This window comes from Lissotriton vulgaris, chromosome 6, assembly GCF_964263255.1.
Source record: "Lissotriton vulgaris chromosome 6, aLisVul1.2, whole genome shotgun sequence".
NCBI classification, from domain to species: Eukaryota; Metazoa; Chordata; class Amphibia; order Caudata; family Salamandridae; genus Lissotriton; species Lissotriton vulgaris.
The window spans coordinates 1432015106-1432087194 of NC_141694.1; positions in this window are offsets into that span (position 1 = coordinate 1432015106).

Below are 72089 nucleotides of genomic sequence, written 5' to 3' on the forward strand. Positions count from 1 at the left end.
CGACGCCACTTAAAGGTCGTTCGAGGACTCGTGTGAGGTATCTAGAAGGTAGCGTAGACCCCCCCCCAAACCCCGCACAACTTACCACATCTGCCGTCGCAGACGTCACTGGCCCCGGGAAATTCCCCAGGAGGGGGCTGTAACCCCTCCTACACAGGAAGGGGCCTTGACCGCCTTTCCTTTTCTTTCGGCGACCCATCCTTAGAAGGGACCGCCTCCCCGTTGAGGGGCCAATGGCCACCTCTCCCGAGCGCTCCCATCCGTGTTGGGTGACGCCCACTCATAGGGATCTTCCAATTAGTGCTCACCGATCATGACCTTACCGCCCGACCAAAATAAATAAGACAATGCTAACTAAATGACTAAACTAAAAAGACAGTAGCAACTACACTTTTATTAAAAGCATGCTTACCAATAAACACTAAAGCAGAATTACTTTATTTGCGAAACGTAACACAAATCGACCATTCTTTATTACATACTCCAAATCATCACGATAATACCGCAACCTGTAAACGAAAATCAGAGTTATCCATCAACTTTATTCAAAAACCACTTGCTGTCCTCAGGGGCTGGTGGGTGGGTCAAAAATTGGCTCTTCGTTCCGTCTCGAGCTCACGTGCAGCGAGGAGGTGCAGCTTCAGAGCACAGGAACAAGAGGATGCCTTCGGATCTTGCTTCTCCTTTTATCCGTCTTCAGGGCGGGCGTAAACCCGCCCCTACCTGCCCCGAGGGCGTGGCCAGCTGCGTCAGTGTCTAGGCCAGCCCACTCTAGGGCGGGAAAAGGCGCGCCCCGGCTACGCCGCTTCGGGCATACCAGCCGAGACACGCCTCCGGCCCAAGATGGCTTCCCGGGGGGATCGTGGTACTCTGCCATACGTGCGGGGGGACCGAGTGGTCGCCCCTTTCCATATGGCTGAGATACCCGCCACCCCCTCTCAACACAATCCCCAAAGGAGGGAAACCGGAAACAGTTCTTGAAGTTTTTGGAAGAGGGAGGGAGTGACCATCCCGGCCGTATTTATTAAAACAAAATTAAAACATTAAATCAACATTTTCATATTATGTACAATTTCATTACCACATTGCGATGTTGGCTAACCTTAACAGATTCTCTAATACAGAGGTTCTCCTAGCCGAACTAACATCCTACAAACATTTACTTGAAATTATGAAATTGTACATCCTAACGTTTAAGGGCCAACGGCAAGGTCGTAACCGGTGTCAAGATCCCTAACCACCAATACCCCCCCCACTTGTGAGGGGCGACAGCACTGAGGCGTACCTCAAGTGCAACTACCAATTTCCCTTTGACTTGACGGGGGCACCAATAAAACTCGACGCCACTTAAAGGTCGTTCGAGGACTCGTGTGAGGTATCTAGAAGGTAGCGTAGACCCCCCCCCAAACCCCGCACAACTTACCACATCTGCCGTCGCAGACGTCACTGGCCCCGGGAAATTCCCCAGGAGGGGGCTGTAACCCCTCCTACACAGGAAGGGGCCTTGACCGCCTTTCCTTTTCTTTCGGCGACCCATCCTTAGAAGGGACCGCCTCCCCGTTGAGGGGCCAATGGCCACCTCTCCCGAGCGCTCCCATCCGTGTTGGGTGACGCCCACTCATAGGGATCTTCCAATTAGTGCTCACCGATCATGACCTTACCGCCCGACCAAAATAAATAAGACAATGCTAACTAAATGACTAAACTAAAAAGACAGTAGCAACTACACTTTTATTAAAAGCATGCTTACCAATAAACACTAAAGCAGAATTACTTTATTTGCGAAACGTAACACAAATCGACCATTCTTTATTACATACTCCAAATCATCACGATAATACCGCAACCTGTAAACGAAAATCAGAGTTATCCATCAACTTTATTCAAAAACCACTTGCTGTCCTCAGGGGCTGGTGGGTGGGTCAAAAATTGGCTCTTCGTTCCGTCTCGAGCTCACGTGCAGCGAGGAGGTGCAGCTTCAGAGCACAGGAACAAGAGGATGCCTTCGGATCTTGCTTCTCCTTTTATCCGTCTTCAGGGCGGGCCTAAACCCGCCCCTACCTGCCCCGAGGGCGTGGCCAGCTGCGTCAGTGTCTAGGCCAGCCCACTCTAGGGCGGGAAAAGGCGCGCCCCGGCTACGCCGCTTCGGGCATACCAGCCGAGACACGCCTCCGGCCCAAGATGGCTTCCCGGGGGGATCGTGGTACTCTGCCATACGTGCGGGGGGACCGAGTGGTCGCCCCTTTCCATATGGCTGAGATACCCGCCACCCCCTCTCAACACAATCCCCAAAGGAGGGAAACCGGAAACAGTTCTTGAAGTTTTTGGAAGAGGGAGGGAGTGACCCTCCCGGCCGTATTTATTAAAACAAAATTAAAACATTAAATCAACATTTTCATATTATGTACAATTTCATTACCACATTGCGATGTTGGCTAACCTTAACAGATTCTCTAATACAGAGGTTCTCCTAGCCGAACTAACATCCTACAAACATTTACTTGAAATTATGAAATTGTACATCCTAACGTTTAAGGGCCAACGGCAAGGTCGTAACCGGTGTCAAGATCCCTAACCACCAATACCCCCCCCACTTGTGAGGGGCGACAGCACTGAGGCGTACCTCAAGTGCAACTACCAATTTCCCTTTGACTTGACGGGGGCACCAATAAAACTCGACGCCACTTAAAGGTCGTTCGAGGACTCGTGTGAGGTATCTAGAAGGTAGCGTAGACCCCCCCCCAAACCCCGCACAACTTACCACATCTGCCGTCGCAGACGTCACTGGCCCCGGGAAATTCCCCAGGAGGGGGCTGTAACCCCTCCTACACAGGAAGGGGCCTTGACCGCCTTTCCTTTTCTTTCGGCGACCCATCCTTAGAAGGGACCGCCTCCCCGTTGAGGGGCCAATGGCCACCTCTCCCGAGCGCTCCCATCCGTGTTGGGTGACGCCCACTCATAGGGATCTTCCAATTAGTGCTCACCGATCATGACCTTACCGCCACAGGCCGGATAGTTGACCGGCTATCCGGACCCCCCACAAAGCTCCTACCTAAAGGTCATGTTTTAACGTTTTTAACCATGCTACGAAGTCTCCTATGAGTAACTCATTCCCCACCCGAGACAAGTGCACACCATCCCCCAAATACATACTGTCATCATTAATACAGCCATGCGAAATAGAATGCAATGTCCTGGAACGGAACAACCTACTCACTTTGTTATTAAGCTTTCTCACAGAGTTATTCAAAGCAGGAACAGAAATAGCCCCTCGCCACACTTTTCGTGGGACCATATGTGACCACGCAATTGTACACCCCGGAACTCTCCTCGCCAACCAACTTACTGTGGAAAGCATTGCCTCCAGGAGAAGTCGTCTACCGGTGGTGACCAAATCGTTGCCCCCTAGATGCACTATGACTATAGACGGCGGTGACCTCGTCCGCCCTAACAAACCCTCGAAAAATTCTTGAAACTGGTCAATACAGAGCCCGCCTCTTCCGTAGAAGGACACCCTGTACCCGTATTCCCCAGCTACGTGAATCATGTCACCTGCTTTGAATACGTCCGCGGCACGCCTCACGTATGAGTGGCCCACGACCCACACCTCCTTCTTCGCAGCCGGTGATGTCTGACCGCTGGCCCGGTGTTGGGTCGACTGCATAGTTCGCCCCGCCTTGTAGGCTTGCGCAACTGAAAACCAAACAAAGACAAGAAGCGTGAGTACATCATTTACAGCTTCACAACATGTGCAACCGCACATACCTCTTATAACACTTGGAGGACCAACGCCCCACTCGTTTCACTTGTTCAACATTAAGACCCCTAGCTGTAGCTTCCGTAGCAGCCCCTATCCGAAAGGAATGGGTCCCAAACTCGCCCGGGTTCAAGCCCGCAGCGGCAATTGACATCGCAAGCACCCGCTGAAACTGAAATTTCGTCAGTGGGGTGGCGTCCGCGTGTCTTAACAAGGTCCCCCCCCATGATGCCACCCTTCGTGCTAGGTAGTCTTCTAAACACTTTACCGGACACATGGAGGACCCGGGAATCCTGCGTATGAGTACGCAGTCACCCATCCCGTCTTGATCGGTCTTGGACCTGACAAAGGAGACAGTCATTGTCTCTCCTCTGATCTGAACGTGTTCCTGGCACAAACCCCCTGTCACATCCCGTTTGTTCCTTGCCACCAGTTCGCTTACCCGCATCGCTCCATGAAATGCCAGCGTAAAAGCGGCTCGGAACAACACCGTCTCAAACTGAGATGAACATGTGGCAGGGAGTGCGGCCAACAACTGGGCCAACCTATCCAAACCTATCGGGCGCCTCTCATCTACTCTGCGACCCTCAAGGCGTTGCCACCCACGCAGCGCTTTCTGTACAACGAAAGACGCTGTCGGGTCCTGGATACCATGAGCCCTGGCAACAAAGGAAATGGCAGCACGATGCCTCTGGGCCGTAGCCACTGATTTCCCAGCCCTACGTAAGGACATCAGAAAATTCACTACCCATTCCTCGTGGCCCCAAAGCCCCTCTCTATGAGTCCCCAAAAAGGCTAAATAGGACCGAAACGCCCCTTCATATGCCTTCCTTGTCCTTGGTGCTAGGCTCTCTCCCACGAGGTGACGAAGTTCGGGGCACCGAGAGACCAGAGAGCTTCGGGAAAGGGTGCCGGCTCTGGGTCCGCTGTGGGAAGGAAACCCGAGAAAGCCTGCATATGAAAACGAGACAGTGCATCAGCCGCCTGATTCATCACCCCCAGGACATGTTTTGCTCTGAATAGCACATTCAGTCGCATACACAGTAAAACAATTTCTTTGAGCAGTCGTAAAAGCAGTTTACATCGTGCTGCCTGGCTATTGATGCACTCGACCACGGTCATATTGTCAGACCAAAATATCACAGAGTGATCTTTGAACCCTTCGGGCCAGGTTCTCAGGGCCACCAAAATGGGGAAAAGTTCCAGGAAAGCAATATTACTTGTCAGTCCATTGTCATGCCACCATGCCGGCCATCTTTGTGCCGACCATTTCGTGCCGAAGATGGCACCAAAACCTATGCTACCTGCCGAATCTGTCCATAGCCCCAGCTCATCAGAGGACACGGCCGGTTTGTTCCAGACGACTCGACCATTAAAATCCGCCAGAAATGCTAACCAAATGCGCATGTCCTGGCGGACCTCAGCCGATAGTCTCGTGCGATGATGACCCTCCTTTAGGCCGACCATAGCTTGAGCAATAGAACGGGAAAAGGGGCGGGCCATCGGTATAACCCTCAGGGCAAAATTCAACTGTCCCACCAACTGCTGTAATTGATGCAGCGTAACTTTAGATCCATTTATGCACATTTGCAGGGCTGCCCTGAACTTCCCCACTTTGTCAGCTGGTAAACAAAAACAACCCTCACTGGAGTCTAACTCGATCCCCAGAAACTCGAGGCAAGTCGCAGGACCCACCGTCTTACCTGGTGCCAATGGCACACCAAACTGCTTCATTAACACACAAAATTCGGCCAAGGCCTGGCCACATTCGAGATCCCCGGCTGCCCCAAGGAACAGAAAATCATCAAGGTAATGCATTACATGTTTGAAACCCGTCTTCTTTGTGAAGACCCATTGTAGAAAACTACTGAATTTCTCGAAATAGGCACAAGATATAGAGCACCCCATCGGCATACACCTATCCATGTAATAATGACCCTGAAACATGAAGCCTAGGAGACGCTGGTCGTCTGGGTGTACCGGGAGCAGTCGGAACGCTGACTCGATATCTGACTTCGCCATCAGCGCCCCGGGCCCCAGGCGATTCAAAATGGCTACGGCCTCATCGAAGGATGCGTACCGCACCGAACACACTTCTGGATCTATTGCATCGTTCACAGAAAGACCACGTGGAGCTGATAAATTATGAATCAGTCGGAACTCACCCGGGTCCTTCTTGGGGACCACCCCTAAAGGAGAACAAACAAAATTCTGCACCGGGGGTATACTAAACGGGCCGGCAACCCGACCTCGATTAACCTCTTTCCGGATCTTATCCTGTACCACGGTCGTATGCTGCAGGACCGAAAGTTGATTTTTACACTTCTCCACACCCTGAAAGTCCCCTACTGGGATGCGGAAACCATACGAAAACCCGTTCCGCAGCACCCCAGCAGAAGTACGATCCGGGTATTCACTGAGCCATGGAATCATCGCCAAGGTATCAATCGGGGTAGGTAAAGGCGCCCCTCGGACTATGTTAGACCTGTTTGGCGCCTCCTCTACCGCCGTTATCACCCGTTTTGGCTCTGCACGTGGACTCAGGATGGGACGACCCGCACCCACTACATTCGTGTTTAAATTTGCACGATCCCTGGGGCCTAGTACATTTACCTCTGTTGAAATTCCAGCAGAACCCCCTTTTCCCTGTATTGCTGGCAGGTCTCGAGTAATCGTCGGTACCCGTACCTGATCGAAAGGGCGTCCCCGCATATTGGCGGGAGGATTCGCCAACATTACTCCCTACCAATGGCATTTTCAACATACCTGTCTCCTTCATTTTATCCCATGTCAAAGAATCGTAACAGTCCCAGGTTAAGCTTTTATTGTGCTCTTTAGCCTTTCTAAAAAGATTATCGTAGCAGAACCAATGGTTACCCTGGTGTGACGTCGAGTACCCCATGATTCGCGACTGATAGGACGGTAACTCGGAAAGCAATTCGGGCCTACGTTCCCCTAAGATCGACGTAAAAATCCCCCATGCTTTGCCCCAATTGCCAATACTCTCATTCACTTTAAAGGCGGCCATTTTTGCGCGCCAAACACTCGGATGCATGAGGTCTTTCTGGCCCTTAACATGCTCCACCTCATAATGATCAACAAGCAACGAGAAGATGTTCACATATTCCCCCGCCCAAATCTTCTCCTTAATCGCCAAAGGCACATGTTGACCCAACTGTTCTCTACGAGAGGGTGCTGACTCATCCCTCGCAATCGGCAATGGTCGCTTACCTGCACCGGACGCTGCCTCTGCGGTCGTACTCGTCCCTTGTGTCTTGTCAACTACTGCAGCCGGCGCGGACACCTTGGCTGCCTCCCGTTTCTCACGCAGTTGCTTCATCAGCGCCTGCGCGTCGACAGCCGTGGCGCCCTCACTACCTTCGCCCAACCACGCTGCAAGTTGTGCTGCCAGCTCGGGCGGCATATCTTCATTGGACACCGGGGTGACCACCACGGGAATCGGATTCCCCTCCACAGGTACCGGGGTTGGCGCCTCGAGCGGAGTCCGGGGAACCGGGACGTCACCCCCAGCTGGTCCCTTCCTTGGCCTCTTGGCTCTCCCTCCTGGGGCTGCTCCAGCCGGAGGACGTTCCGGCCCCCCTTCCCCCTCTCTCTCCGCCACCCGCTTCTTCAGCTCGGTCATCTCCTTCATGAGGACCCGAAGCATCTGTTCAGTAGTCATTCTCTTTCCGCCTTTCTTGGGCATTTCTCCGACAGAGTATCTGTAAGACAAAAGAAAGATTAAAACGCTCAAAAATTGGCTCTTCGTTCCGTCTCGAGCTCACGTGCAGCGAGGAGGTGCAGCTTCAGAGCACAGGAACAAGAGGATGCCTTCGGATCTTGCTTCTCCTTTTATCCGTCTTCAGGGCGGGCGTAAACCCGCCCCTACCTGCCCCGAGGGCGTGGCCAGCTGCGTCAGTGTCTAGGCCAGCCCACTCTAGGGCGGGAAAAGGCGCGCCCCGGCTACGCCGCTTCGGGCATACCAGCCGAGACACGCCTCCCGCCCAAGATGGCTTCCCGGGGGGATCGTGGTACTCTGCCATACGTGCGGGGGGACCAAGTGGTCGCCCCTTTCCATTGCCCCTGTCCCTGTATCTATATCTATCTGTCTGTCTCTGTCTTTATCTCTTTCTCTCTCCCTCCCTCTGTCTCTCTCTTTCTCTATCTCCCTCTCTCTCTCTCTGTCTTTTTCTGTTTCTCTTCGTCTCTCAGTAACACATCATGAATATTCTACCATCAAAAAATGAGAGAGCAAGCAAAGAGAACGTGTCTTGAATTTTCATAGAGTAGCCATGGAACATCTCTCTAATTGTTCTATGCAGAATAGCTCTGGCATGCACCAAAAGTGAAGATAAACTATGAAGGCATGCACACACATTTTTAACTTGGAATGTATATTGTACTTCCAGATTCTCTGCAAGAGGCTTCCCTGGCTTCGCTGTGCACATGGAGCCGAGGTCAAGGTTAAGGCTTTGTGCAGCAAGTTCGAGACACCAAAGGAATTTCCACACAAGGAATTGCAGAGTCCCGATTAACACTGAAAGCCTTTAGTGTGCTTTTTTGTAGCTGATAGACAGGCGGTATTTCTCTTCATATAGCCTGGAGATCAGAGCTGTTAGCACTGCTGCACTTCATAGGTTGGCATAGACACCCTATTGAGTTATGGTGGAAGGGAAAAGGAGAGGTATGTGCTTTAATCCATTCACTACATTCAAACAGTAATCTGCAGATGTACAATAAGTGGTACATCCCCAGAGGTATGTCAGTTATTGTGCACTGTGACATCACCACAATGGATGCACCGTATTTAAAATGTGGCATATTATGGAGCAAAAATGACACAGATATGTGATGTATTTGTATTGTGAAGGTGGTGCATTGCTTGAGTTGCGTCCGAGCGCAACGTACTTCCAGCAATGTTGTTGGGGCCTATGCTCATAATGCTGTGTCAATCCTTACAACTGCTTCAAGCAGGTGCAGGGTTTTGACGCAGCATAAGCCCAAAAGTGTCTATAAAAGTATTTATGAGGTAAAGTGGGCTTAGGGTATGGACTGTTTCAAACCCCTTTCGACTATGCATGCACTGTTCTTTGTACTGGTAAATTTGTTTTTTATACCTTCAATTCCCTAGTCTCTCTCCTTACTTTTCCAGCAAACACTCTTTCATCTAGACACTCTCCTTGCAGAATTGTATTCATTCACCGCCTCATTTATGAGACTTCCTGTGCCATTGCAATGTCACTTTTTGTGATGTTCTGTGGCACACCTGTCAGCGTGATGTTTATCAGGCAGCACTAAGGCACTTTTTTTGGTGTACTGTTGTCTGATAAATATCAGCTCATTTAATGCAGTGTTCTGTGTTAAAGGGGTGTGCAATGGATGTTGTTGAGGGTGTTCCCAGCAACACCCATGACCTTTTTACACTTTCGCATATTTATGAGAAATCGAAAATCTGAGGCACTGCCAAAAACGTATGCCTCCCTAGGGAAGGCGTAAGGAAGGTGCAATGGGGGAAATAGTTTTATTTCTCTTTATTTTTTCGTTTTCTATGTGTGCTGCTTTCTGCAGCATACGTAGAAAAAAGGAAAAGTCTCTTGTGATTATATTTCTACAGAAATGTTTCCTTACCTGTACAAAAATATTCATCCTTGCAAAGCAGGCAGCCTTACACCATTGTGCAAAGGTTCCTGTGTTGGTGCAGGCAGACTATTGTGCGCTGCCACAAGGGAAAAGAATAGGAATGAGCTGTATCTTATAGATATGGTGCATTCCTACCTTTTTTCTTTGCCACATGGAAGCGTAGTAGGAAGGCCTGCTGCACTTTTCTACAGCAAAATCTCATAAATGAGGCCTATGTCAGTAGTCATGTATTGATGGTACTAAGTGGGCCTTATGGCGTAGAGTGTTTCAAACTCCTACAGACTGTGCATACACTGTTCTATGTACCTGCATATTTGTTTTATTTATGTTGAGTTTCACAGTTTCTTTCTTTTTACTTCCACCAAACACTCTGTTACTCTTGGTATAGTTTTCTAGTGACTTATTGATCAGTGTGTAGTAAGGCATTCACTACATTAAAACAGTAATTAGTAGTTGTTCAATAAGTGGTATATCCCCAGATATATGACAGTTATTGTGCACTGTGACATCACCACTATGGATGCATCGTATTTACAATGTGGTGCACTATGAGGCTAAAATGGCACAGATATGTGATGTATCGGTGCTGTGAAAATGGTGCATTGCTTGATCTGCGTTGGAAGCACAATGCTACTCCAGGAATGCTCTTTGGGCCCTATGCTCATAATTCTGTGTCAATCCTTACACCAGCTTCAAACAAGTGCAGGGTTTTGACGCAGTATAAGCTGAAAAGTGACTGAATCAAATCTTTTAGATTTCACTTATTTACTTTTAGGTGGCGTTCCTGTGCCAGAACACCCCACACCTGCACAAGAAAGCCTCCTTCAGGCACAGGGCTTTATTTATGTTGAGTTTCACAGTTTCTATCTTTTTACTTCCACCAAACACTCTGTTACTCTTGGTATAGTTTTCTAGTGACTTATTGATCAGTGTGTAGTAAGGCATTCACTACATTAAAACAGTAATTAGTAGTTGTTCAATAAGTGGTATATCCCCAGATATATGACAGTTATTGTGCACTGTGACATCACCACTATGGATGCATCGTATTTACAATGTGGTGCACTATGAGGCTAAAATGGCACAGATATGTGATGTATCGGTGCTGTGAAAATGGTGCATTGCTTGATCTGCGTTGGAAGCACAATGCTACTCCAGGAATGCTCTTTGGGCCCTATGCTCATAATTCTGTGTCAATCCTTACACCAGCTTCAAACAAGTGCAGGGTTTTGAAGCAGTATAAGCTGAAAAGTGACTGAATCAAATCTTTTAGATTTCACTTATTTACTTTTAGGTGGCGTTCCTGCGCCAGAACACCCCACACCTGCACAAGAAAGCCTCCTTCAGGCACAGGGCTTTACAATGTAACGGACCTTCCAATTACGTCACATTGTAAATACCATACATTATGGTACATCTTTTGCACCACCATATATATATATATTCACTGAAAAAAACATAGGTTTCATCCACGTTATAGTTAGCTGGCCATTTCACTCATACACAAACATTGAAATTCCCCTGTTATAGTTAGTTCAGCTAACTATAACTCCTGCGCCCGTAATGCACTGCTGATGAAGTCACATATTACATCACTCATGACATGGTCAGTGACATCACTCATGACATCACTGATGACATCTCAAATTACATCATCAGTGTACTGGATGATGTCATCAGTGATGTCATCAGTGACATCACTGATGACATCATCCAGTGAATGTGTGTCTTCCCGAAAAATAAATATTTTTTATATATGTATATTTAAAGGTCGAGGGAAGAATAAATGGGTAAATCAGTGTCTAAATGGATAGGTTTTTTTGTAAAATTGATTGTATAACTGACTTAATAATTGTATCTTAGTGAATACATGTATTAGCGAGTAATGTTTAAATATTTAAATATCTGTATCAGTGTCTCACTTTGTGTATAAGTGGCTGCATGGGTTAGTGAGTAGCTACATGATTTTCGATGTGGGTTTATTAGTTGGTTTTTTGAGTATCAGAATGGGTGTCTGTATGGTTTGGTGGGGGGTATTACTTAGTGCACAGATGCATGAATGATTGACTCACTAGTTATATGTGTTTTGAAGACAGCATGTGTGCAGAACTGTATGGGTGGATGAGTGTGTGTATTGGTGTGTTAGTGAGTGAATGACTGTCTCAATAGTATCTTTATGAGTAAATACATATGTTTAAATCTAGTATATGTAAGTATTGATGTATATAAGTGATTATATGTGAGAGTGAGAGATTGGACGAGTTCCTGTATAAATAAGTATGTGTTTCTATAAGTGATTGTTTAAGAGGGTAAGTATGTGTACTTTTCTGAAGAAGTAAGTGTAGTGGTGTGTGTGTATAGCTGTTTATGCAAGTAAATGGATGTTTGATAGTTTATTTGCATATGTGAGTATGTGTGTGAGTAACTCTATGTAAAGGTGTCGGTGTGTAACAGGATGTATAGGTGTATGAGTACATATGATGAGTGTCCTGTAAGCAGTTCTCAACCAGCCAATACTGCGGGAGCGATGATAAATCTCACTCCTCTCCCCTAGCGCCTGTTGCCAAACACCACCTATAATTACAGTGGTGGCAGACCTGTACTATGAAAGAAGGTGGGGAAGAACAACACAAATTGGAATCCACAAAAAAGGGAAAAGAAATCACAACTCCTCAGATTTGTATCAGGTAAACCAACATCGGGGAAAGAAGGGGAAAAAACGCCAAATGAGGCAGGACAAAAAAAAACCCTTCTATTTATATCAACATGGGAAGGGAAATTGGGTGCACCTGCATATGCCACAAATGTGATACAGTGGCAGAACAACTAACTCTACAACGTTGTTCATAAAACTAGAACAAAAGGGGCAAGGACAAAACAAGAATCTCCTAGCAAGAACGCAGCTGCGTTACCCTGCTGGATGATTCTACTGCATATAGGATCCCCTACAGTGGCAGTTGCAACTGGTCCCAATACGAGTTAAATACAGAACCACAAAAACAATATAGGAACAAGAAAATGAATACTTTCAGTCTTTTCCATTCCTTGGACAACGCCAGCAAATTGCAACACACGGCCTGCTGTTTCATACTCCCCTTGGCCGCTAACAGTTGTTCATGGGCTTTTTCCCAAATAGTCACCAAGGACTGACTCAATGTAGTCAGCGCAGGGACCCTATCAGATGGTTGAATAAGTAATGCCCTAGGATGGAACCTTGAAGAACAAAAGAACGGAGTCATGCCCAATGCGGTGTGCATGCTATTATTGTACCCGAACTCCGCTAAGGACAAAGCAAATAACCAATCATACGATAAAGAAGATAAAAAACATCGGATGTATTGCTCCATTGCTTGATCGGATGTATTGCTCCATTGCTTGATTGAAACATTCCGTTTGACCATCCGACTGAGGATGGTACGCGGAAGACAAACACACTTCAATTTTCAATAAGGAACATAATTCAGTCCAAAAATGCGAGACAAATTGTGGGCCCTTATCGGATACAATAATTGATGGCAATCCATGTAGCCTTACTATATGGGGCATGAATATGTCAACAAGGACGCAAGCGTCGGGTATCTTCACAAAAGGTACAAAATGTGCCATTTTTGTGAATAAATCCACCATTACAAGAATGGCCGTATACCCCCGCACATCAGGAAGGTCTGTAACAAAATCTATACTAACAGTATGCCAAGGGGAAGGGGGCACTGGCAAAGGATTCAGTAACCCTGCAGGCTGAGTATGTGTTGCTTTGCTAACTGCACAGACTGGACAGGACCCCACAAACAACTGCACATCATGACTCATGGACTCCCACCAAAAACGCGCAAACATAGTTCCTTGGTCTTATGTATTCCTGGATGACCACCAAAGGGGAAGAATGGCACCATGTCAACACATTTTGCCACAATTCTGGCGGGACAAACACCCAGCATCATACAACAACCCTGCCCACACTTCAAAAAAGGGATTGGTCAACCAGAGGGTAAGATCTATCTTTCCTAACTCGACCGGTATCAAATCCATGAACTCCGCTTCAGAGGTACATCCCACAATCTTTTCTGCAGGGATTATTGATCTCTCCACTAATTCCACCCCTTCCACACTAGGTTTACCATACAAACAGGATAAAGCATCAGATTTCACCTGTTGAGCCGCTGGTCTGTACGTGATAACAAAATCGTACTCACTGAAGAACAGTACCTATTGCATCTATCTAGGGGTCAGTGCTCGTGCCGAACGAAATAACTCCAGGTTTTTATGATCAGCGTATATTGTCACGGGATGTCTAGCCCCCCACAAATGATGACGCCATTCCTCAAAAGACAACTTAACAGCCAACAGCTCCCTTTCCGCGATTGCTTAATTGTGCTCAGCTGGCAACAAGGTTATAGAAATGAACGCAATAGGATGCATAAGGCCAGATTCCATAAGGCCGGCCTTATGCATCCTATGAGAAAGAACCCCCCCTACATCATACATAGAGGCATCCTCCTCAACAAAATAAGGCATTGCCGGATCTGGATGTACCAGTACTGGTGCAGAAGTAAAGCTCTTTATCAATAGTGTCAAGGCAGCCTGAGTCGATGAAGACCAACGGCAAGTCAGTCAAAGGAGATACGATATTCGAAAAATGGGATATAAATTGCCTATAGAAATTGGCGAATACCACAAGACCTGTATCTCCTTTACACAGGTAGGTACAGGCCATGAAATGATCGCCTCTATCTTGTGGGGATCCATATGAATTCCATTAGAAGACACGATAAAATCCAAAAAGTCAACGCTGGCAGTATGGAACTTACACTTCTCCAGTTTGACATACAATCTGTTCTCACTTAACCTCTGCAAAACTTGCTAGACATGGCCTACATGATCTTCAGGGACTACTGATAAAATCAAGATGTCATCCAAATACACAATCACGCTGATGTCCAAAAACTCCCGGAGCACCTCATTAATAAAAAGACTGAAATGCACCTGGGGCATTACATAGGCCAAAAGGCATGACACAGTACTCAAACAAACCGAACTTCGTACGGAAGGCAGTCTTCCACTCGTCCCCTTGACGGACACAAATGAGGTGATAAGCCCCATGCAGATCCAGGTTGATGAATACTGTGGCATGCCGCAATTGGTCCAACAAAACGGTAATGAAAGACAGGGGATACTTATTCTTCATTGTCACTTTATTAAGTGCCCTATAGTCCACACAAGCACGGGGAGCACCCTCTTTTTTCGGGATGAAATAAATAGGAGAAGAGACAGGGGACACAGATGAACGTATATACCCTGAACCCAACATTCCTTCTATATAATCCTGCAGATGTTTCTCTTCCGGCTCAGATAGGGCATACACCCTGCTACGTGGTAACGTAGCCCCCGGCTGCAGATCAATGCGGCAATCAAACAGCCGATGTGGGGGCAGCACTCCGGCCTGCACTTCATCAAACACATCCCTGAAATCCTCATACACATGGGGAATGATAAGAGACTCACTGTGGCTGTTAGCAGCACAATACATAGGCACAGTACACTCTGTTGCCTCTAAATAGCAATGCTCTAAACAATACACAGAGTCTAAAGTTACTGTCCTCCGAACCCAGTACATTTTTGGGTTATGCAATTGTAACTACGGAACCCCCAAAAGCATCCCACAAGAGGGAGCCTCATTTAAATCAAAACTGACATTCTCTGAGTGTCCATTTTTGCCAATTAACAACACAGGCTCTGTCTGACCCGTAATTGCTCCAGACGATAATTCAGCACCATCTATAGCCCTAACTGGCTCACGTTGCTCCTTATAAACAAAAAGAACTTTCACAGATTCGGCTAAGTGGTTATCCATAAAATTACCGGTTGCACCAGAGTCAAGGAGTACTGTCACTGTTGTTCTTCGTCTACCAGACAAGACCATACACATAGAGATAGTAAAATGTTGATGGACGCTTTGCACTGCTCCGGGTATATCATAGGGATTAAGGCCTGCTATTTCCTCTTGCATAGACCCACCCTGATCTTTCACACTCCCTACACATGCAACAATCTTTGAGGTAGGGGCAGATGATGGCTTAATGGGACATTCACGAGCAAAATGCCCACCCTTCCCACAATAAAGACACAAATTATGCAATTGTCTTCTGTTCTTCTCCTCACTTGACAAAGGTCCTCTTAATCCCCTATCTGCATAGGTTCAGGGTTTGTCTAGCTTCCACAGGGTCCTTGATTTCATTCCTCACAACTATCGCCCTGGATCCCATAAGACGACTTTTCTCTCCACGCTGCTCAAGAAGGGGATGATTCAACTTCACAACCAAATCAATTAACTCTGTACATATCTCAGGGAGATCCACTACTTGGGCTACAACATCCTTAAGTTCCTCACATAACCCCTGATAGAAAATAGAGGTACGCTTCTCCATAGGCCAATGAGTCTCGGACACTAATCTGTTAAAGTCTGAAATACAGGTAAATAAATCTTGTCTTCCCTGCCGCAATTTTAATAACTCTGCATCGCTTGCTTACATAAAGGCATGCTTGGCAAATAAGCAACACATCTGTTCCTTAAAAGCAGTATAGTTATACAACACAGGATCATCCCCTTCCACTAATGGGACAGCCCATGAGAAGGAGAAGGCAGAGCCTGCTAAATATGATATAACAAAGGCTACCTTAGCCGAATCGTCAGAAAAAGCAGAGTGGCGACACATGAAATGAAGATGGCATTGATTCATGAAGACTGCATATTTATTACAGTCTCCCGTTAACTGTTCAGGTACTGCCAATGGTACAGAGACAGGGGTGTTACCTGTAATGGCAAGGGAGTTACTACCACTCGCAACCTGACTATGGGTACGTTCAAAGTGAAAAGTAGCTGGTTGCAATACGGGCCCCTGAGTTTTTAAAGATACCCTTACATCTGCATCCCAAGTACGTTCTTTTACTCAAAAGGCATTAAGTTCTTGATGTAACCCTACATTTTCCTATCTCAGACCCTGTAACTCTGTCTGGAGTGATGTGATGGCAGCCATTAACTCTTTTAGTGAAGGAACCCTATCTTTCCCTTCTTGGTCCAACATTGCTCAGGCAGTATGTAAATACGTGGGCTTGGTTTTCTGTCCTGTAATCAATTCTCAACCAGCCAATACTGCAGGAGCGATGATAAATCCCACTCCTCTCCCCTAGCACCTGTCGTCAAACACCACCTATAATTACAGTGGTGGCAGACCTGTACCATGGAAGAATGTGGGGAACAAAAACACAAATGTTCAGATTTCCTTGGACCAACAATCAGAGACAAATGGACCCCAAAACACCTGCAGAAAGATAGAAGAAAGAAAAAAGACATAGATTAATGCCATGCATCCATCTACATACGTGCTTGGTTAGGCGTAACTTGTTGGGTAACCATGAGATACACTCTTATCCAACTAAAAAGGAGCCAACTGCTTTTCTGTATCTTTGCAAACAAACTTGAAATAGGTCCTCTCAAGTATCAGTGTGTGTTTTCTCCTTTAAAATGTCTTTTGTATTGTCCATGTAATCCAAATTGGAATCCACAAAAAAGGAAAAAGAAATCCCACCTCCTCAGATTAGTATCAGGAAAACCAACAACGGGGAAAGAAGGGGAAAAAACGCCAAATGAGGCAGGACAATAAAAAAAACCTTCTATTTATATCAACATGAGAAGGGAAATCGGGTGCACCCGCATATGCCACAAATGTGATACAGTGGCAGAACAACTAACTCCACAACGTTGTTCATAAAACTAGAACAAAAGGGGAAAGGACAAAACAAGAATCTCCTAGCGAGAATGCACCCGCGTTACCCTGCCGGATGATTCTACCGCATATAGGATCCCGTACAGTGGCGGTTACATGTGGTCCCAATACGGGTTAAATACGGAACCAAAAAAACAATATAGGAACAAGAAAATGAATACTTTCAGTCTTTTCCAGTCCTTGGACAACACCGGCAAATTGCAACACAGGCTTAGTGTCCCAGCAGAAAAACAAGGCGTCTTGCAGCTACTTCATTACCCGGAAGTCAGGCAAGACGGAATGAACAGGAAACCAAAAACGAATCCGCAAGCACACGTGGAAAACCTTCCGGGTCACAGGACCGGGTCAGAAACCAATCGCTGACTCGATGGAAGCAAGAGCGTTTTAACCACACCTTCGCTCCACCCATTACAAGCCCATATCTCAGGAATGCAGAAAAGAAAGGAAACAGGTAAAGAACCCTTACTATTTCCCAACAATGAGTAAGTACATGTATGAGTGACTATATAGAACTGTTGGTGAATGAGTGGATGTGTATGCAGATGGTGAAATTACTGAATAGGTTGTTGTAACTGGTATTGGTATCTCAATTTTTTTTAAACATTTTAGTTTCTATTTTTGAATGTGTGTATCAAGGGTTATATTACGCTGAGAGGAGGTCTGCCAGTCTTTCACAAGAACGATGTCATCAGTGATGTCATCAGTGATGTCAATTGAGATGTCATCAGTGATGTCATGTGTGATGTCAATGACTATGTCATGAGTGATGTAATATGTGACGTCATCAGCAGTGCATTGCGAGCGTGCGAGTTACTATAGCGGGGGAATTTCAATGGTTTTGTATGAGTGAAATGTATTAGTGAAACCTATGGTTTTTTCAGTGAATTTCTAAGGTTTTTTTAAATGCTTATTCCTAACTATAACGTGGCTGAAACCTATGGTTTTTTCAGTGAATATATTTACATATATATGTAACTTACTGGAGGTTGCCAGTAGGTAGTTATAGTTAGGACCTATTTTCCATAGGAAATCCACAACATTCTATTCCCAATAACTTTGATGCCGTTTGACGAACCTTCGCAAAATTTTCAAATCTTTTGGCCAGCTCTGGCCCGCTCCTATCCTGAAAGTCTTGGGGTGATTTGTCAAGTGGGGCCAAGAAAAAAGGGGGGTCCCAAAACGTATTTTCCCCATGCAATTTTCCTTAGGAATCTTTAGTCGCAACTACAGCCTGAAATGCTGAACGGAATTACACCCAATTTGGCAAAGAGGTAGCCCTTGGTTCAGACGTGTGCCTTTTTGTTAAATGGTGTAAATCCGTTCAGTAGTTCCTGAGACAATCAAAAGAAAATTCATTGATATATATCTATTGCCGCGCAGGATCTGCGCACCCTCCCGATGACAAGCTGTATGCTAATTGGCTGTCAACACTCCAAACCAGGAAGAGTTGCCAGACATCTTGTGCCTCAGTAGAACCCAGGCACAAGACAGCAGTAAAATAAATATGCAAAGCGCAAATAGGGGGCAGGGTAGATACACCCTAACCCCCTAGGCTTGCTCTGGGGGTCCCAAAAGGACCCCCAGGGCCAAAAAAAGCATTTTTTTAAAAAAATTGGCAAGATTCGTGCACCCAGCGTGAATTTCAGCTCCCGTGCTTTGTTGTTAATTAGCCCCGTGGGGCCAAGTCCCGGGGGCAATGTGCCTACTGTAATGGGGGGCCAATAGGGGCCCCCTCAAGCCCTGAGGACCGCCACCCCAGGGGCTTTTGTTAAATGAGTGTATACACAAGAGTTTGAGGGAGCGACAAATTCACCACAAAATCAAACGGTTCACAGAAGTGAATTCCAAGAATGTTCTTTTATTTGATGCTTTTCCACAGAGATGGTGATGTTCAAAGCAGTAGCAAATCTTCATTATTTCATAAGTCAAAATTCAGCACAAACAGCCGACGCGTTTCGTCCACAGACGGACATCATCAGGGCTCCTGTAAATGTGTATTTTTCAATGACGAAATCTTGTTTTAGTATTAGAATAATCCAGCTGTAGTGCAACCTGGAATTAACACTAAATTAGTATCTTTGCCTGAACTCCCCTTGAAATAATTTTCTTATGCAGAATCAGTCCTTATTCTTGATATCACTGTGAAACTAGTAACGATAGAAATGCAGCGCAAATCCTTTCAAAGATATGAATCCAATGTAATCGTGGGGAGTCTCGGCAGGCGACGTCTGGCGTCTTATCCCGACAGCGTGATATCAAGAATAAGGACTGATTCTGCATAAGAAAATTATTTCAATTATAATGAAGATTTGCTACTGCTTTGAACATCACCATCTCTGTTGAAAATCATCAAATAAAAGAACATTCTTGGAATTCACTTCTGTGAACCGTTTGATTTTGTGGTGAATTTGTCGCTCCCTCAAACTCTTGTGTATACACTATTGACTTTGCTGGATTTCACCGGTGGATCCAGATGAGGTGTTGAGCTGACTATGGAAGACTAATATTTCTTTCAACTACTGTGTTTGGAAATTTAGTTTTTGTCTGTGCTGATCTTGTACCCTCACCGTTCTTCGTATTTAAATATTTGCTTTTTTTTAAATGATGTGGGGGGCTCCCATCCCCCCCAGCCCCGGGTACTGCCACCCCCGGGGCTACACAATGAAATGGGTGGAGTGGCTCAAAGGCCCCCCAAACCCCTGAGACCACCACCCACTGGGCTTTATTTACATATTTGCAGGGGCTCACTGCCCCATGCAACCTCGGGGACCGCCACCCCCGGGGCTTGTTTTAAAATTAAAAACTACTTGTGTGGGGGGGGCTCGAGCCTTACCCATACGAGCTATCCCACACTGACCGAAATTCCGGAGGCGGAGCGATTGAGGCGAGCAGCAGCTGCAGCTGAGGCGTGTTCGTGTGCTTGCAACCCGCTGCTCCGAGCAGGGAGCCTGGCGGTAGAGAAAACCCTGCCCGGGTTAAGGCAAGGAACCTGGGGAGGAGACCGGAGCCCAAAGGGAGACCGGGCCCCTGTGCTTTGTGCTGGATGCGGAGTGTACCGCACTTTTCACTTTTCACTGTACCGCACTTTTCACAGTGGCAGAGCGACCAGGAATAGTATCGAAAGGCGGCGGCAGGCATCGGCGTCAGCAGGTGAGCGAGCTGGAGTTAGGAGGAGCTCACATTCACCTCTCGCACTGCCGTGTGTTCGTTGTGCCTACCCCCGCACCTGGTGCCCAGTCACACCTCCGTGGATCTCTTGTCAGCTCCTAGCCCCTTGTCCCTTGCCCCGTGGACATCTTGCCGATTTCTAGGTTCTGAGCACGGCAAGGGGTGAGCGCGGGGGGGTTGGCAACTGGAGCATTGAACCAGCAATTGAAGCGGCTCTGAGTGCTGTGTGCTGCATCTTGTGTAGCGCAGTTTTCAAACACCGCGGGGGCGGCCCTGAACACAGAGAACATTGAGACAGGCTGTAATGACTGCCGTGAGACCCTGAGAGGCCCTGCATATGAATTGTGAGTGTGGCGAGGGCTGTGGAAGGGCCGTAAAGGGTGGCAGAGTGGTGGTCCTGATTGCTACAGTCTCTTGCCAGTAGAGAGCAGCAGTGAGCAGAGAGAAACGCACAAGAGAAACGCACAAGCTACAGAGTGTGGACACCAGCCGCGAGGGAGGTAGCAGCGGTCTGTTTGGCGTTCCCTGAAGTCCCTGAAGTCACGAGCCGGGTGCCGCAAGTTGTAGCAGGGCACAGTGGGCCGTTTGCACGGGCGGCGTGGGTGCCATTGCCATTGCCATTGCCGGTGTTGCTGGTGTTGCTGCAGAGCGCGGTGGTCAGAAGGGAGTGCCTGGGAATCTGCCCCTGCTACCGCCCCCTGCACCGCCCCCTGCACCCACAGGAGTCACGGCCTCAGGTGTTTGGCCAGGGTGACAACAACGCTCTGCACCGGCCTCCCTTTTGACCCCACTGGCTTAAACTACTGCTTAATCTCAACATGAGGTCAGGCAAAAAAAGGGTTCACATTGAGAACAAGCCAAAGAGCAAGGCAAAAGCCAAAGCCAAGCAGAGTGCTGTAGCAACTGTAGCAACTGCCAACATAAAGGACAACGTACCTGGAGTCAGTGGTAGCTGGGATCTTTCCCTAGGACAAAGCGATGCAGCTTGTGATCAAGCTCCACAGGGCGCGAATCCTCGCCCCAACCTTCGGCAATCAAAAATCACATCAAAATTCTACTTTCTGAAAGATCCACTCTCCACCATTTTCTCGTCCAGTGGGAAAATCCTGGGTCTCCAGAACTCATTACTTCCACTATCTCCCTGTGAAGCGCAAAACGACCAACCCCTGGGCCATGAAAGTAGGATTACGAACAGCTCTTCAACAGCTGGCAGCCAATTGGCATCGCGCTTCTCTGCGGAGGGGGAACCATGTCCCACAGGTAAAGGCAATCTTACAGACATGGCCATCTGCAGCCCACCAGTCCCACGGTTGGACGATAGCGGGGCCACGTCTGGCCCACAGTTATCTTCATCTCTTATGTGTATCAACTCCCGTCCGTTACCAACTACTTCACTTGCACTAGGATCCAGTCAGAATTCAAACTGTGTTCTGCACAACCTTACAATTTGTAGCGGTAAGGATCACTCCCAACGGCAAGAAGTCTTAAGTAGCGATAACCCACATAATCCAAACAATTCTCTGATCACCGACAAAAGTCTTCTGGACCAACTGGTCCATCCGGACAGCTCAAAACCTCATTTAATGCCAAAGGAAGACTCAGGAAAAGACCAGATCTCTGAAGACCTCCTAATAGAGGACAGGGGTAACACAACAAATCCTGGGGGCGACGGCCCCGCCAACCTATCCTACCTGGGCTCTCAGGAGTGGGCCGAACTAGTTGCCTCATATATTCCGACAACATTGGTGAATCCATCCTCGCTCATAGAGGAACCAATAAAAAAAAACCATCAAACAAAAAGGGGTCATGTATGTGAGGGCGTCCTCACGGATCTAACCACTCTACCGAATTCCTCTCTGTCGTTAACCCCCAACAAAAGGACAACCCAAAAAAGCCCTCTACCAAGGACTCAAGCATCAGATACGGAAAACACGTGGGACATTTTGCTAAACACCTTCCAACGAACCGTAGACACTCTTCATTTTCAATCTGACAAAATGGACTTGCAGTTGACCCTGGCTGTCTTTGTTGGGCGAATAGATGAGAAACTTGGCCAACTCAACTCGTTAATCATCAGAGCCCAGCAAGAGGCAAAGCTAGTGTGCAGCTGTGGGCCTATTATCGACAAACTGTCAGCCCTTCCCGAAATAGTATCATCTCTCATCGAGGGGTTGCCAAAAGGGCTAAATGCAAGGCCTCAGCACACTAATCGTAGTGAAACAGTCTTTTTCGGACAATCAAACAGAGTGCCTACAGCAGCCAGTTCTGCCGTTAAGGCGGCATTGACACCGCCATCAGGTGACCAGGTGCTACCAGAGGGCCACCCGCCAACAACTACCACTCCTCCCCTAAAGAATAACACTCTGCCCCCGAACGCGAAAAGGCGGCGGCAGCAAAGGAGGAAAGGCCGCAATAAACTGATCACTACAAGCATGCCAGAAGTGTATCCGCTTTTTAAGCAAGGGAGAAAGCAGGAGCAGCATGCTCCTGGCTCGATGCCAGGTCCAGACACCAGCGGAAAATCTATCTCTACGGGGCCTAGTCCCTCCGCAAACAGTCCACACGCAGTAGCCCCCACCGGGGTTCTTTCACAGGAGGAGGGGTTGGTCCCGCCTGGCACCGACAATACCAACCAACGCACGCCGGAAAACTGCTGCCCGAATAACAAAATAGACAACAGTCCCATCATTCCACCTTTAACATCTGAAATCAGGGGGGTACAGTCTAAGCACAGCTCGGACTTGGCACAAGTAGGACCCATCAGCGCCTACCGGGAAGGACCCCGTGCCCAAGAACGGAGGATAACAGCACTCCCGTGCCCCCAAGTTCAGCTATATTCAACCATAGCGTGCGCCCCTACAGCTCCACCTGCTCCCGTTCTTAAGAATTTTCCCTCCGGGGGTACTCGCCCAGGAAACTCACCCCGGCCTGACAATTGCGACTTAGGGACCCAAATTCATTCCCACCTGCCAACCGTTCAGGTGAATGATGCAAGCAAGACGCCTACCACTGTTCTCTTCACCCCAGAGTACGATTCAAAAGGCTCTTTTGATATTCTGAATAGAGGCAATCTCTTACAATTATTCAGCACAATACCAGCATTAAATAATATATCCTCAGCTGACCTCCTTTCCATAGAATTTATAAAATCTGACAGACCATATGGTAAAGAAGCGACAAAAGCAACACGGATTTCATCCGAAATTGCTAGCAAAATTCTAGAAGAGCAAATTCTCCTAAAAAAATGGGGGATTAAAACTGCCTTTTATCACAACATCGGATACCCGCTGCCCCTGCTTGAGAGACCCAAGGAGGGAGTACCTATAATTACTTTGAATACAAAGTCGGTGCTGAAAGGCGCTTTGGGTCGATCTCCAACAACCAGCCAGGTGTCAGGGTTTAAAAACAGCTCATTGAAGGTAAATCCCCACAGTACAGTAGAAGACCGACTCTTCAGAATATGCAATACATCATACAACCGCCAATGACAAGGACACTTAACGGAGTCAGGCTTGTGCCCGGCTATACCACGTTTGGAGTTATGTTCGTGGAACTTAAACGGCCTTAACAACAAATCAGCGGACACCGACTTTTTACAATATGTGAAATCGTTTGACATCATTCTCCTCTAGGAGACATGGCTGGAGGAGCCGGTTCACTTAGAGGGCTATACCTGCTATCATTCCCCAGCCACAAGGAGAAGTAAGTTTGGTCGTTTGGCAGGTGGCCTAGCAACTTACATTAAAATCTCAACTGTTGGGAACGCACAGGTGCTCACTTCCAATTCTCCATCCATAAATACTGTTGAGATGGTATTAAATCTTGGGGGAAACAAGAAAGAGGTCCAGCTGATCAACACCTACATCAACCCAAAAAAGAAAAAACAAGAGGCAAAGCGTCTAACGGACTATATACATCATGTCTTGACAACGCAAACCTCACCTTACTTAATTGTCTCTGGTGACTTCAACCAATGTATTTTAGGGTCATCCTTGAACAGTGACATTCAGGCCCAGTCTTACTATTGGAACATCCCAAATCAAACTTGGAGCAGCCAAGGTAAAACCGCTAAGTTAGCAAAGGACCTGTTGGAAGACTTGGAACATATGGGCTTGAGGGTCCTAAATGGAAGGTTTCCTGAAGATTCTCCACCCATGGCCACGTTCAACTCAGGCAACATAACCTCGACAATAGATTATACGTTGGTCTCTCTTCCTCTTTTTCACAACATTCTTGGCTTTAACCTAGGGGATAAGGGAGACAGTGACCATCGCCCCCAGGAAGTCTCTTTTTGCGCTCTCCCGGACCAAATACTTCTAAATCCAACAGGTCCACATGCTAGCCACACCATAGACCTTAAACGGATCAAAACCTCAGTTGCTAATACGCCGGAGGTACTACAAGCTGCTAAATATCAACTAAACAGCTTAAACTACCCCTCAAGCAACCCAGTAGCAGGTTGGGAACAATTTACGGCTGATTTTGCAAATCAATACTCATCTATCGTACGGCACAGTTCATCTGCTGGCTCTGGTGCCCTAAGGAAGATCTCAAGCTCCCAGAAATCAGCTCTAAAAACCCACAAAAAAGAGATCAACAGACTTTTAAGAATGCTGAGAAAAAGCCCGGGGGACAGGCTCCTTCTTGCAAAACTTCAGAAGGATCGGTCGGACCTAAAAAAACTGAAATGGACAGTCAAAAGATCCAATGATGACGACCTCTGGGCAAAACTTCATTACGACTTAAAGGGAAATAACAGCGCTCAGTTTTGGTCTACAATAAACAAAATCATAAATCCAAAAAACTGCGGAATAACGTCTAACATTACCAAATCTTCTTGGGAATCCTTCCTAGACTCGCATTTTAACCAGCAGGTCGCCACTACAAGTAAGCCCCAGGAAGCCCCAGAGGGCCAACCGCTACAAACAACAACAACTTGGCTAGAATCCAAACCTGGAATCTCTGCGGTTCTGCTTAAACTCATTGCAAAGGGAAGGAAGGATGGTGCAGCAGGGCCAAACGGGATTCCTCCGGCCCTGTTCAAACTTGAGCCAGAATACTGGGCAGAAACGCTAACCCCTCTTTTCACGTCTGTGAGCCGATCCAGGATTCTTCCTGCCTCTTGGAGGGGTTCAATCATTTCACCAATCTACAAGGTGGGGGATAGAACGCTGCCAAAAAATTATCGGCTGATAGCACTCCTGGATATTGAGGCTAAATACTTTGCCGGGCTCTTACTGACCCACCTGTGTGAATGGGCTACACACCATAATATAATCCCGCCAAGCCAAACTGGTTTCAGCAGAGAAACGGGAACAACGACTAACCTGCTGGCAATTTCGCAACTTATTGACAAAGCAAGGGTGACCAAACAGGCTCTTCACCTTTGCTTTGTCGACTTCAAGGCGGCGTTTGATAACGTCAACCGGGGCTACCTCTGGAGAAAACTGGCCTCCTGGGGAATCCCCGATCCCCTACTGAACCTTTTGATCGAACTGCACACCAACACGTGGGTCCAGATAAAGCTCGGCAACGGCACACACCTTTCTAGGCGCATTCCAACAACCAACGGCCTAAAGCAAGGGTGCGTCTTAGCACCGACCCTTTTCAACCTATTTACAGCCGACTTACCACCTGCCCTAGAAACCTGTAACGCGCACGCTCCACGCTTGGGGGGCAAAGCGCTGCCTAGCTTATCCTACGCAGACGACGTGGTCCTGGTCAGCCACACTAAAGTAGGTCTCCAAAACCTCATCAATGCACTGCATGGTTATGCCGAAGCGAACCTGTTAGAAATAAATATCGACAAGACCAAAGTTCTGTCCATAAATGGGAACAAAAAGCTGCACACTTGGTTCCTTGGAACAGAGGTTGTCGCGAATTGTTCAGAGTACAAATACCTTGGAATATTGTTCGATAAAGGAGGACGCTTTACGAACCAACTAGAAGCAATTAAGAGGAAAGGGATGCTGATAGCTACCACGCTTAAACAGCTAAAGTCTAATCTGAATGGTCCCACTCTACTCCCACTGCTCCATGTGGCACAAGTCAAGCTAGAGTCATCTATAACATACGGCAGTGAGGCTCTAAAAGGCATAGATGAGAAATTGCTGGACACAACCATTGCAAAGGCCTACCGACTTCTCTTTAATCTGCCAACCTACACCTCACAAGCCCAGATCCGGTTAGAGTTTGGACTGACCTCTCAAAAGCTTGCAAGAAGAGGTTCATACATAAAGTGCTGGCAGAAAATAAAGAACTCGCCAGAAAATTCACTGAACCACCTGCTATGGCTAGACCTAAGCAGCTCTCTTCAACTGCCGGCGAAAACTTTCCTAGAGGAATCCCTGACTATCACAGGTCTAAAAAAACTATGGGAAACTCCTTTACCGCATGTGCAATTCAAGCGTGTTGTAAACAAGAGCATAAAAAATCAATCGCACCTGGAAGATAAAGCGACCTTTTCACAAAGGCGACACGCATGGATGACTTTGTCCACATACAAATCGCCTGGATTACAAGCATACTTTGGTCTGGGGTATGGCAGGAAATCAAAAGAAGCCTTTTTAAAACATAGGCTAGGAATTCTACCCTGTATTCCGCATTTGCAACCATGGCTGAGAAGGGGTTGGGGGACAAAATGCAGGCTGTGCGGGGCAGAGTATGAAGACTTCGAACATCTACTATGCACCTGCCCAAGACTGAAAGAGGAAAGAGTAGCCCTGTCAAAAACGGCCTTCAATGAACTTAAAATCGCACATGCAGACAAGCGGTTCTTGCTTGCTTCGTCCCAGGCCATCCCCCATTAAATGGGAAGATGGTCAAATTCCTGAAATGTCTGGAACTGAAACTAAAAAATCTGGAAGATGGCACCAGACCGGACTAGTTGAATATTGGCCAAGACACCACACTGGGACCTCACACCTGCACCAAACTGTTTTTATCAAAATTCTCTTGTTTTAAAATTTATATATTTTTCTAAAAATCTTTTTATCCGAAGGTATGAGCTATCAATGTACTTTTGTAATGGTTTTAATTAACCTAAAACAATAAAATTACTTACTTACTTACAATGATGGCCCTGGGAACTGTCACCCCATAGAGCTGGCTCCTGCAGTGTCCCGGGGTGCCCACCCCCGGGACATTGTAGTTTGCTCTGGCACACTTGGTTTGGATTTTGAAAGAGAGAGCAGGGAAACCTGCTCTCTCTTTCAAAATTCAAACCAAATTGCTTTTCCACACGGGGAACTGCATTTTAGCAGCTCCCCATGTGGAAAAGCAATGCCGGCTCCCGATGGATGCAGGGAGCTGGCGGGACTGTAGCGGGGTTGGGGACCCGCCATGGTCACCAACAGAGGGCCACTCCAGAGGGATGAGTTCCCTGGGGCTACAAGTGGCCCGGAAGGAGGGCCACGCGGCCCACTCTCCATAAGTAAAAAAAAAAAAAATTAAAATAGAAAGGCTTGCCCCGGGGGATGGGGTCCCGGGGCCTAAGTAGCCAGAGGAGGGGGCAAAGCAACCCCCCTACAAAGCAATAAAAATAAAAATAAAAAGGCCCTGCCCCAGAGAATCAGGTCCCTGGGTGGATTAAGGCCTCGGGAGGGGGCCACACTGCCGCCTTTCACATTTAAAAAAAAATATTAGGGGGCATACCCTGGGGGATGGGGTCCACTGGGCCAAAATAATAGAAAAAGAAGGGGGGCTGCGCAGCCCCCATTCTTATAAAAAAAAGACCGGCATTGTGCCAGAGGCCCCGCCCCCTCTGTTCATCACTCTGCAAACACGACCCTGGTGCGTTTGCAGATGAGGAACGAATTCCCCTTGACCCTCAGTATTGAAGGTGAATTAATTCCCCAACTTACAACTTGCCAGGGGGCACGTTTGCACAATGGTGATGGAAGGTAGCGGGGCCTGAGGTGTGCCTGGGGGTCAACTAGCCCACCAGGAATCTCCAGTATGCGCCAGGGGGCTGCGTTGCAGGGAGGTGTTCTAAGGCTATGCCTCTTTTTACATCTCTCTGCAATGCAGCTCTGTGGCACTTAGTGGAGGTAGCTGGTGGGCTAGTTGCACCCCAGGGACCCTCAGTATTCAAGGGGAGTTAATCTCCCAACTTAAAACATGCCTCAGGTGCGTTTGCACAGTGGTGAAGGGAGAGGGTGGGGCCAGAGTTGACATGTGTTGACACACTCTGTGGTTCGGTTTAAGTTGGGGAATTAATTCCTCTTCAATCCTGAGGGTACCTGGGGGCCAACTAGCCCACCAGGTACCTCCAGTTGTAAAAAGGGGCGTGGCCTCTGAACACCTCTCTGCAACGCAGCTCCCTGGCGCATACTGGAGGTACCTGGTAGACTAGTTGGCCCCCAGGCACACCTCAGGCCCCGCTACCTTCCATCACCATTGTGCAAACGTGCCCCCTGGCAAGTTGTAAGTTGGGGAATTAATTCACCTTCAATACTGAGGGTCCCAGAGGGCCAACTAGAACACCAGGTATCTCCAGTATGCGCCAGGGAGCTGCGTTGCAAACAGGTGTTTAGAGACCACGACCCTTTTTACACCTCTCTGCAACACTACTCTGTGGCGCTTACTGGAGGCACCTAGTGGGCTAGTTTGACCTTAGGGACCGTTAGGATACAAGGGGACTTAATTTCCCAACTAAGATTGGACACAGGGTGCGTTTACAGAGTGGTGAAGGGAGGTGACGGGCCTGAGGTAACATGTGCAAACACGCCCTGTGGCGTGTTTTAAGTTGGGAATTAATTCCCCTTCAATCTTGTGTGCCCCTGGGGGCCAACTAGCCTACAAGGTGCTTCCAGTAAGTGAAATTGTGCTGCGTGGCAGAGAGGTGGTGCAGGCAGTGCCCCTTTTTGCACCTCTCTGCAACTGCGCTTACTGGAGGTACCTAGTGGGCTAGTTTGACCATAGGGACCCTTGGGATTCAAGGGGACTTAAGCTCCTAACTTAAAATGCCCACAGGGCGCGTTTACACAGTGGTGAAGGGAGGGGATGGGGCCTGAGGTGACGTGTGAAACTCGTCTTGTGGCGTGTTTTAAGTTGGGCAAATAATTCCCCTTCAATCCTCAGAGCCCCAGGGGGCCAATTAGCCCACCAGGTGCTTCCAGTAAGCGCCACTGCCCTGTGTTTTAGAGAGGTGGCACAGGCCGTGCCCCTTTTTTACACCTCTGTGCAACACCGCTCTATGGCGCTTACTGGAGGTACCTAGTGGGCTAATTTGCTAGTTAGACGCAAGGGACACTCATGATACAGGGGGACTTTATCTCCCAACTTAAAATGGCCACAGGGTATGTTTACACAGTGGTGAAGGGAGGGGATTGTCATGGGTTCCTTGGCAATCGCAAGCTGATCCCCTGTACTGTGCACACTTTAATACATTACTGTAAAGAACTGTTTCTTTAAGTGTATTATTCGTTTTACAGCTAGCAATGCTTGTTGGTTATTTCAGATGAGCAATACTTTTGCCCTGTTACTTGCATTTAACAATTATTGTTGGCAGGGGTTCTTGGGCATGTTTTAACTTTTGCAGGAACCTTCTCGCTCTCATGTTTTGAACTGCTGATTGCATACACGTGAGTGAGCGAGCATACGCCCAGACCCAGGCTATAAATACCCAGGTTGCAATCACGGAAACGCTTCGCTTCATGGTATCGCATCACCACGAGCGTTCCTAAGCTGCCGTCTGGAGAGTCCGCTTCCGTGTCATTCCGTTTGGCTTGAAGCATCCTCTCAGCCCTGAAACCCTTCCGATTCCCCTCCTTACCTTAATCTCCCGGTGACTCCGTCTTTGTTCCACGTCCTCCGGAGAGCTCCCACGACCTCGGAATTCTTCCCAGCAGTTCCGGTGAAGTCCTGCGACCATAGAGTTCTTCTCTGCGCTTCCTGTGGAGTCCTCAATCATCATTCCGACTTCCTGCAAAAAACAAGTAAGAGATATCAAGTTACCAGGCAACACACAGGACAACAAAGAGCACTGGTAAATACAATTGTAAATGTTACTGTCATCAAGAAAAGACTTTGGAAAAGACTATCGCTTGATATTGACTTAATAGATTCAAAGAAGCATAAGCAAAGACAATATAATTTGCTACCCAAAAAGCATTGGTAAAGTCAAGTGTCTTTATTTATTGAAGAGCCCAAAAGGAGTTTTGGGAATAGAACAATCTTGCCAATAGTCTTATGTTGCGAATAGAACTAATCATTACTTGTTACTCCTATTGATATATCCACAAGCACTCCTCTGAGTGAAAGTACTAGAGTTTGTTTTCCCTAAGTAAGTTAATTTAGGAACCCAAAAAGGTCACAGGGTTCTTGGTGTTTTCTTTTCTTGTTCCTTGTTTTACAGAATCCCTTGTAAGGAGATCGAAACGTATTTGCCAGGTAGGCAAAGTTTGATGTGTGAAATAATACTACTCACTAACCTCTTTAACCAATTTAATTGAGTGTTGCCTTTGAATTTGTAACGTGCATAGCATTGATAATCTAGGTGATAGAAAGTTAAGTTCTATGCATTATGTTTTAAGGTTTGAATCCAGAGCAAGTCAACCTTGACAAATAGGAGTGTTAGAAAGGACTTCAATAATATTGGTATGTATTTCTGTATGACATGGTTTAAGAACATCACAGAAGATTATAATTCAGATATCTAAAAGGTTATTGTTATTGGTAAAGGTGCAACAAAAGAAGTCCTGGTAAAAAAGAGTCTGGTGATGGACGGAGCATCTGAATCAATCAAACACTCACACCCAGTCAAAAGATCTGGGTTTAATCCATCACCGTTCTTTAGCCCACTCTGCCACCCCAGTTCAGACAGGGCTATATGCAAATCAGTCTGACCCTGTGCCTCATGGGAACAGTCCAGCCCGAACTGCCAAGCCAAGTCTTCCCTGGACCGGAAACAAGCTTCCGAGGACTGGTTTCTAGCATTCCAGCCGTCTTCAGCCCGGCTTGCTTGAATCCAGTGGCAAAGTGAGCAAGGGACTCACGTCTGAGCATACCCTGCCACCCTTATGTAAATATCGCTATTGCTTGGTTAAAGACAAAAATTTACCGCTGAGCTGCGGTGATTTTTATCGCAGATAAACCTTGGTATTAACAAGGTTTATCGCAAATGCGATAAAAATCGGCCGCAATGCATGAATATCGCTGAAAAGTTCGCGATATTCATGCATTACCGAGCTAATGCTCTTAGCCATGTTATCCACCTCCCATTGGATAACATGGCTAAGAACTGCTCAGGGCAGGTGTTAGCTTTTGGAGATATTCGCGCTTAGCGCGAATATCTCCAAAAGTTGGTAATAGGAGATAGCGATGTTAGCGACTGTTTCCAGTTGCTAACTTCTTGTTAAGACCACTTTGCATGTCATTAGTGATAAATATCACTGACATGCAAAGTGGGGCCCAAGATGGTCGCTATCTCCTACTAGCTGTCGCTAACTGATGTTAGCGACAGCTAGGTAATAGGGAGATCATTTTATCTCCGCTTTCTTGGCTTTTAAAGCCAAAAAAGCAGAGATAACCCCCCTTGATAATATGCCCCACTATCCCTAGCATGACCTAGTACACTATATAAACACCACTGCAGTATCCTAGAACACTGTCCCAGCAGGACCCCTTGCACTACACAAAGACCACTGCACTACCCTTAAACCCTAAATCTACCCCAGTATAACCACCTACACTACCGAATCACAAGTGTAGTACCCTAAACTCTAATACACTACCCTAGCATGACCCCCTACATTGATGAAACACTGTTACACTACCCTAATCCTTAAAGTTACTCCAGCACAACATCCTACACTACTGAAATACCACTGCACTACCCTACAGTATCTCAGCACGGCTTCCTACACTAGAGAAACAACACTGACCTACTGTAAATTCTAAATCTGTACTGTTGCAAAACCATAATGACTGTTTATGTACCATGTAGTAATCTATTTACTGAAGTAAAAGTGAACCAATTATTAATTCACTCAGTGTCTTTCCTTATAGTATTGTGATCATTTAGTAAATATGCATGTGTTATGGAGGGCTTCAAACTGCTATGCATTATGTATTTAGTGCTCTTATCACCTTCACAGCTGTGCTTCAGGCCAACAGTTTTTAGTCAGAATATGTATGAAATGTGTTTGTATAGTAATAAAAATGTATATATTTTTTTAGTTATTAATAAATACTTTTTTATGTTTATTTTTTACAGATACTGTTGATCATCGTTAAAATAAAGTTATGCTGCAGAAAGAAAGAAGATGAAATAGTCAGAAATAGATACTTACTTGAAAGAAACTCAACCACATTTATTGGAAGACCAACATAATGGGGCTGAAAATTTCTGATGAGACTACAAAAGACTTCTAAAAAATATTAGTAGATTCAGAAAAAAAGATGCAAATGTGCAAAGCCGTGAAAATATTCCAAGCACAAAAAAAAGTGCAAAGAATAGGAAAGGCAAAAAAGGCAATGTAGAAACAAAGGATAAAACTTATAGTAAAAGAAGAGAAAATCAATATAAAGAAATCCGGCAAAAATTATTTTACAACACAGCTGTCCATAATTTACTGAAAGACACGAAGAAATATAGAAAGAGAACACAATTTTATAAAAAGAAGAAGCATATCGAATCCATTGTTGAAAAGGCTTTTGAAGTAAAGAGGAAACTCTTCATTTTCGTATTGAAGAGAATTTGATCACTAGATAAACCAATCCATTTAGTGAAGGCCAAAAGTAAGAGGAAAAGAGTAACTAACAGAAGTAATTTTTGTGATATTTCTTTAGGCTAATAGAAACACAGTTCAAGTTCAGAGCCTTTTTTTAATTAAGAGAGTTATTTACAGAGCAATGATTTGTTGCATGCAGTCGACACCAGTGGTCGAGCTTATGAGGTTAAAAATGGTTGTCCAATTGAGAAAGAGCAAATGATTCCTAGAAATGCAGAAGAAGTGATAGCTGATGAAGTTCTAGGCAGACGTCCTAAAACCCCAGTGTACACTTGGGATTGCAGTAGTATTTGTAGTGTACAACAAGAATCTATTGATAAATTATGTAATTTCTTACACGCATATTGTAAAAAAGTGTTAAAAAGATGAAGGTTTTTCAAGGAATAGACCCTTGCAGAGTGAGAAAACACACTGGTTTGCAAGGTCATTCTCTGGCTTGTCTTTCTAGGAAAATATGTCAAAGTGTTTTTCACCATTTCAGGATGTTGGCAGTACATCATACTCAAATGCGGAAGTTAGTGAGAAGATTGTATTATGTAAAAAGTCCAGCACGAAAGTTAAATGAGTTGAACAGTGCTCTTTTACGTGGGTCAGTATGAGATGTGAAAATGGTTTGTGATGATATTGAGTTTTGTTACTTTGGTCCAGAAGAAGAGAGTGAAGAAACTTAGACATTAATAGAAGAAAATGTTGTAGAGAATGTTGAACATAGTTGTACAAAAAATGTTGAAATTTAAATTACAAAGTTTAAGGTGATTTCAGGTGAAAGGCCAAATCTTTCTTGTATTTGTTGTGGCTGAGCTCACTACAAAAATCAGACTAGGAGTGTTGATCTGTATTTAAAAAGTGAAGAAGAAAATAATGATAAGTGGAAGAAATTTGCTACCTATTTGTTGGTAGAGAATTGTTTTGATTTGGGTTCTGATCAGCGTATTTGTAAATATTGTTATAACAAACTAGATGAGAATAGAATGCCTGCTAGAGCTGTGCATAATCATTAAGAGTTGGTTGATATTCCTCCAGAACTGACAGATCTCAATACCTATGAGTCTATTCTGATTCAATGTGTGCACCCATTTCAGGCTATTGTACGTATGGAGCCTAAAACAGGTAAATTGCCTCCTTCAGATTTACAAAGAGGATTAAAATAGTTGTGTACTTTACCATTAGATTTAAAGAAAAATATTGAAACTATTGGTGTAGATAGTGTAGAAAGTGAACCTCTAGGTATTCTTGTTAATGGTGTGCCAGCTAAGAAAAAAAATCTGGCAGGAGTTAGTGGATGTTGGGAAAGTGCAAAAGGCAACATTGTATTTGATAAAAAACAATAAATACTATAAGAATGTATATATAGGAGAAGAAGAAATAGTTTTAGCAGAAGATACTGAAATGTAAAATGGACAAATTGAAAAAGTGGATTTGTTAAGATGTAAAGAAATCTATGAACATTACCGTGTACATCCACTTCATTCAAAAGATGGGATGGGAAACAATATTGATTTGTTCCAAATGAAAAAAGCAAAAGGAAGTCCCAGGAGTGTATGGGAAAAGAGCTTGGAAGCTCGTTTTCCGCAGTTGTTCCCAACTGGAAAAGGAGGATGATATGATGAACGTCCTGTGCATATTCCTGCATCTGAATATCGGACAACAAGATTATATGCAGAAGATCCAAGATTTCGACAATGTATCCCTTATATATTTCATCTTTTGTTTGAAAGTGACTTGTCTGGACTTTCATATGCAGTCAATCATAGTCTAAAATCTGAAATACATCTGCAAAATGTATCTGCAAAAAATTTTATGGACAAAGTGCACCAGAGAGATGATCATCTAAAGTCTCAGCTCATTAATTTGATGGCATGTCAGCGTGGGGCTAATGAATATTGGTACCGTCATCATGGAGAACTGAAATATATGCTACAGAACTTAGGAACTCCAACATGGTTCCTTACCCTGAGCTGTGCTGGGTACTCTTGGGATGATTTACTAGAATTTCTTCGAGAGGCAAATTTGAATATAAAAAATATTGAATAGAAGACACCCTGAGAATTGTGCTCTTTTGATCCTATTAATGTATGCAGGTATTTCAATCATAGATTTGAGGCTATGATGTATTTTATCTGCAATAAAAAAAATCCTCCTCTTGGAGAATTTGTGGATTTCTTTTGGAGAAAGGAGTATCAAGCAAGAGGTGCTCCTCATATACATATGCTGTTATGGATTAAGGATGCTCCCAAATTTGGAACAGATGCGGATTATACTGTTTTGAGTTTTATTGAACAATATGCAACATGTGCGGTACCCAAAAGCACAGAAGAAAACTACTTAAGAGCACAAGTGTTACGATTCCAAAGCCACCAATGTGGAAAATAAAGTCGACGAAAGTACAAATCTAAGGACAAGTTCTACACCAAATGTCGTTTTGTATTTCCACGTCTTGTAATATCGAAAGGAAGAGTGAACAGTTTTATGTCATCTTTGTGACATACTACCACAAGAAAGTCTCCAAAAAATACCAACAACATAAGAAGAAATGGAGAGTCAAAATACATAAATGACTACAACCCAGTTATTTTGTCCATGTGGAATGCTAACATAGATATTCAATATGTTGCTGACAATTCCATTGCTGTAGCTCGATATGTAAGATCTTATATTACAAAATCAGAAAAGACAGAATTGAAAGACATGTGGGAAGATATTTCTCATGAGAAGACTCTAAGTAAGAAACTATACAGTTTCAGTTTGAAGATGTTATCGCATTGAGAAATCAGAGCATATCAGTGCTCAGATCAGTTATCATCTGCAAGTCTATACTCCAAATCTACAAGAATCATTTATGTGACTCTAGGTCTTGCAGCAAAGCGAAATCGAGTACTGAAATCTGTACAAGAAATTGAAAATGTAGCAGCAAAAGATCTAGAAGGTACAGATATTTTGAAAACGAATATGTTGGATACATATTACCAAAACAGAAGTCATCATCTTGAGAACATGTGTCTCTATGAATTACTGTAAAAATACTACACTTTTAAATGGAATACTACAGAGAACATCAATGATGGAAAATATGGAGTAATTGGTTCCGAAGGATGTTTGGTGAAACAAAAAAAAAGGAAATTTGATGAATCACAGGAAGCTGTGTTGTGACACTGCTGATAGAAGGGAATTTTACTATTTAGCTATTTTACAACTATTCAAATAATGGCTTTCAGAACTGGAATTACTTGGAGATTTCCAGAGCTATGAAGATTCCTTTAATGCTTGAAAAGATAGCATACAATGCAGTGCTTTTGCAAAATATGTGAAAATATTGAACGATGAAATTGTTCAAGAAGCTTCAATTGCAGCTGAGATTGATAGAGACAGTTCTCAAGAGAGTCAAAGTTCTGCTGCCCTGAGTCAAGATCCACTAGGACAACCAATTGTTGAAAACAAAGCTGCAATCACCATGAATGAGGTGGAAACAGCAATGTATCAAGTTCAAGAAGATGTAACAAGCTTCGCAAACTTGGAAGAATGGAAAGGGGCGACCACTCGGTCCCCCCGAACGTATGGCAGAGTACCTCGATCCCCCCGGGAAGCCATTTTGGGCGGGAGGCGCGTCTCGGCTGGTATGCCCGAAGCGGCGTAGCCGGGGCGCGCTTTTTCCCGCCCTAGAGTGGGCTGGCCTAGACACTGACGCGGCTGGCCACGCCCTCGGGGCAGGCAGGGGCGGGTTTACGCCCGCCCTGAAGACGGATAAAAAGGGACGCAAGACCTGAAGGCATCCTCTTGTTCCTGTGCTCTGAAGCTGCACCTCCTCGCTGTACGAGAGCTCGAGACGGAACAAAGAGCCAATTTTGACCCACCCACCAGCCCCTGAGGACAGCAAGTTGTTTTTGAATAAAGTTTGATGTGGTAACTCTAATTCTTTGTTTACAGGTGTGATTAGTATCGTGATAACGTTGAATATGCAATAAAGAATGGTCAATTTGTGGTATGTTTTACAAATAAAGTAATCCTGCTTTAGTGTTCATCAGTAAGCATGTTTTATAAAGTGGTTGTTGTTACTGTCTTTCAAGTAATTGAGTCATTTAGTAATTTAGTTAGAATTGTCGTATTTATTTTGGTCGGGCGGTAAGGTCATGATCGGTGAGCACTAATTGGAAGATCCCTATGAGTGGGCGTCACCCAACACGGATGGGAGCGCTCGGGAGAGGTGGCCTTTGGCCCCTCAACGGGGAGGCGGTCCCTTCTAAGGATGGGTCGCCGAAAGAAAAGGAAAGGCGGTCAAGGCCCCTTCCTGTGTAGGAGGGGTTACAGCCCCCTCCTGGGGAATTTCCCGGGGCCAGTAACGTCTGCGACGGCAGATGTGGTAAGTTGTGCGGGGTTTGGGGGGAGGTCTACGATACCTTCTAGATAACCTCACACGAGTCCTCGAACGACCTTTAACTGGCGTCGAGTTTATTGGTGCCCCCGTCAAGTCAAGGGAAATTGGTAGTTTGCACTTGAGGTACGCCTCAGTGCTGTCGCCCCTCCCAAGTGGGGGGGGTATTTCTGGTTAGGGATCTTGACACCGGTTACGACCTTGCCGTTGGCCCTTAAACGTTAGGATGTACAATTTCAATATTTCAAGAAAATGTTTTGTAGGATGTTAGTTCGGCTAGGAGAACCTCTGTATTAGAGAATCTGTTAAGGTTAGCCAAACATCGCAATGTGGTAATGAAATTGTACATTAATATGAACTGTTTAATGTTTTAATTTTTGTTTTAATAAATACGGCCGGGAGGGTCACTCCCTCCCTCTTCCAAAAACTTTAAGAGCTGTTTCCGGTTTCCCTCCTTTGGGGATTGTGTTGAGAGGGGGTGGCGGGTATCTCAGCCATACAACTAAATGTTGAAGAGAAACAAATATATGGGCAAGTGAGACAACAGATTGACCATGGAGTACTTCATGAAAAGAAAGAGTGCTCATGCACGTCATGTCAACCTATCCGAATGTACATGAGTGGGCACACTGGAACAGGAAAACGTTTTTTTATTAAAGTAATTACAAGTTATCTACAGAAAACAACTGAGTCGCATTTGTCTTGTGATGTCACTGCTCCAACTGGGTTGGCAGCACACAATATTAAAGGAATTGCTTTACATCATTTACTAATGCTACCAGTAGAGCATGAAAACAAATTGGAATGCCACAAGCTATCTGGAGAAGCTTGTTGTGAAGTTTCAAGAAAATGAAACTTCTCATTATTGATGAGGTAAGCATGGTATCAAACTTAATGCGTGCCTTTGTGCATTTAAGAATGCAGCAAGTTCTTAAAACAGAGTATGACTTGTTATTTGGAGGAAAAATCATCATCGTTTTTTGAGATCTACTGCAATTGACTTCTGTAAAAGGACAACCAGTTTTTAAAACACTTGCATACGAAGACACCAGAAAGTCTCAGGGTAGTGTTGGAAACATGAACATTTGGTCATATTTTGAATACAAAGAACTCATTACAAATATGCAAGAGGCAAATGATGTTGATTATGGAATTTTTCTCCAGGATATAAGAACTAGACTACTGACAGATCATGGCAAACAAGCTTTACAGACTGGATTACTTTCCAATTTGTTTCCAAATCAAAATATAGTTCCTGAGAAAATTACAAGGAAATTGCAGATAACAAATTCGTAATCTCCTTAATGCCAACACTATGTGAGTGTTCTATATTCAATGAACAACTTTTGAAACTGGAAAATGAAGAAATAATGAGAATGGAAGCCATCGATAAAATGGAACATGAAGGAATCACTATTATTTTTACCGAAAAATTGAAGACAAAATTGTATTCTTTAGAAAAATCAATATCTAAAACTGCTGATTTAGAAAAGAATCTATATGCATGTAGGAACTGTCAGATAATTTTAAGGCGTAATTTGGATGTAGAAAAAGGTTTAGCTAATGGAGCAATGGGCAAAGTTGTGGATTTTGTTGATTATCAAAATAAAGATGGTATTGAATTATTAAAAATTAAATTTGATCAGATTGAAGAAGTGAAACAATTGGTCATTGTTCTGTTCGTTTTTTGCTTGTTAAAGATTTATATGTCCATGGAAAACCGTTTCCATTTTCTCTGGCATATGCAGTGACTATTCATAAATCTCGAGGTTTAAGTGTTGACAGTGCTTTGGTGAACATTGTGCATTCTGTGTTTAAGAAGGTATGGCATATGTTGCTTTGTCCAGAGTCAGAATATTATCTGGTTTGTTTTTGATTGATTTTGATGATATTAGGATTACTGCAGAAGCAACTGTGTCAAAGAGTACAATAGGTTAAGAAGAACATATGCTCCTAATTCAGGTCAATATCCTGTATTTGAAAAGCGTGTGGTTGCTCGAAAAAGAAGGCATGAGAATATTTGTACTGAATTGTAGAGAGCGAAAAAAAACAAGATAATGTTGTGATTGCAAGCAAAAAGAAAAAGGACACTGTTGAAGAGATTGTTGGTTTTCAGTTTGAAAATAGTTCTGGTGTCAACTGCTATGCTAATGTAGTGGTCAATGTTTTTTTTTTCTTGAAGGTTTGCAACAGCAAATTTACGGAGAATCGTGAAAAAAACATTTTGGGGCATATTACCAAGCAATAGCGATAATTATCGCTATTGCTTGGTTAGAGACAAAAATTTACCGCTGCGCTGCGGCGATTTTTACCGCAAATAAACCTTGGTATTACCAAGGTTTATCGCAAATGCGATAAAAATCGCCGCAATGCATGAATATCGCTGAAAAGTCAGCGATATTCATGCATTACCGAGCTAATGCTCTTAGCCATGTTATCCACCTCCCATTGGATAACATGGCTAAGAACTGCTCAGAGCAGGTGTTAGTTTTTGGAGATATTCGCGCTTAGCGCGAATATCTCCAAAAGTTGGTAATAGGAGATAGCGATGTTAGCGACTGTTTTCAGTCGCTAACATCTTGGCACGCCCACTTTGCATATCATTAGTGATAAATATCACTGACATGCAAAGTGGGGCCCAAGATGGTCGCTATCTCCTACTAGCTGTCTCTAACTGGTGTTAGAGACAGCTAGGTAATAGGGAGATAATTTTATCTCCGCTTTCTTGGCATTTAAAGCCAAAAAAGGGGAGATAAACCCCCTTGATAATATGCCCCTTTGTACTGATGCTGAGTTGATTTTCAAACAACGTTTGCCTTTCGAATCACCAAACTCCTACCTAATATTTTTAATGCCAAAGTTTTAAGAGGATAATTCAGCCTCTGAGGAATTTATTTTTTATCATTTCATAGGATTATCATTGGACAATTTACATAAAAATTACTGCAAAAATACAATTTGGCCTCAAGAAAATGTATTTCTTTGAATTATAGACTTTTTGTTGCACATTGTTTCAGTGTATAATTTTAACTGCCATTATTTATAGTGTTTATAAATGTAAGTTAGAACATTTTCTTAGCAGTAATCATTTTATGTATGTGTGATTTGTATTATCTAGTATTTTACTATACATGGATTATTGTTTTTTTTTAAAACAATCTAATTGATTGGTTTTTTTTTTGCCCGCTGTTATGTAATGAGTACAAGTGAAATTCAATATATTCTGAGAACAGCAAAAAAGGCAAAGAAAATACTTTGTTAAATGTTAAAATGATGTTGTGCTGTTAAAAATGTATTATTATATGATATAACTATTTGTGTTTTTTTTACAGATCTTAATTTTAAGATATCAAATTTACCACCATTTAGACTATAAAAAACAAGTGAATAAAATGTGTACTGTTTTTTACGTGTATTACTTTTGAGGTAAGTTTTAGTAAGTCTTAACATGCACAATGAACTGTGTTTCCACAAAGTTGAAGAAAAGGAACATGGATGGACTAGATTTTTTTTTTTTGGGGGGGGGTTTCCTCATATACCATTGTGGGAGTTCTTGAAGGGAAACTGGGCATCACCTTCCAATTGGTTGACCTGATCCAGACCTGATGTTGAAGACCAAAATTGTAATGGTAGTGCCTGATCCCTCAAGTTGCCATGCTTTCCCAATCCACTCCCGTTCACACCGTAGCTGGCACCCTGTGTTACTTGGGAGATAAGGGAACCAACAGGGCCCAGGATAAATCATAGGAAGACCTTTCACCTTTCACCGTTCACCTGTCTTGCCAAGCCACTAGGGCCGCCCAGATTTTAACTGCACTTTTGGGGTCACATGCGATGTCAGACTTGCTGGTGAGAATAACATGCTTTAAACAATTTGAGAAGATAGGAGGGACTGGGTCTTTCCATGCTCTGATATTTCTCACCTTGCAAGAAGCATAACATAAAAGATAAATCTTGTGGAGGGATCATTCACATTATAGCCAAGGCACAACCCAAACAGAATAGTTCTAGTAGTGATTTCTAATGGTAGCTGAAGGACATCTTCCAGAAAGTCCTGGACCTTAACCCAATAGTTTCTTATCTCCGGACAAACAACAAACATGTGGACATCGCCTGCAACATGATGTCTACATCTTGGGCAATAGTACTCTAAATTGGAAAATTTAACTAGTTTTTTGGGTGTTATATATGCCCTGTACATAGTATAAAACTGGTTTCGCTTCTATGTGGCGGGCTTAACCACTGCCTGCAAAATCGTAAAAGAGTCAGTCCATAGGACCTCAGTAATTCCGTTATCTAAATTAGATGCATTATCCCAGAGTTTTTGTAGCTCTGATTCTGTGATGTTCTCCGCATCTAACATAGCTGTATACCAGTACGAGATTTGATTTTTCCACCTCCCACTCCTAAAAATTAGATCGAATTTTGGGTTGGGTTTATTGAGGTTCCATTGTCTCGTTGACCACCATCCGGACAGCTGGTAGTATTTAAATCTGGTAAGAGTTCCCCCAGTCAAACTAGATAAGGCCTCCCAATTTAAAAGCTGTGAAACTTCCTGGAGGTCACCCCAGCATTCTAGCACTGCTATCCTCAGAGGCCGAGATAGTTGGTCGTCAAGACAAGTAGGAGTTCCGGGGGAATCCCAAATAGGGGCCTGTGCTGTGTAATAGGGAATATCTAACCTCTGCCTGATAAATACCCAATTTCTTAAGGCTGCCCCTAGGGTTTTAAGTCTGACTTTTAAAAAAAACTTTGGATCCCCATACTTAAAAAGAAAATGGGCTTCACCCTGTGATATGTCTTGCAAATAGTGCTTTAAATAATAAACCTGAAGACGATAAATCTATTTTACCTGCCAGTAGTCAATTTTTAAAATGAAAAGCAGGGCAGTAGACAAGCAGATCAGGAAAGGCCAGCCCTCCTGTTTTTAAAGTTCTCCTGAGCTTTTTTCCAGGATATTCGCGGTGATCTTGAGTTCCAGATGAAAGATCCAAGTCTCCCTTGTAGCTTTTTAATGGATGGAGTGTGAAATGATAAACGTAATTTTTGGGAGGATGATCATCCTAATTAAATTAACTCTCCCGAAGATATTTAAGGAGAGAGATGACCATCTTTGGAGGAGGGCAAAAACATCCTTTGAGACTCTGTCTAGGTTAATTTTTGTTATGTCTTCGATTTTTTGGGCCAGATGTACCCCCAGATATCTCATTTTGGTCTTAGCTCCCACTGTCCCAACTTCTTGGTTCCACTCCATGATTTAAGTTTTATCTCTATTGATGGAGTAATCCTCGGCTAGATCTAACAGTCTGGGACGGGCCTCTGCCGGGTTTGAAGTAAACATAAGTTAGTCATCAGCGTATAACGCAAATTTTAACGCCAAATCAGGGATCTTAAAGGTTTAAATATGAAATCAGATCTAAGCAAACAAATAAAGGGCTCAATATATAGATTAAACAACAAGATTTCTGTCAGAAAATTGCAATGAAAAAAGGTATAAAATAGGGAACAGCTTCAGAACACCTCTCTGCAAGATATATGGTATAGTACAGAATATACTAATATGGTTCTTTTGCAGGTCTTGATAATTTCAGAATTAAAAGAAATGAAACTGCAACATATTTATGTACATATGTTACATCCTTGTACTTCGGAAGAACCACAGCATGCTGTAGTTAAACAGTTCACAGTGTCATGCTGCAGCACTTCCTTATTATTCTGCACTTATGCATTCACCACACATCAGAAATGTATTTTTACAGTCAATTATGCACTACACATACATTCATCTCAACTTTTACAGACTAGCATATACTAGAATACTAGTTTAGATCTTTCTTTAACCAGAGTAGTTAATTTCTTTTTGTTGTTTTTTTTGTTTTGAATTTTTGAACGATTTTGTAATTTTTTTTTAAACAGGGGAAAACATGAGAACTGGGAAAAGAGAACTAAAAACTGGGATAAGAGGAGAAAAGAAATCTAACAATGGTGGTGGTCAACAGCTCGACACACCAAATCCACCGACTGCTCTCCATATGCTATCAGCTGTCCACATTTTACACAGCTCATTCTAAGTTTCCCAAATTGAGGACGAATATCAGGGTGTGCGTTAGAGGTTGATGGTGTTGCTCCACTCATACTCAGGCCTTCTGATGAGCAGGAGGATCCTATCTCAATCTCCTTAACTCCTCCTTTGCAAAGTTGACTGGATGCTTAGATTGCAAGTGCTTCTGCATGCTTGCGGTTCCACAGGGGTAGTTTTTGTTTGGGTCTCCCCTTGAAAGCACTTCCTTGCATATGTGGCAAGTAACTTTTGTTGCATTCACCTTTTTTAAGCCTGGTGGAAAGGTGAAAAATTTCCAGACAATGCTGGTATATTTTTCCTTTGATGGAGGTTCAGGAACAAATACTGATGAGTTCTCTGAATCAGAGGATGATGGTAGATTAGCAGCCATGGTATGTTTAAATGAATCTCTTCTCCAAAAAAGAAAGAGCAGCACATCTTCTCAGGAGGTCTTTCTCTAAGAAAGGTTCTAAGAAGAGTGATTGAAATGGGTGGGGTCCTTCAATAGTTTCAACAGGAAGTGTAATGAACAAATCCTATCTCTGTTTTTGATGCCACATGGGGTGCGCGTAGGAAGCGCACACTCAGCACGCACCCTGCTCGCACCGTTCTCGCGCCCAGGGCGACTTTGCAAAATTGCATTAAAAAGTGATGTACTTTTTAAGAAAGTTAAAGAAAATTATTTTTATAATAACCTCAGATAATCTCTTGTCTTAATATTTATATTAAATATATAAATAAGTTTTTCAACATAAAAAAATTGCAGAAGTCCCACACCCACCATGTCCGATATGCATATGAGGTCATGCGCTACCGCACGTCCGTCACGTCGCGTTATACGTACATCTAGTATATGCGCCAACCGTTGTGCACAAGTCGCATAGCAACCGTGTTGGAAAAGTCATACCCATCGCACACCGTACGCGGATCCTAGACAGCGACCCTAAAATGGCGGACACTTTTCACGCAGTAAACAAGCAGGGTGTTCGTAGGGTGCGCAACTCCAAAAAAAAAGAAAAACAATAATGAAAATAATTAAAGTATATTATAAACAATATAGAATAATGGAAAAAAAATTGATGGAAAAAAATTAATAAAAAAATGTGTAATGTAATTTAAAAAATAACATCTAAAAATAAAAAAAGATTTAAAAAAGTAGTTAGAAAATATAAAAAAAACAATAAATATATTTAAAAATTATCATTTAAAAATCCTTTGAAATTCACAAAAAAAGCACAGGTTTTGCATATGTTATAGTGAGAAATTAGCATTTAAAAAACCTTAGAAATTCACTGAAAAAACCATAGGTTTCAGCCGCGTTATAGTTAGCAATTAACATTTAAAAAACCTTTGAAATTCACTGAAAAAAAACATATGTTTAATGGGTGTTATAGTTAGCTACACATTTCACTCGTATAAAACCATTGAATTCCCCCGTTATAGTTAGTTGTACTAACTATAACTCGCGCACCCGCAATCCACTGCTGATGATGTCACATATTACATCATTCATGACATGGTCAGTGACATCACTGATGACATCACTGATGACATCCCAAATGACATCGCTGATGACATCACTTATGACATCATCCAGTGAATGTGGTGTGGTTTGATATTTAAATAAGTATTATACATATAGCAATGTGCATTGAAGACTGAGTGGATGTATAAGTGTGTGGATGGAGGATTTAGTAGCAGTGTGATTGACTGTCTAAGTGATGAATCTAAAGTGTCTCACTAAATATATGAGATAGTGATTAAACTGTGTGAATACCTGTATCACTCTATCTCTTGTTGTGTAAACTACTACATAAGTTGGTTACTAGCTATTTGAAAGTCTATATTACTTAATAATTAGTTAAGTGATTATTTGTATGGGATAGTGAATGAATGTGTGTGTGGTTGGGTGGGGGTAGGTGTCTGTCCAAAGATTGTAAATAGTTGATTTATTAGATATATGAGGTTAAGAATGTATGTGGAAACAGTTGTTTCGGTGAGTGAATCTCTTTATGGGTGTGGTGATGAGTAAATATATTTCTCAATCATACACGTCCAACAAACTAGAACTACAAAAGGTTGTGTATGTGACAGTTGTTGTATATCAATAAGTATACCTAAGACTCAGTGATTGTATGAGTGACTGTATGGATAACTGTATACTTGTAATAGTGATTTTATTACACACTAATTATGACTTTCTAACTATATGAATAATTAAAGTGGTGTTTGTGTAAGTGTGTAGCTTAGTAAATATAGATATGATCAATTGTTTGCATACGTGAGCAGGATTTCTGCATAAGTGAATTGGATGTGTGCTGGTGTGTAATGTTGATGTAGGTGTATTTAATAGTATTCTATTGATCTTTGTTAGCATGTATGATTGAATGTATACGTAAATGTTTAGATGTGTGGGTAGATGTAGGAATCACTAAGTGGGTTTTTTAAAAACTTGTATTGGTGTGTCACTGGTACATACCGGCAGTCCAAAATTGCAATTTGAATATATGGCCAGTTTCAAATCTTTTCTCCTCGTGTTTTTCATCGCTCATCGTCCTTTCTTCTTAATTGGGAAGCAACCAACATAAGGACAACTATTGACATATTTCAGATACTCCCAAACTGCAGTATAACCTTATTTCAATCGAATTTGTGTCTTGAGCGACAACACCAGGGGAACATTTTCTCTTCAAACATAGGTTTCTTTTGGAAACTTTAATCATGGCTTCCTGATGAAGGCTGTAAGCCGAAACGCGGGTAGGATCGACTATACTATATTGCCATGACATTGTTGATTATTGTCTTTATTGTGGAAATGGGTATTCTGATTATATGGACTTTTTATAAGTAAATGTTTGAATATATATATCAAGTAAAACTTTAAACTAGCAAATACAAAAATAACAAAAATATTATAAACAAAAAACCTTTTTGTATTGTGTTTACTGCTAAATATTATTGTTTGGCATTGAGCTGATTGCATCGGTCCGTAATGATATTCTCTTTCCTAAATGTATTTGTTTTCACATATAGTTCATTTATTTGCATTCATATTTAACATACACATATTTTCACAAATGTTATCAGTTAAATACATTTTTTCACTATTTTGAATAAATTATCATGGAGAGACTTCACAGTTAGATTGACGAAATCTCTATGAAAAGGCATAAGGGAAACTAAAATGATTTTATACTTGAAATAATTATTCAACATATCGGTGTGTTAAATAGTATTGTAAGTATATTTTTAGATTTATTTTTAATGTACACCAAAAGAAAAAAGCTAGATCAATAAGTGAATGTCAATATAATCTTTAATATTTTAGATATATTAATATAAATAGATTTTTCAAGAGTTTAAGCATATAATTTTGTAAGAAACTAAGGAGGCACTAGATTTTAATACTGAGGGAGAGTTTAACATACACCTTGGTACCTAATGTTGTTGATATATCACCTCTTTATCATTGTTACATGAATTAATTGTTTGGGATCGTTGTTTTTTGTTTTTAACTGGATGAGAATTAACTTATAAAGTTCAAAAGTAGTCTTAAGTATTCTTCTTGGAAAATGGTTTATTTTGAACCAATCTTCAAGGTATTAAACCATGTGCTGAATAATTTCAAAACAAATTGCAACATTGATGCATTTCAAGGAAGCTATGTGTGTACACTTCATTCATGAATGCATCCCCTATGCATTTTGAGCGGTGCTCTTCATCAGGGAGAATGTCTAAAAAGAAATCATAGAATACAGAAGATATAGCACAGGGGTAGGAGCAAAAATTGTCAAAATACGCTGTTCATAATGGCGCTGAAACCAATTAATTTTGAAGAAAACAGTGCTGTATCAGGTGAAATGTGCTGCTACCTATATCAATGTGAGAGAGCGTAAATGCAAAGGTAAACCAAGGATCCTGTGTTATTGTGAAGCATGCTAGAAAGAACCCAAAGAAAGCCAATCACAAGATATGGCATGACAAATTTCTTAATCAATGCACCGTTAAATAAAAGGGTTAATGAAATGCTGAGGAAACATAATTAGTCCTTGCGCCGCAGGCAGAAAGTCGACGTGATTCAAAGCTTACACAAATGAACGATGAAGTGGAATAAACCGGATCAAACGGCAAAATAATTTAAAATAACGGACTGCAGAATCAATCAATCAAAATACAGTGACGGGGTGTAACGGATTAGTATATGCTTACCGCATAGCATGAAAACAGCGTGCACTCTTGTAAACCACAAACGCGAGTGTGTTGTGCTGATCGCGCTGGAAAGGAAAATGGCAATATCAGTAAGCGAGAAACCAACATAGAAAGAGGACTGGGGTGAAAACATACAAGAAACAAAGCCAATCGGCTAATGGTGTATTAAAGTTATGTGAAATGAAAATAAGAGGAAAACACCGGAAAACTGGAAGCAGTGTAAAGGGGTAACATATCAGCAATGAAAAGCCGAATAAGAAAAGAATATGCGAGTGTGAGGAGGGTGCAATGATGATACGTGCATGTCGAGGAGGATACAAAGCAATCTGTAAATAAATGATAATGATACTAAAACGAAATAAAAAATTAAGGAAACACTCTAATCCCGGTAAGAAAGTAGAACAGAGCAGAATAAGAAATATGACAGACTAGCATGAAAAACCTGGCGATGCTGGGAGGGTAGGAAAAAGACAAGGAATGAACAACTGGAAGGGAGCAAGAACAGTGTAAATAGATGTTCAATATAACTGGAATGTGTGCAACGTGGGTGGAAGTGTATTAAAGCTTGAGGGGACAGTAAAAAAAGGTGAATGGTTTGACATTAAAGGGTGCAAAAGAGTGCGAAACAAGCAGCGAGGTGCAAGTAGAAAATGAAACAAGTCTCCAGAGTGTGAAAGTAAGATAAAAAAGGGTAAAGCAGGTGGTGGACAGGTGAATCACCGGTCTAAAACAGGTGTTGGGCAATAAAAAAACAGGAAAAAGGTAGCGGAGGGGTCAAAACACAGAAACAGAAACTTCAGCAAGCACAAAGAGCTTCATAAGTAACAGCTGTATTTGAATCTCTCATTGAGGCCCTTCGGATGAATGGAATTCAGTTTGTGCATCCAATAAAGTTCCCTTTGTAAAAGAAATTTCTTGTTGTCTCTTCCTGCGACTTTGTTCACGACTTCAAGAATCAGGAAACGTAACCGGCTGACGTTGTGAGAGTGGTTGGTGAAATGTTCCGCTACACAGGATCTAGCATTTTAAGTCTGAATGTTACTCCGGTGTTCCGTGAGTCTAATTTTAAATTTTCTCTTAGTCTTGCCCATGTAGGGAAAACCACAGGGGCATTTAAGGAGATATACCACGTTGGTGGTGTCACATGTGGCATTCACTTTAAGATGCCCTGTGTAGGGTGTTGGATAATGGTACCTTTGATAATGCTGTTAACATTCCCACAATTATGAGAAGGTGTGGTTCCATTGTAAATAACAACTGTTGAGTTTTTTGGGATTTTAGCAATTGATGAATGTTTTTGGTGTGTTGGTAAGCGAAAATTGGCTGCATTTTGAAAAATGTTATTAAAATCTGGTTCCAGTTGTAGTAACTGCCAATATTTCCTAATGGAAGCTTTAATCTGGGTGCTGGTGGTAGAAAACCTTAGTCCCAAAAAGACACAAGGATGCATTTTGTGCTAAGAAATAGTGCTAACTGACAGAGAACACAAATAGCAAGCACAGTTGCACTCTCTAAATGTGCTCTTGCAGTAGGATTCTTGACCACAAACTTTCCCTTTATTATGCAAGGGGGAGTAATCTTGTTATTATCAGTAATTCCACATGAAAGAGTAATGCAAAATGATCAAAATTACTCTGTTTACTCTGGTGTGATTGAACTTCCACCCATTCATAGTTGATATTTCATATACCTCTCCTTCCTTTAAGTAAGTCTGTTTTGCCACAATTTGCATGTCACTGTAAATCTAGTGACTAAACACCATAAAAGCAACAGAAGTTTTACATGACTGCATAGCATCAACCAACTACAACCCTTCCAGACACCAGATGCAGTTATTACCTTAACTGGAGCGCTCCTATCACCAGGAGCAGGTCTTCGTGCCAGCACCCCAGCGACACTTCTCCTGTCTGTTTGTGGCTCCTCTGCCTGTTTCTTGCTCTGCTTTGCCTTTTCTGCTTGTCTTTCTACCTCATGTTTGCCTTTTCTGTTCATTTTTCTGCCACTGTTTTGCCTTGTCTGCTAGTTTTTGTACCCCCTGTTTTGCCCTCTACTGCTCTTTTTTGCTTCTCTGCTATTTTTTTCCTGCCCTCTGTTTTGCCTATTTTATGCTCAGTTTTCTGCCCTCTGTTTTGCCTTTTCTGCTTGATCATTTTCAGTCCCCTGTTTTGCATTTTTCTGCTTGTTTCTTCACTCTTCTTTCTGTTTCCTCAAGACCTGGCTTCCCGATGTAGACCTTACATACTATCAACCAGATACCCCCTGGGATGACAGTGATGTTCTCTACAAATTCTGATTGATTTATTGACCAGGCTATACCACTGCCAACATGAGGCGAGATCTAAAGCCTTTGAGAGAAGATGGTGACTTGCAGAATATCTTAACAATAATTCTGATGTAGATCCGACAATATACCTTCTAAATCTATATAAGAAGTTCCGCTGCCCAAAATCAAGGACTCTCCAAAGTGCTAGAAATCCTGTTCTTGATACATGCTTTTTAACTATCAACAAACTCATCAAGGAAACAACACCCAAGAGGGTTTTTGATAGCATCACCAGAGAATGGATGTCATTATAACAATCAGAGAAGAAGGTGATCCACTGGTTTCCATAAAAAGTAAAATTTTATACTAAGGGAATAAGACACCTAACGGATACGAACCCTTACAAACCATTAGAAACAAATTCCACCAAAGAACTGAAAAGAGTAATATGGTTGTAAAGTACAGGAGCTTAAATCTGATTGATGAAACAACAGCAGATATGTTTAGACATATTAAGCCAAGAACTAAATGATTGTATATGCTTCCCAAATTGCATAAAATGAAAAATCCTGCCCATTTCACTGTCCCCAACAATGATACAGCCACTGAGAGACTATCTTCAGTCATTGACCTGCACTTCCAACCTTTTGTCCAGGAACGTCCATAATTTCTTAAGAATATCATTTGCTTTCTTCAGATTATTGAAAAATTAAACCAAACCCACACATTTGATGATAATTCTCTTCTGGCTACATTGGTTGTTACATCATTATACAACAACATACTAAGCATGGGCTGAAAATTCGTTCCGCTCGTGGAATTTGCGGATTTTCTGCGATTTCGAGATCCGCGAATCTCGCGAAATCGCGGTAAAATCCGCGAATCAGCGGGGACAAATTTTCAGCCAAGCACTTACAGGGTTACAGCAGCAGGTGCAAAAGTTGAAACAAAGAAATTAACTTCAACTTGGGCACCTGCTGCTGTAAGCCTGTAAGTGCTTCCTGGCGCCTCGTTGCCTACTTGCAACTATTCTCTGACCATGCTCTGACCCTTGAAGCAGGGTCAGAGAATAGTTACAAGTAGGCAATGAGGCGCCTGACACGAAAATTAAACCTCAACAGGAAGCACTGACAGGTATAAAAACAAGCATTTGCAATGCAATAGATCTCGCATTAGGAAAGTTTGAGCTATTGGTCTTGTAAATGACAATTTTTTTTATTTATGTATTGGTTTTGAAAATAGCTAAATTAATAGCTTTGTCATTTACAATGCCAATAGTTATAACTTTCGCAAATGTGACACCTATAACATTTGTAATGCAACATGTTTTGTATTTACGTGACCTAGCTGTATTCATATTACAAATTACAATGGCTTTTATTTATTTAAATAATTAATACTTAAATAAAAGTGATTTTAATTTATAATGGCAATAGCTTAAACTTTTGTAAATAACTTTTGTGAAGATTATGTTCAGTGTATTTTATTGTGATGAAAATCCAAGAACAGAAGTGAAATATTAACATATTTTTGTGACATTTGTAGTAAAGTTTGAAACATTGAGATAACATATTTCAACCAGTTGTTGTTGAATGGTTGTGCAGATTGATGCTGGGGTGGCGCTGAGTGGTGCTGTAGTGGTGCTGAGTGGTGCTGTGGTGGTGCTGAGTGGTGCTGTGGTGGTGCTGAGTGATGCTGTGGGGGCGCTGAGTGGTGCTGTGGTTGTGCTGATTGGTGCTGTGGTGGTGCTGAGTGATGCTGTGGTGGGGCTGAGTGATGCTGTGGGGGTGCTGTGTGGTGCTGTGGTGGTGCTGAGTGATAATGTGGTGGCGCTGAGTGATGCTGTGGTGGTGCTGAGTGATGCTGTGGTGGCGCTGAGTGGTGCTGTGGTGGTGCTGAGTGGTGCTGTGGTGGTGCTGATTGATGCTGTGGTGGTGCTGAGTGGTGCTGTGGTGGTGCTGAGTGATGCTGTGGTGGTGCTGAGTGATGCTGTGGTGGTGCTGAGTGGTGCTGTGGTGGTGCTGAGTGATAATGTGGCATTGCTGAGTGATGCTGTGGTGGTGCTGAGTGATGCTGTGGTGGTACTGAGTGGTGCTGTGGTAGTGCTGAGTGATGCTGTGGTGGTGCTGAGTGATGCTGTGGTGGAGCTGAGTTGTGCTGTGGTGGTGCTGAGTGGTAATGTGGTGGTGCTGAGTGATGCTGGGGTAGCGCTGAGTGATGATGTGGTGATGCACAGGGCAGAAAGGCACAAAAAGCAGAAAAAGGGCAGAAAAACAAGGGAAAGGGGGACGAAGCTAGCCAGGAAGCGCAAAGGCTGTCTGAAACCGTAGCTTCGCCGAGCACATTGCAATTATCCTGATTTGACACCATTTAGAGCGACGATCGGCTCCTAATTTGTGCTTCCCCAGATTGCTGAAGGCGAAGCGCACAGCAGTGGCCCTTGAAGCAGCGAAACTACGTTTCCTAGACCGAGGAACGACCTGATTTAGTTCCGGAGGTGGTGGGCCATCAGCCTACGCTCTCTCGTGCTATCTGTGCCTGGGCGATGTCGCACGACGTGCGGCTGCTGAAAGAGGTGCGGCCCAGAGCTTCACCGCATGGCCGACCCTGCGTGAGTGGAGAGCGACATATTAGAGGGGCACCAAGCGGCACCACTACTCAGAACAGTACCCCCCCCTGGGGGTTCATCCTGCGCCCACCACTGGCTGACGGAGTGTGGTTTGAGCCCCAGGACTCCTTGTGGGCCTCGACCTTGTACCCAGAGTCTGAGGAAGCGGCGACTGCCGGACATATTGTGAGGTGGCCTAGAGTGACTCGGATTGCCAGTGGCCCAGTATCAACATAGTGCCGCTGGATCATCGCTGCAGTGGCTGGTCCTCCCACGCCTAGGTGAGAACGAGGTGGGACTGAGGCGCTCCACCTTTAATGCGATCAAGGTAACGCGCCTAGTGCCCTTGTCGCCATTTTGTCAAACTTTAGCAGCGCACAGGACGGCCCCGTGCTAGTCGGGATCCCTTCAAATCGTATATTTTTGGCTTTATGGGGTGCAGACACTCATTGCATCTCCTCTACGGAAGAATCTCCCGATAGCTGACTTGCAAGGGCGGGAGCCGCTGCGAAGCTGTTCGCGTGTAGGCCTACGCCTGTACTGCATTGCACTGACGGAGCGCCTGGGCCCTGGGAACCGACCATCGTTACACGAGGTGGAGGAGCTGGGTGGTGCCATCCATCGACACACTAATCGACACTCTCACATCAAACGGAGGGCGCAACGAGACAACGCCGGGGGTGAAGTCTACTCCACCGCACACCGTAAGTGTCTGGTAATAAATCGAACAAGCCACCCGTCCTCCCATGGAGGGTGTGGGCTACCGGCCGCAAGATGGGCAAAGGAGACAGAACTCAAAGCAGGCTGCCCTTCGCACCAAAACGAATACTGCAACAGAGCCCACAGACAGACGACGGGACTGCGTTGAGATCTAAGGAGACTAAGGGCACGAATTCAGACATTAAAACCATGCTACTATCCATGGAGCAAAGTCTGCAAACTAGCATCTCCGCTCTGGGCACTAAAATTGACGCTATGTCATACAGGATGGACCGCATGGCGGAACGGCTAGATAAGCATGCTGAGCGCCACCATATGGCCGAAAGAAGGATGACTGAAGTGGAGGAGGCGCAGACAGACCTAGACACGGCGAACAAAAGAATGGAAAGGATGATGCAGGCCCTACAGGATAAAACTGAGGATTTGGAAGCGCGTTGGAGACCTTGCAACCTCCGAATCACGGGCCTTCCGGAGAATACAAACACGGGCCCGATGGAGCACTTCGTTGAAAAGTTACTAACAACCCTACTGAGAGATGAAGTGTTCTCCAACATGTTCACGGTGGAGGGAGCACACAGGACACTGGCTCCGCGCCCAAAGCCCGGGGCGCCTCCTCGCCCCATAATAGCGAAATTGCTTAACTACCGCAACAGAGACACGGCACTCAAACTGGCGAGGTCCAAACAACAGTTGCAATATGAAGGGTCAGCCATATCTTTGTACCCAGACTTTACGTCGAAGGTGCAGGAAGAGCGGAAGCAATTTATCCCCCACAAAAAACGCCACCGGGAGATGGGACTAGACTATGCTTTGCTATATCCAGCTAAACTACGCGTTAACGGACGTGGTCATTCACACATTTTCACGGACCCCAAGGCACTGCAACAGGCTATGAAGCCCTGGTCGAGGGAACAGGATTCAAACAATGAAGAGACTCCGGAGGCGGAAGGGGGCGAAAGCCGTTTGGACGACCAGGACTGAGTTTGACCACGGAGCGTCGACCCATTACACACTAGTGCGGCACTTGGCAGTTGGTCCCTTTGAGAACCTTCCCCCCGGAGGGGAAGCGAGGGAGGATGATTCGGACTGCGGAACAGGCAGACTATAGAGATAAGTGATTCGGGGAACGGGAGGAGGGAGGCACAGTTCGGACGATGCTTGTCCTTATCTCTCTTGTTACTATTTTTGCTCCATTCTGGACTGGGGACATTGATCAAGCAGACATTTGTGCGGAGGATGGAGCACTGGGGACTATGTAAGACAAGCTAACGGTCTTGGAAACGTTGCTCTAATCAAATACTTTGTGCACGGCGGGGGCGGGTGGAAGGCTACACAAGAGTTCTGAGATTCTGGCAGAGTCTATGACCCTGGGCTGCCTTTGCCCCTGCGCATTAAGCACAGTTGTGATGTTGGTATGTTATGTTGGGGTATTGCACTCGGGGAGGTGGGAGGGTAGCGGGATACTGTCGGACCAGGTTGGGGAGGGTCTGCTGTGGGTGGGTAGGCGGGGGGTTAGAGGGGGAGGGGCAAACTTTGCAGAATGTTTGTTGGCTCAGCATGATAACCAAATGAATACGTGTTCTACTGCAGTTTCTTGCTACTGTATTGAATCCCAATGACTCGGATGCCTAGTGTTCCAGGAGCGAACTCTGAGAATCCTGTAGACACCCTTAGAGATTTGACCTGGAATTTCAGAGGTTTGAACGACCACAGGAAACTGAGGAAAGTGTTACATTACTTACAGAGACACCACATTGACCTAGCTCTTATACAAGAAACTCATCTACCACTAACGAGTACAATGCTGCAACACAGGGGCTTAGTGGGAAACACCACGGTGGCAGCGTTCACCACACACTCTAGGGGAGTCGTGACGTGGGTTAATCCGCAATCTAACCTAGATTTATGAATAGTTCAGGCTGACGCAGAGGGGCGATATCTAATATCCAGATGCACTGGGAAGGGTCATGACTTGATTGTAGTCAACGTATATGGTCCAAATTATGACTCTCCTGAGTTCTATGAAAAGCTAGCGCGATGCTGTAGGGAATATTCCACCGCGCAGATGCTCTGGGGGGGGACTTCAACTTGGTGATGGACACGGAGTTGGATAGGTCTTCTGGGCCTCAGCGTAGGCCATCTGCAGCTGCTGTGGCACTCCAAGCTGAGCTACTGACATTGGACTTAGTTGATGTCTAGAGAGGGAGGAACACCAGCAGAGGAGGTTACACTCACTACTCGTCATATCACAACATCCATACCCGGATTGACTACTGGCTGGCCTCTTATTCCATCACTAGCCAAATATTGTCATGTACCGTACTCACACACACCTTATCTGATCACTCGCCAATACAGCTGGTTATGGAGACGCCGGTACGTAGGATCCCTCCTTTTACATGGCACTTTCCCCCGTACTCGCTGCTTGATGACGCCTTCAGAGGGGAACTAGCAGAAGAAATAGATCTTTTCTTTGAAAAGAACATTGGCTCTGTCGATAGCTTTCACACAGTTTGGGAAGCGTTAAAGGTCTTTATCTGAGGGGTTGCTATGACCAAACATTCTAGTGTATTGAAGGCTATACAACAGCGACTGCGATATCTAGAGTCTCAACTGGCCGACAGCTAACGGACCCGGACCCCCCTATAACAGACAGAATTAGATCCCTTATTTCAGACTTTAACGAGGAGGCGGACAGGGAAGTATGTCATATGGGGAAATATGCAACAGCAAGAACCTATGGTGAAAGCGAGCATCCAAGCTCACTATTAGCCAAAACACTGCGCAACAGCAGGAGGGCCCCAAAACTGACTGAACTTGCTACGTCCGCAGGTGGCACTGTCACGACAGATGAGGAGATCCTGCAGGAATTCCGAGACTACTACTCCAACCTATACACTACAAAGACCGAAAACCTAGAGACTGACATGGATGAATACCTAGAGCACATACAAATGCCATTCCTAGCACAGTCTGACAGAGAGTTTCTAATGTCCCCTATACAGGCAGACGAGATATCTAACGCATTAGCTGGTATGCGGGTACATAGCGCCCCTGGGATAGATGGATTAACGGTGGGGTTTTATAAGGCGTTCAAGGATAAACTTGTTCCTCACTTATCCGCTTTATTTGATGAGATATGCGAGGAGGGCTGCATGCCACAGTCAATGAGAGAGGCCTTATTGGTCACCATCTTAAAAGCTGGTAGACCCCCTAATATTTGCAGCTCGTATAGACCATTGTCTCTACTGAATGTAGATGTCAATGTATTCGCCAAAGTTTTAGCCACTTGACTGGCTCTGATTGCACCTGAAGTGGTGGCTCCGGAACAGTCTGGCTTTGTGCCTGGAAGGAACCTGACCTACAACATACGCACAGTGTTGGGGACCTTGCAGCACGTGAGGCAGGATACGAAGGCTGTCGCCATCTTTTTACATATGGAGAAGGCCTTTGACTCCGTAGAATAGCCATTCATGCTGAGGGTTTTGTGTAGGCTGGGCTTAGGGGAGCTGTTCCTGCAAATGATTGGTGCCTTGTATTGGAGACCATCGGCCAGAGTACGCCTGGGTGACCATGTTTCAGATCCATTTGAGATTAGTAGAGGCACGAGGCAGGGCTGCAAACTATCCCCGTTGCTTTATGCGCAGATTGCGGAACCACTGGCTTGCGCGTTGCGGGAGTATCATTGGCACCGTGGAGTCAGCTTCCCGACATACAAGATAGTTATCTCGACCTATGCTGATGATGCGCTACTTTATGTGCGTAACCCGGAGACAAACCTGACCCCAGTGCTGCAGAAGGTGGTGCGATTTGGGGCTCTCTCAGGACTCAAGATTAATTGGGATAAATCAGTGGTGTTCCCGCTGACCCCGGTGACTAATCACTTCGAAATGGAATATCCTCTACATTGGTTAACGGACCCGGTGCGATACCTAGGAATAATGATCCACACGGATGCAGAGGTGTTGTTCCATGAGAATTATGGCGTGGCATTCAGTAAATGCGAGGACGATGTGAAGAAGTGGTGCAGACTCCCACTGTCGTTGATGGGTCGAATAGCCATCATGAAGATGGTGATTTTACCCCGGTTCCTTTTCCTGTTCAATACTTTGCCCATCATACTCTCAAAGGCTTTCTTCGGTAACTTGAAGAAACTTATGGTTCGCTTGGCCTGGGGTGGAAAGCAACCGAGGGTGAAATGGAGCCGTATGAGCTAGGTGGCCTTGGCGCTCCAGATCTTGAGCGTTATTATAGGGTTGCTCAGGCTGCCCACTTGCACACGTGGATTCATGGTGAGAGAAACATCCCCCATGTGTGGATGGAACAACTCTTCGCAGACCCTCTCCCGTTACCTGCTACAATCTGCACCCCTGTGGATCATAGAACAGGGGTGCTGGACTCGATTACCGCTACAAAACGTGCCTGGAACTCGTTGTTGAGGGCCAGGGGAGGCGGTTTGATCTACTCCCCACTAATGGCAGTGGAATGGATGCAATGGCTACCGCCTGTCGAGGAGAGGGGTGTTATCTATGCCTTGCGTGAGTTGGGAATTGAGACGGCCGGTGAGCTGTTCGCTGAAGGCAAAGTTAAAACTTGGGACCAGGTGGCCCAGGTATTGGACGGTCCATCGCTGCTACAGCGGTTTTAGTTTCATAGAGACCGAAGTGCCCTAAAGGATGTTTTGGGCTCAGAACTAGAGGAACCGCCGGAGTTTCCGGAACTCTCCCAAGTTATAGAAACGAAACCATCACGTAACATGACAGCACACCTGTACAAGGCAATTATTCCACACAGGGCACAGGAACCCTCTAAGGCCAGACTTGCCTGGCAGAGGGATTTGCAGGTTACGATAGACGATTCCATGTGGAAATACTGCTGTACTAACACTAGAAAGCTTTCCTTAAATGGACGACACCGGTTAATTCATTTTAAATTCCTGCAGAGGGTGTACTACACCCCGGAGCGGCTGCACCGATATGGCCTTCGGCAATCCGCCGAGTGTGAGAGATGCCATGCGCCCGTTGCCGATTTCCTTCATTTGGCGTGGGGATGCCACAGGATACATGAGTTCTGGGTGGTGGTGATAGCGGAGTTGGGTGAAATACTGAACTACGAGATACCTATGTACCCGGCCCTGGCGCTGCTGGGACATTCAAAGCCATTGCCAGTGGCATTGAGACTATTGACAGACATGGGCCTATTATTAGCCAGACGGGCAGTGGGACAGTGCTGGATGAGGGGCCCGACGCCGACTAAGAAAAGGTAGGCCAGTGACATGGTATACTGCTGCACCCAATCGGAACACTACAGTGAGCTTCTTCCCCCACGAGCTGCCCGAAGAACTTCTGGGGTCTATACAACACCTTTAGGAATACCAGAGAGGACACTGCGGATACGCAGCAGGAAGGGCAGGTGGAAGCACAGTGATTCTCACACGGGTTAAGGGTCTATTTAGCTCACATAGTGGGAGACACTTAGAGGGTGGTCTGTGGGGGACTAGTTGAGGGCTCTGTGGATCGAGTAGAGCACTGAAACTCGGATTCACCACTGCATGACGAGAGCTGAAGCATTTCCTGGCTACCTGCTTGGGAAACGTGTGAGTGCACTCAGGATATACCAGGGCGAGCACACACGGGACGGGGTGTCATGAGAACAGGAGTGTTATGTAGCGAGACTGTCAGCAACATGCAGGCCAGCGAACTGGTTGCCTAGTTGGGAGGGGACTTCAGTAGTTTCAGTATAAAGGGGGGGAGGGGGGAGTTTAACCTAGGGTTTTTTTTTCTTTAACATGAGATGATTTTAACTAAAAATACACCTTCACTGCTCGTTTCGGAGAATGAGGTTCACACGGAACTACCATATAACTGGTGAGTTCTTCTGAGAAATGCTCTGGCATGGTCATAACTGTTAAATGCAACTATTATTTCTTCTTTCAGGAACCCGTGCGCCGCCGTACCCCAGGGATGTCGGCAATGTGGCTGTGTATCACTGTCTGATTAGTTGCTTAACTGTATAAATCGTTGCTCTTGCGGCCCTGGCGGGTTGTAGGCAGCATGCCATGTATGAACCTAAATATACTAATAAAGGTCTTTAAAAAAAAAAAAAAAAAAAGAAAGACAAGGGGAAAACGAGTCTAACAGAGGGTAGAAAGTCACAAAAACGAGACTAATGGGGCAGAAAGGCACAAAACGACTCTAACAGAGGGCAGAAGGGCAAAAAAACGTGTATCTTACAGGGGGAAGAAGGGCAGAAAAACAAGGGAAAAACAAGTCTAACAGAGGGCAGAAGGGCCGAAAAACAAGGGAAAAACGAGTCTAACAGAGGGCAGAAGGGCACAAAAAACGAGTCTAATAGGGGGCAGAATGAATCCCGCCCTGCGTGTTTGTGCAATACCTCTACTCAACTGGAGTACTTTCTATTGTCTAATCAGTAAGTGCTCCCTCGTTGGCTAAATGTATAGGGGCAGATTTACAATAACTGGTGCATCCCCAGGGATGCTCAAGCTATTGTGCGCCGCAGCTCCGCCACCCATGGTGCACCGCATTTACAATGCGGCGCACCTTGTGGCAAAAACAGCACAGATGTGTCACGCATCTGTGCCGTAAAAGCAGCACATTGCTGGAGCTGCGTCGTGCTTGCGAAGCAGCTCCAGCAATGCTCTGGGGGGCCCTAACTCCTCAATGCTGCATCAAGCCTTGCATCTGCTTCAAGCAGGTGCAGGGTTTTGATGCAGCATTGGCCTAAAAGTGACTGAGTGAAATCTTGTAGATTTCACTCAGCCACTTTTAGGAGGCTTTCCTGTGCAGGAACGCCCTCCCCTGCGCCGGAACGCCTCCTGATGGCGCAGGGCTTTACAACGTGACGCATCTCTCAGAATCGTCACGTTGTTTATACCCAGCACCATGGCGCATTTTTTGTGCTGAACCAGAGGGTGGCAGGGGTGTACCAGAGGGTGTCAGGGTTGAACCAGAGGGTGGCAGTGATGAACCAGATGGTGGCAGGGGTGAACCAGAGGGTGGCTGTGGTGAACCAGAGGGCGGCATGGGTGAACCAGAGGGTGGCAGTGGTGAACCAGGGAGTGGCAGTGGCGAACCTGAGGGTGGCAGTGCTGAACCAGAGGGTGACAGTGGTTAACCACAGGGTGGCAGTGGTGAACCAGAGGTGCTGTGATGAACCAGAGGGTGGCAGTCGTGAACCAGTGGGCGGAAGTGGTGAACCAGAGGGTGACAGTGCTGAACCAGAGGGTGGCAGGGGTGAACCAGAGGGTGCTGTGATGAACCAGAGGGTGGCAGTGGTGAACTACAGGTTGGCAGGAGTGAAGCAGAGGGTGGCAGTGTGGGAACCAGAGGGTGGCAGTGCTGAACCAGAGCGTGACAGTGGTTAACCAGAGGTTGGCAGTGGTGAACCAATGGTGCTGTGATGAACCAGAGGGTGGCAGTCGTGAACCAGAGGGTGGCAGTGGTGAACCAGATGGTGACAGTGCTGAACCAGAGGGTGGAAGGGGTGAAACAGAGAGTGGCAGTGCTGAACAAGAGGGTGGCAGGGGTGAACCAGAGGGTGGCAGGGGTGAACCAGAGGGTGGCAGTGGTGAACCAGAGGGTGGCAGTGATGAACCAGAGGGTGGCAGCGTGAACCAGAGGGTGCTGTGCCCATACACGACCACATGGGTAACTTCGCCATGCAAGCGGCCCGCGAACACGCAAAAAGCCCCGCGAACACGCAAAAAAACCTGCGAACAAGCAAAAAAACAAAAATCCGCAAATTCGCACGAATTTCCGGATTTTTCGGATTGCGAATTCGCGGAACGCGAATTCGCAAATTTCGCCCATACATCCAACATACCACATGAGGATGGCCTTATGAAATTATTTGGAGCTCCTAATAAAAAGAACTATGAAAACGGTACCAACCAAAGTATTTACCAACTTTGCAAGAGTAATCTTAAAATCCAACAATTTTATCTTCAATGGTGAAAAGTACCCAGAGATACAAAGGACCTCCATGGGAATTTGATTTAATCCATCTTGCGCTAGTATTTGTATGGGCAAAGAAGATAACCATATACTTGATACTTCTAGCATCAAACCACTAGTATGGCTAACATAATTTACTAGTATATGTATAGTATGGAATGAAAGAAAGTAGAAGTAGAACATTTGAAAGATTTATAGCTTATATCAACAGCATTCATCGCAACATAAAAATCATCAGCAGCAATACTAAACCCCAAGCATATATTGATATTCTATTCAGTGTTTACAAACAGAAAATTATAAAAAAATCTTGAAAAAAGAAGCCAACAGGTGCTCATTTTCATCTAAAGTGGAATTTGTGTGACTTACAGCACTCTAAAAGTAGCATCATCTACCACCAAGTGCTTAAAATAAGATGCATCTGCAGCAGTCAGAAAACTTGTAAGGAACATCCACATGACCATATCATACAGAAACAAATTGATACGTCTTTGCAGTTACACAGGGAAGCACTTATTTGGAATACCAACAACAGAACAAACGTGCAAAATACAATTTTTGGTTGTTTATTATACAGCAGCTCCTGATTACAAAAACTTATTTCAAAACATATTTCATCATTACTAATCTGTGAAAACTACAAAAGGATTTCCAAAACCGCCAGTCATTGCTTATTGCAGAACGCCTAATTTACAAGCTCTAATTTTGAGAGAGGACCTCAAGCAAGGTGTAACAAATGCACGGGCTTATTGTTTTGATTTTAAAGAGTGCATGACATGTGCATGCATTTTACAAACATTATCAGTAACAAGTTCTGTATGCTGTGAATTTCACAAATATTTGAAGAACAAGTTTAATGTGAAATTGTCCATCAAACATTCTAAAAATGAAACTGAGTTTCTTGAACTAAGGCTATTTATAGCTGACAATAGCATACACTGTGACATATACAGGAAAGAGACCTCATGCAACAGTGTTCTGCATGTGACCAGCTTTCACCCCAATCAACAATAAAGGCCACACCATATGGGGAACTGGTCAGGGCCAGGCGCAACTGCTGCCAAGACTCGGACTTTCTGAAAAATATCAATAAAATAAAGCATGACTTTAGTGACATAGGCTATGATATCACTTGTTTGAATAATGCAGAAAATAAAATAAAAAAGGTAGATAGAAAGAAGAAATTAACATCCACAGCAAACCAAAAAATTAAACAAAGTAGAACTTACAGACGTTTCCTTCATCACTTAGTTTAATGTGTATAGCAGTCATGTATACATATTCTGAGAAGAAATTGGCGCCTGCTAAACCCAAATTAGATTCCTGATGGCATTATATCTAAAAAAAAAACAGAGTTGTGAATCGTAAGGGTAAAACCCTGAAAAAGATCATATGCCCCAGTTATATTAGGAAGAAAGTTGACAGTAATAAGACCTAGCTACCAGAAAAACCTAAAGGCTTTTACATGTGTAGCATGTGTTGCATATGCAACCTAATACTGAACAAACTAACGTGATTTAAGTATAATGAGTCCAAAGAGTATACCATGAATGTTTTTATAAATTACAACACAACTTTTGTTGTATATGCAATTGTTTGCTCTTTCAAAAAAGTCTATATTTGCAGCAGCATACGTAGCCTGAAACTGAGAATACAGGAACACGCGAGGGCAATAAGAAATAATGATATCAAATACCCGGTGGCTGTACATATACCCCAAGAACATCCAAATGACAAGAAAATCTGGTTTCATGCAATAGACCATGTCGCAGACAGGGAAGGCAACATAGAGGTATCCCTAAAACAGGCAGAGGAAAAATGGTTTGCCACCGCCGAACTGTGAAACCTGGACTGAACATCAACCATGAGTTCCATCACTTCCTGTATCCTCCGTCACGTTAGATCCATGGTCATAATTTCAATAACTAATAAGTGTGCACTGTGGAATGAAAGTGTGCAACAGACACGAACATTTTACCAAAAGGATAGTTCACAACATTTTACAGAAAATCATCGGTGGCTCACACACCTACTATGCCCTTCAAGAGCCAAATAAGCCAATTTGATATCAGACATTTGTCTATATCCCTATATGTTTTCCCTGTTATTTCAAGAATAGATCAACTTGTTTCAACACAAGTTTGAGACATTATGCCATCTCAATGTGGATCAATTTACATTATATCTTCTCTTTGAGATATTTGGCGAAGTTATGTCAAGTTATGTCCTCACCAACTTGTCAAATACTTGTATGACTATGCATACTCATTAATGGGCATGCTCTCTATTCAAGTTCAAGTACGGAGACATGTCATGACTTATGTAACAACTTTCACACATGCATCTGATGCATGTTGCAGTTTAATGATTAATTTCTCCATGCAAATACAATGTGTTAAGTTTGCATTGTCACTGTTGTGTTGCTTTGTGTCCCTTATTGCCTAATGCAAAGAAAAACACTTGCTACAAAACCACTTAAAAATGGAGGCAGCCATGTGTGGGTTTTAAGTGGATTGCCTGTAGAGGCAGAAATTTATTTTTGTCTGTCCATGTTTCTACTTAGGATTTTACATGCAGGATCAAATAAATATTTCAGCGATTTAGATAAATGAAGACGTATAACCAACATAGTCTTTCAGATCAAGCAGCATGGTTACTACCTGAAGACATTTTAAGATGGTGATGCTTTAGAGTGAATGTTTCACACCTGCTATAAGCAATGTTCCCTCAAATTTTGTTCCTCTGTGTGCAGCAAAGAAGAGTGTTTGTGCACTAAAGAAGGTTGTTTGTGCACCAAAGAAGGATGCTTGTGCGCCACAGGTAAGGCTACATGCGCCAACATGCAACAAGTTGCTATGCAAGTAAATGCTATGTCTACCAAGTGCTTAATGTGCGTATTGATTTGATTCCAATTACCCTGTCAATCGCCATAGAGAGGCAAACCTATTTAAATTCATTTGTAGGCTGGTCTGTCACCTCTAGCGGTCTCTGGACTTGAACAATGGAATATTTAAGATCCAACGGCATGGAATACATTAAAGAAATGACATAACTCCACTACTTGTTCAATTTCAGAAGATCTCAAGCTCTGGCACACACTCCCGGAATGAATAAGGATAATCAACAATTGTCAAGATCACCAAAAAGCAAAGAAGAAATAACTGCTCCCTAGCAAATTTTCCATCAGGTGCAGGTGACAGGATGTATCAGGAGGTGTAGGCAACTCAATGTACTATTTCTGGCTCACATTCAGTTCCATGCATAAATGTTCCTTCAGACTAACTGCTTCTCAATTGGAGCACAACTTCAACCTCCCTTATGGCACTAAATATACTACCTTTAGGTCAGTGCAAACAATCTGCCACTTATACTGCACTACAAAAACATTTCTTACTCAAACATCCAGAAAGATACTGAAAATGCAACAGCATGGGTTACTTGCATTGGAAGGCCCTTTGCAAAGGTTGAATGGTCACCTTTTTCTTGCTTTTATTTTGAATAAACGTTATTGATTTTGGGTAGAGTTTGCCAATCAGTACAATGTAAGAGCCTCAGTTTAATACATAACATCACTTTCCACTGCTCAAGCTCTGCAAGCATGGAAATATAAACAGGAATTTCAAATTCAACACAAATTAATCACTTGTTATTTGCTTTGGGGTCGGCATGCTGGAAATACTCGAACAAGAAATATGTTTTGCAGGCTCTAACTGAACATAAATAAGTAAGCAGGATCTCAGGATGATCGCAATATTAGTAACACATGAGCGTTATTGGTTATGTGAGGCAAACAGTTGTACACATAACAATCCTAATATCAGAACTTAACAGGAAAAAAACAGCAACAAAAAAAACAGATTAACCCCATCCCTCCTCGCTCTCGTGTATAGTCCCAATATCATAAGGTGAGATACAACTCTCTGTCATCGAGGGAACTTTCTGTTGCTTATTGCTGTATGTGAGTGTTAAACCTATACTCACACTATCACTAAATATGCAGCAGTATCCCGCAATGGTGCCTTTTCATGCTGCAGAATTTAGACAACCCTGCCGCATAATTTGGCACTCTCCTGCTGCATAGGGCTACATTAAAACTTTGCTCAGTCTGTCTCATTTAGTAAAGCAGTTTATATTCCTCAGTGACATCTAAGTGCTTCAGTATTTCATCTGGATTTAAGTAGGCTTCAAAAATACTGTGCCATATAATTTCCAGGTAATGTACTTTCTATGTGCAGGATGCATGATGGACTGGTTGGTTTTCTACCACAGGTATTGTAATGTTTCGGTTGGTGCAAAAATAAGCACAATCACTTAAAGCCAGTATTTTTAGCCCTTATCTGTACAACTTTAAACAGAATATATAAATAGAAAACGCTTTCAAAGGTGTCCCAGAGCGGAGTTAACAATGCGTTAAAAATATTTAAGGTAAAAAAGTCAAAAAAGTCATATTACTAATTGTATTGTATTGTATTGTATTGTAATTGCATTTGTATAGCGCTTACTACTCCTGAAGAGGCGTCAAAGTCCTTTTTTCGGCGAGTTTCGAGCTACTTTGAGATCCATAGAGAATTAGTGTTGAATTAGTATAGTGATAATGTAAGTGCATTTTTTAAGTGGTGGATAGGTTAGCTAGTTGTTTGTTTTTGGAAGGATAGAAGAGGAAAAAAGGTTTGTATTTATATAGCGCGTGTTACCCCTGATGGGGTGTTGAAGCAAGCTACTCCGGAAACTCATAAAGGTTTAGTGGTGAATTAGTATGGTGAAATATGGAAGTAATTTGAGCAGTGGATATCAGGCAGTTATTTGGAGTGAGAAGGATAGTGGAGGTATAGAAGAGGAAGAAAGTTTTTCATTCATATAGCACCTGTTAACCGCACCTTGGTGGGAACATAGGTTATAAGACATCTTCTATGTCTACATAGGCACTCAGGTGCTCCGTCTCAGGTGGCTGTATCTGTTTCATTAATTGACGAAGACGGCACGCACGAGACACACCAGAGGAACAAAGCATTTGCTTACACCACTGTGCTCAACAAAAGTCCTCCGTTGCCATTGTTTTACTTTAGTAATATACATTGATGCACCTCAGTGTAATCTATACATTTTAAGTTTAAGTTTGCAGTTCTCCTCACCAACAAATGAGCTGTTATAGATCAGTGTATAATGTAACGATGTGAGTGTAAATAAAGTTTGTAATGTAAGAGTGCCCATGTAAACCAGTCTCCAAAAGGTTGCCTCATCGGTGTAGCTTAATGGTTTGGGTCATGTCTCTTGAACATCTCCAAGATGTTGCTCCTTTTCGTTATGTCAATAACATTGGCAAAAAATCTATTTCTTGTCAACCGGACAGATTTATGAACTTTATGGTGAACTGTCACATTCAAGACACATTTGTGTCTTTAATGGGGCATTAAAGACATCCCTTTGGGCACACCTAGTTCTCCTCCATAGAAAAAAGAGGATTCCACACACTGTATTCCTTTGTTTCTGTGTATGTATTTATTTTTCTTATTATTCCACTTTTATTTTACGTGTTTTTTGTAAACATTCTGATCATATTCAATCTTTCGTCATGTTCACATCAGCGACAAAATTACATTTCTATCCAATGCATTTCGGGCGTGTCCATGTCGCCCTTCATCAGGGAATCAACACTATAAACAAAAGATAATTACAATCATGAGTCGAGGTGTGTTGTATTTGTGTCGTGTTCAACTATGTCAAATTACTCGCTACACCAATGTGTGTCTGGTTTACTTCACCTCCTTCACCCTATTTTCCCGTGCTACCTAATCCAATACTGTCATAAGTAATGCCACTCACGTGTCGCTGTAATCAACCTCGAAGTAAATCACTGTAACAAAGAATCCATATAACAAAAAATCAATAAGGTCTCTAAGGAAACCAGCTTGGTTTAGCGCTTTTCTCAACAGATAGACTACCATAACTTCCTAATTATGAAACTGACCTGATCCGTACTATGTCGGCATCTTAACTCGTTCTTCACCACGTTCAACACTCCTCCGTTCGGATCGGTTGTCATGGTTACTAACAATCCGCTCTCCTATAGGCTGAAGTTCCGGTCATGTGATCACGGAACTAAACAAAATACTTCGCTTAAAATAATGGCGTGTGTCAGGCAATGTATCTATCTCCTCTCATGGTTCTTGCCGACATCATAAAAAGAGCAAAGCATTCTCGAGCACTGAAGAATAACTAAACATAACTAAATAAAATCAAAGCTTAACTCTACCAATATTTGAAAAAATACCTATTCTGTGCAAGCCGATTTACTTGGGAACCGAACCCCCTCCTTCACTGAACTAAGAGCATCAACGATTAAATCGGTGTGCTATGGTGTTTGTGATGTAATACAAGTGAACAATGGTTACATAGTGAATACGTGATAGACTCATGATTAAACACAATAATAAATAGTGTACATTAACTTCGCAGGTTTCCTTTCCAGCACAAGGAGACAACAGAAAAAGCTTCCAGTCTATTTATAGATAACATGATAGTTCACTTCGTTCATTGAGCCCGTTCGGGCTCTGCGTGCCCAGTTTGTGTATCCAAAAGTTCTCTCGCTGCAGCATAAATTTGGTGTTATCTCTTCCTTCTCTTATTTCAACAGTCTCCAATACCATGTATTTTAATTGCGAGATGTTATGCTGCGCCTCCATGAAATGGGTAGCTACTGAAGATTTGATATTTTTCATCCGTATGTTAGACTTATGTTCTGTAAGTCTTGTCTTTATACTTCTTTCTGTCTTCCCAATGTATAATTTTCCGCATGGACATTTTAATGCGTATATTACATTTTTGGAATTACAAGTCGCATTGACTCTCACTTTGATCTCTTTTCCTTTCATTGGGTGGTTTATTACATTACCTCTGATGATGCTGTTGCAATTTCCACAGCTTAGACATGGTTTTGTACCCTTATACTCATTGGTTAGAGGTTGACAATGTTTTAAAATTTTTCCCAAATTTTGGGCTCTAGTGTGAGCAAAAATAGGAATTTGATCAAAAGATTTTTGAAAATTCGGTTCCAGCTTGAGCATCTTCCAATGTTTGATAATTATTTTTTTTAAATTGTGACTTTGTGTTGAATATTTAGATACCGCTACTATTCGAGCTTCCTCATGTTTTTTTGTAGGTTTCAAAAGTTCTTTCCTGTCTGTGGCGTCCACTCTCTTTTTGGCATTATCTATGATTTCTTTGGGATAGCCTCTATTCAGAAATCTCATTGACATTTCTTCCAATGTAGTGTCTACTTTAGTGCTGTCCGATGTAATTCTTTTGGCCCTGGTCATCTGTGAGTAGGGTAAATGTTTTTTTAGACTTGGTTGGTGAAAGCTAGCAAAATGCAACATATTGTTTCTGTCTGTTTCTTTTCGGAACATGCTTGTTTCAAATCCTTCATTTGTGATGGTTATCCTCATATCCAAAAAGGTTACTGTAGATTCTGAGATATCCCAAGTAAGTTGTATGCGACTGTCTTCTTTGTTAAACTCACACAGAGCATGCTCCAATAGGTCTTTTGAAGATTTCCAAATAATGAAAATATCATCAATGTATCGTACAATGAATTTTAGGTTTTCATTCCATATTGATTTCGAGAACAAATTGGTTTCATCATAGTCCTGCATAACGATATTGGCGTATACCGGCGCCGCTGAATTTGCCATGGCTGTTCCTGTGAGTTGTTGATACCGTAGGTCCCTGTATCTGAAGTAACTCTGATACAGAGTGAATGTCATGAGTTCCATAAGGAATACCTGTAGTTCATGGTTCAAATCAGTGTTCAGTAAAGCTTTCTCTATTGCTTCCATTCCTAGGTGATGTGGTATTGAAGTGTACAGAGAGCGCACGTCTGCTGTACACATGATGATTGGTTCTTCCGGGTTAATGATGATTTTGTCCAGTTTCAGCAAAAAATCCGTAGTGTCTTTGACATACGTTCTCATGTTTTTCACCGTGGGTTGAACATATTTATCAATAAGTTGACCAATGGGTTCTTGAAAACTTCCTCGGGTCGAAACAATTGGCTGAAGTGGTGGATCCGTCAGGTTCTTATGAATTGTTGGTATCATATAAAATACCAGACTTTTTGGATTTGGTTTTGATAGAAAGTTCTTGGTTTTAGTGTTGATGGTACCCATTTCGTATGCTCTGTTAAAGATGTTTCCTAGTGTTTTCGAGAATTCCGCTGTGGGATTTCGATTTAGTTGCAAATAGGTGTTTACGTCTGAGATGTGCTCCAAGACCTTCTTCTCATACAGACAGGACAGATTTATGAACTTTATGGTGAACTGTCACATTCAAGACACACCCAGCAACCTCATTGTATTTAAACCACTCATCTAAGATTTTTGAGTTTTTAATTTCTTTTCAAAAATTGATTCTTAGGCAGCCCTCAAGATAGAGCTAACTAGTTAAAAGAAAACATGAGACCAATCTGTCGCAGAATATATTAGTTTATTAAGTGTTGCATACTCAGGCAACAATTTAAAAGTTAACTTGCAACAAAATTATGGGTTACTCTGTCACTTCTAATGGTTGCATTCATAACACAAACACAGCATGCTAATAACTAAGAAAGGGATATATATACTTATCTACATGTATTACCTATGATCGGAGAATGTTAATGACAAAAGAGAATGACAGTGCCAGTGTTGCTTAGAAATGTGTATGTTTTATATAAAAAAATATATTTATGTCTTAGAAATTGTTACACAGTAAAAAATAACTTTCTCGCGTACTGTCTCTGACCAGAGTTTGCAAAATATAAAAGGTGAAATATAGTGCCTGTATCTCTAAAAATTAAGCATATTACAAGAAAATATAGAATACTTGAAACTTTCATGTATATACAATGTCTTCATTCACCACATACCATTTGGTCGAAGTTTAAATGTCAAATAATGTGAAATTTTTCAATACGAAACTGTTCTCTCTCTCTTAGGCTACATTCTTTTTGTCTTCTATTTTTCTTTTGTCTTTTCTTTTATTACACATTATAATTTCATAATGATTGTATACGGTTTTAAAATACTTGTTTGGTCTTTACAGCATTTTTGCACATTTTGAACTAATAAAATATGGATGTTCTAAAAAGCTGTTAAACAAGAAGGAATTGATGAATCCAATGCATACCTTTAATGTATGCTCAATGTAATGTCTCTTTATTAGGAATAGACATGGAGAATCTATGAAATTGTATCCCACATTCTCGTCCTTGGTAGAATAACTATAGAAACCTAACCGTTATATGAGTTATAATATGAACAAATGTGTCAATTGTGCACATTATGAAAGACCATGTATTATCTTTTGCACATATCATAGAGCTGCTAGCTACCACTTAATAAGGACAAATATAGATCATCACTCATCTAATGCACTGACATACCACTTGCAATTTAAAATGGTGATCTGTTTTGGGCTCTGCAACATTATCGTAACAATACTTAGTACATGTGGTCTGCTTTTAACTTTTTTGATCTGTTTTTATATGTACATATTGTAAATGTTGGTTTATGTGTTGTGTGTTTCTTTTGTAATCCTGAAGAAGTCCTGTGTTGACTTAACGCGTCGGCTACAGGATCGATCCTTGATTTCATTGATGTATTTTTCCATATGAAGCAAACCAATAAAGAACCATTGAAGAAAGATAATTGTGACAACCTCACGGTTTATTTGTTTATCTGCTGCATACATATGCACCATAATTACTGTGTCTATTAACAAAAAAAAATACTTGCTAAACTCATATGCAATCTGCCCAATATATCACTAAAATTCGAGTGCTGAACCATTGTTTGCTAATTTTGTTTGGGAAGTCTTTCCATTTGGAATAGAGAGGGGAAGTAATCCAGGGTTTGCTGCATCATAGAGAATATTTTACTTTCCCAAGAATATTAGTGTTGATAAGTGCAGTACATCTTTGCCTCAAACCCTCTGTTCTTTATAACACAAAATAAGTACTTTACAAGAAGCTTCTGTTTTATGTTTAGGATAAATTAATAGAACACTTTTGCATGGTACTCTGGCAGATGTAGAAAAGGTTTTTGAAGATGTGCAGTTTTGTTTCTTTGGTCCTGATCAGGTTTCTAGGGAAAATTAACAGTTGTTAAGAGCAGGAGTTGCAGACCAAGTCACAGATATTAAAGATGATAGTTTTGAAGAAGAGATTACACATTTTTGAAACAGTGTGGTTTGAAAAATCAAAGTATGTTTTTATGTGTTGTTGACTTGTACTTAAAAAGTTAAAAAGAAAATAATGATAACTGGCACAAGTTATCTGTGTATTTATTTGTAGAGGAATGCTTTGACTTGTCCATCCAGTAAGTTATATGGAAATATATGGAAGTACAGTTACAATAAATTAGAAGACAACAAAATACCTGCTAATGTAGAAAAATTATGAAAGGTCAAAAAATAACATTTCACATTTATGATTCTTTGCAACGCTCTTTCCATGAAACAACAGGGCAATAAAGTGGCAGGCCTCTGTTTCACCATCATGAAGTGGCTGAAAAAAATCCTATGGATGCTGCCCCTTGCCATCCAAAAGACCGTAGTCAACGCACTTATAACATCTCGTCTTGACTACGGCAACATTCTTTATCTGAGCTCAAACCAGGCAGTCATCAAACGGTTACAGCTTGTCCAAAATTCAGCTGCGAGACTCTTGTGCAGAATTCCAAAAATGGCCAGTGTGTTGAAGCACCTAAATGACCAGCATTGGCTCAGGGTGGAAAACCGCATCAGGTTCAAAGCCCTGAGCTATATGTT